The sequence below is a fragment of the Nicotiana attenuata genome, chromosome 1 (genome assembly GCF_001879085.1).
Source record: "Nicotiana attenuata strain UT chromosome 1, NIATTr2, whole genome shotgun sequence".
Taxonomy (NCBI): Eukaryota; Viridiplantae; Streptophyta; class Magnoliopsida; order Solanales; family Solanaceae; genus Nicotiana; species Nicotiana attenuata.
The window spans coordinates 45,550,959-45,623,047 of NC_031989.1; the positions used below are offsets into that span (position 1 = coordinate 45,550,959).

The following is a 72,089-nucleotide window of genomic DNA, read 5'->3' on the forward strand; positions in this document are numbered from 1 at the left end:
TTCTACACGTAGCTAACATGCCTATTGGATCTGCTTTCAATTTCTGCATGTTTTAATTCTACACGTAGCTAACATGCCTATAGGATCTGTTCTTAATAAGTTCTGCATGGTTTACTTCCACATTTAGATATCCTGTCTATAGGATCTGTTCTTAGTTAGTTCTGCATGTTTACTTCCACACTTAGAAATCATGCTTATAGTGTCTAATGGCTATAATCATACATCATGCCCACAAAGTTAAAATCAGTTTCTAAACAAAATGTCATGTCTACAGGATTAAAATCAGTATTTTTATAGAAATCATGCCTATAGGAATTTCGCTGTGATCAAATAAATCCTGCCTACTCCACTTTATTAGATACCATGCCTATAGGACCAAATCTAGATACCCTGTCTATAGGGATTAAAATCTGCAACAATAGAGATTATGTCTATAGGATCTAACACCAGTTTAGCTAAAAATCAGTTTGACTCGCACTGTCTTGAATCAGTTTAAACAACTTACTCCTTTGATTAATGCGGTTTAGAAAGTATGCCTACAGGACCCCAAATTGCTTGTTCAACACTGTTACTACTTTGCCATTTTGAATCAGTAATAGATATCATGCTTATAGTATATCATCAATACACACTTAGGCAAGCCTTAGGTAATAATGATAAAACTGAATCCGCCTTTGTTTAATTAGAAACTGCTACAACCAGCAGGCAGGCCTGATTCGGACTTCTTATCTGAGTTATGTAATAAATTGGTCTGCTTCAACAACTAAAACTCCCCTGTCTTAGTACTTTAAATTCTGACCCTAAATGTGTTTGAGTCATGCTATTTATGTGCTTTACTTGAGGAGGTATATATAAGCCTCTTAGTTGTTTACATGCTTCCCCTAATATGCAGTCTTATGTGTTTTGAATGTCGCCTTAGTCTTTTCACCTTTGAAAACCCAAGATTCAGCCTAATATCCTCCCTCTTATAGGAATAGTAGTCCTAAATTCCTCTGGGACTGATAGGAATGGGACGGGTAATAGCATGCAATAGAGGTCGAGACCAATCCGCGCTTTAATACCTTAACGGGGTGGGAAGGGTAGATATGGATATGATGACCGGTGCGCTAATGCCACGTGTAGCCCGTCTTTGAGGAGTGATTACCGGGTATTGCATTGATGTGATTCATATTACAAATAAACCTAGGACCCCCTTTGTATTCATTAGCATGCTTAGTTATAACTCTTTCAAAACTTTGTTTTATTTTATCATTTCCACACTTGTGTATTTAAAATCCCCTCTTATTTGAGCCTTGTTTGTTTACGTGTTAATTGCAAAAATTCACAAAGAACTATCTGGCCGGGAACCACACTAGTGGATCCTGAGGGGTGCCTAACACCTTCCCCTTGGAATAATTTCAAGCCCTCACCCTATCTCTGGTTATCAAAAAAATGTAGTTATAGTTGAACCCCATAGGTGCCCTAACGCTCCTTAAAATCGTTAGGTGGCGACTCTTCAAAAATTGCAAAACCTCTGTCCCAAAAGGAAAGAGTTGTCCCAACCGAATGTCATAAACCCGATTTCTGCGAACGAAAAAGGGGGCGCGACAACATTGCGACTCTGCTGGGGACTTTAGGCTTTTACCATTTTCAGATTAATCTTGTGAATTTGTACCTCTCCATATGTGCAATTATCTGTTTAATTCCTTTAAGCATTTAATTTCTTCTTTAGAAGCAAACTGACATATCTTCCTTGTTCTCTTTTCTTTATTGCTTTAAATTATGAAAATGTTGTATTTATCGCTTTCTTAATGTGCAAATACATGCCAACATGCTTTTAATTATTGCATAATCATGCTCAACATCATACTCCACTCGTGCCAAAGCAAATATTATAGCAACGCTTATAATGAGTGGTTGCGCTCTTCTTATATCATTACCCCCTAAATTCGGAAAGGCATATTTGCGGTAAAACTAGTCGATCAGCGGTGCAATCGATAGTTCCGAGCCTTCCCCCTTGAGTTGTCCGCTCAAGGGTACCAGTCTAAAACCCCATAGAAACCTTACTCTGTTTAATTGTGCATGAATCATGGTCAAACTTAGCCGGATCAGTTATGTTGTCCACACAATGATCCTTTAAGAAAGCCTTGTCCAAAGTCCACTGAGTTTCCCTAAACCCGAACGGACACCATCATGTTCTGTGCATTTATTTGGAGAACTAAATGCTTCATGCTAATTGTTGATATTAAATAGTCGAGTTTGGTGGGGGTAGGGTCTGGCCCTTTTGTTTTGCAGAAAATGAGGCACGAGGCCCCCAATTTCGGTATGATTAGCACGCCTCCACTCTTGCTAGACTGGTGGAGCAGTCTTCCATCAAATGACCAAATCAATGAGTGGAAAGAGAGGGCCGCCAAAGCTAGCAGAAAGTTGGAATATCTGGAATACAGTCTGCTGGAATTGGAACGAAAGAGAGGAAGAGGGTCACCGACCACCAGAACGTTGAGGGAAACGAAGGAGAACACCTTGCAAAGGCATTTTTACTGGTGAACCTACCAAACTGGAGGATTTGATCAAAGAGAGCATTCAACCTGGGGAAGGTCCTTCTGGGACCAACTAGATAGGAATTTACTTTTTCACTTTATGAATGTAATAAGGCCAATGGCCATTAGTGAATTTTTCATTAGTGTCATTTTGGGATTTGCCTATTTTTATCAATAAAATGAGGCATTTAGCATTCTAAGTTCACCAAATCAACTTGTCGCTAGGCCCACCTCGGGCACAACGAGGTTCTAAATTAGGGCGTGCTTTACATTCCTGCACTATGTGTTTAAATATTGCAATACTTTTTATGATCCTCACTAACTTGGTTTTTTGTTTTATTATTCCCCTCCCCAAAGGTTAGCTCGTGCACTCTGGCATGATCATCTTAAGCAGAGGGGCACATCTCAAAAATTAGACCATCAGGACAACCAAAGCCCGACGAGCCTCGGGGTAGCAAGGCCAAAAAAAGCACTATTCACTGTTTTATTTACTGAATGATTTTCTTTCGCATTTTTCAATTTTCGCAATAAGATCTTCAATGATCGAAACAATTATTCAATTTATCAAAGCATGTTTGATTTTTCCAATGGATTAATACAGCATTACTAGTACTTATCTTGATGAACCAATGACTGTGACATGCAATGAGGCAACGCAACAAATAGACATTGATTCAGAAGAAGATGACATACCTGAGGAGATTGTCAAAGAAGTTGAGAACTTTGAGAACAGACCAAAGTCCAACCTGGACGAAGCCGAAATTATTAACCTGGGAGATGCAGAAATTGTCAAGGAACGAATCACCATTCACCTATCGCTATCAGAGAAAAAAGAAATACAAAGTTTCTAAAGGAGTATGAGGACATATTCGCCTGGTCGTATGATGACAAGACTGGTCTGAGTACGTCCATTGTGGCTCACAAACTGCCAATCGATCCAATGTGTCCACCGGTAAAGCAAAAGCTCAGAAAGTTCAAACCTGATATGAGTCTGAAAATCAAGGAAGAAGTCACCAAACAGATCAAAGCTAAAGTTCTTAGGGTGGTTGAGTACCCGACATGGTTAGCCAACATTGTGCCAGTACCAAAGAAGGATGGGAAGATCAGAGTTTGTGTCGACTACCGGGATCTCAACCGGGCCAGTCCGAAAGACGACTTCCCTTTGCCGAATATACACATCCTGATTGACAATTACGCCAAGCATGAGCTACAGTCATTCGTGGATTGCTTCACTGGTTATCATCAAATCTGGATGGATGAGGAAGACGCTGAGAAAACGGCTTTCATTACGCCGTGGGGAGTGTATTGTTACAAGATGATGCCATTTGGCCTGAAGAATGTAGGGGCCACCTACATGAGGGCCATGAAAATCATTTTCCATGATATGATACGCAATGAGATAGAGGTATATGTGGATGACGTTATCCTCAAATCCAAGAAGGCCACTGACCACATAGAAGATCTGAGGAAGTTTTTCAACAGACTACGGAGGTACAACCTCAAACTAAACCCCACAAAATGTGCATTTGGGTTCCTACTAGAAAGTCGCTTGAGTTTATTGTGAGCCGCCGAGGAATAGAAATGGATCCATTAAAGGTCAAAGCCATTCAAGAATTACCACCACCAAAGAACAAGAAAGATGTGAAGAGTTTCCTGGGAAGGCTGAACTACATCAGTCGATTCATAGCGCAGTCTACAGTTATCTGTGAGCTGATCTTTAAAATGTTAGAGAAGGATACCGCTACCAAATGGACCGATGAATGCCAAAAGGCCTTCGACAGAATCAAGGAGTACTTGTCAACACCACCAGTCTTAGTTCCGCCCGAGCCAGGTAGACCCTTATTACTCTACCTTGCAGTGTTAGATGGAGCTTTCGGCTGCATTTTGGGGCACCATGATAAAACAGGGAGAAAGGAACAATCCATTTATTATCTCAGCAAGAAGTTCACCCCGTACGAGGCCCGGTATTCTCTCTTCGAACGCACCTGCTGTGCTTTGACTTAGGTAGCTCAGAAGCTGAGACATTACTTCTGTGCCTATACCACGTACCTCATATCAAGGATGGACCCTTTAAAGTACATATTTCAGAAGCCCATGTCCACTGGCAAGCTAGCCAAGTGGCAAATCCTGTTGAGTGAGTTCGACATTGTTTACGTGAAGGATGGACCCTTTAAAGTACATATTTCAGAAGCCCATGTCCACTGGCAAGCTAGCCAAGTGGCAAATCCTGTTGAGTGAGTTCGACATTGTTTACGTAACTCAAAAGGCGCTCAAAGTAGTTGGAGCGGTCTTAGTATCAGAAACCGATTAGGATTATCCAGTGTCTGCCAAACTCAGGTTCCCCTGCACCAACAATATGGCCGAATATGAAGCCTGTATCTTAGGGCTCAAGATGGCCATTGACATGAACGTGCAAGAGCTGCTGGTGATCGGAGATTCAGATTTGCTCATACATTAGGTACGAGAGGAATGGGCAACCAAGAACTCCAAGATACTCCCATATCTGCATCATGTACAGGAATTGAGAAAGAGGTTCACGAAGATATAGTTTCGACACGTTCCCAGAATCCAGAACGAGTTCGCAGATGCATTAGCTACCATATCATCTATGATACAGCATCCGGACAAGAATTTCATTGATCCCATTCCGGTGAAAATTCACAATCAACCAGCTTATTGTGCCCATGTTGAAGAGGAAGCAGACAGAAGACCTTGGTTTCATGATATCAAGGAATATCTGGCAAAATGAGAGTACCCGGAGTTTGCCAATCATACTCAGAAATGCACACTTCGGAGATTGTCCAACAACTTCTTTCACAGCGGAGGAATCCAGTATAGGAGGACTCCTGATTTGGGACTATTAAGATGTGTCGACGCAAAGGAAACATCCAAGTTACTAGAGGAAATTCATGCAGGGACTTGTGGCCCACATATGAACGGTTTTGTCTTAGCAAAGAAGATACTTTGGGCTGGTTACTTTTGGATGACTATGGAAACAGACTGCATCCAGTATGTCCGGAAATGCCATCGCTGCCAAATACATGCAGACATGATAAAGGTACCTCCAAGTGAGCTCAACACAACAAGCTCACCATGGCCGTTCGCCGCCTGGGGAATGGACGTCATTGGACCAATTGAGCCTGCCGCTTCCAACGGACACCGGTTTATCCTAGTGGCAATTGACGATTTCACCAAGTGGGTCAAAGCAGCATCATACAAAGCAGTGACTAAGAAAGTCGTGACAGACTTTGTCCGCGACCGCATTGTTTGTCGATTTGGTATTCTAGAGTCAATCATTACTGATAATGGCTCCAATCTCAACAGCGACTTAATGAAAACCATGCGTGAAACCTTTAAGATCAGACACAAGAATTCCATAGCCTACATGCCTCAAATGAATGGAGCCGTAGAAGCCGCCAACAAGAATATCAAGAAGATATTGAGGAAAATGATAGAGAAGCATAAATAGTGGCACGAGAAGTTATCATTTGCTCTATTAGGGTATCGCATCACAGTCCGCACATCAAGCGGGGCAACCCTCTATATGCTAGTTTATGGTACGGAGGCTGTCATTCCCGCTGAAGTAGAAATTCCTTCCCTAAGGATCATACAGGAAGCTGAGCTCGACGACGCAGAGTGGGTGAAGAGTCGTTACGAGCAACTAGCTCTTATAGACGGAAAGAGAATGAACGCAGTTTGCCATGGTCAACTCTATCAGAACAGAATGTCCAGAGCCTTCAACAAAAGAGTCAAGCCAAGACAGTTCACACCGAGACAGCTGGTATTAAAGAAAAAATTTCTGCATCAGGATGAAGCCAAAGGGAAGTTCTCTCCCAATTGGCAGGGCCCATACATGGTTCACCGGGTTTTGATAGGAGGAGCCCTCATACTTGCAGAAATGGATGGAGAAGTCTGGCCAAAGCCGATTAACTCAGATGCAGTCAAGCATTACTATGTGTAATCTTTATGCTTTCCCTATATGATGTAAATTGAACTACGCCTGACCTGATTCCCATTTAAGAGAGGATACGTAGGCAGCCCTATGGGTTCAGTCAGAATTCAATAAAATTTTCATTTCCCCCCGAAATTGGAAACTGGGGCAGAATTTTGAGGAGGACCCTCAAAATTCCGAAGTAATTTCAGCCGATCATCTCACGAACAACAGGCAGAAACGTCAACCCATCAAACTGGAGCACAATTTTGAGGAGGACCCTCAAAATTCCATAGCGAGAGAGGTTGCAATGTCTCGAACCACGTCACAGTCGTCGGTTCATCTAAAAACTATTTTAATTATACATTTATGTCATACTTTTACAAAAATCGTGCATGTCTATTATTGAAACTGCTTTGTTTAGGCGACGCTACCCCAACGATACAGACGGTATCGCCAGATCAAAGCCGAACAAGTCAAGCAAAGCCATCGGGGATACGACTAACCTTCCCTTTTACAAAACTCACAATTTTTCTTTGGATGCAGGCACAAGGATTGCAAAATCATTAAAACATACTGCACACTCATGGAACAAACATTGTTAAAGAATACGACTCTCTTCACCGTTACACTTACCTACATTTGCTATCTGCACACCAGTGATGTCCCGTATGTCACAATGCTCCAAGTAATCACAATGCCGCAATCTGCTATCAGCTAAGAAATTCTACTGTTATTTGCTATTTTATTTTTCTTGCATAAGGCTACCATTATGCCTTCCGAGGTTAAGATCTACCTCTATCTTGCATTGTATAAGGCTATCATTATACCTTCCGAGGTTAAGCTCTACCTCTATCTGCATCTGCATCGCATAAGGCTACCATTTTGCCTTCCAACTTGCATAAGGCTACTATTCTGCCTTCCGAGGTTATATTCTACCTCTATCTGCATCTGCATTGCATAAGGCTACCATTCTGCTTTCCAACTTGCATAAGGCTACTATTCTGCCTTCCGAGGTTAAGCTCTACCTCTGTCTGCATCTGCATTGCATAAGGCTACCATTCTGCCTTCCGAGACTAAACGCTGTCTCCATCTGCATTCGCATCTTTGCATAAGGCTACCATTCTGCCTTCTGAGACTAAACGCTGTCTCCATCTGCATCTGCATGGCTGAAAGATCGCCACATACTGCATCTGCACAGCTAAAAGATCGCCACATACTACACTGCATGGCTGAAAGATCGCCTCATACTGCATCTGCATGGCTGAAAGATCGCCTCATACTGCATCTGCATGGCTGAAAATCGCCACATACTACATTGCACAACCGAAAGATCGCCGCATTGCACGGCTGAAGATCGCCTCATACTATATTGCACGGCTGAAAGATCGCCACATTGCACGGCTGAAAGATCGCCACATTACACGGCTGAAAGATCGCCTCATGCTACATTGCACGACTAAAAGATCGCCATATTGCACGGCTGAAAGACCGCCATATTGCACGGCTGAAAGAGCGCCACATTTCACGGCTGAAAGATCGCCACATTGCACGGCTGAAAGATTGCCATATTGCACGGCTGAAAGACCGCCACATTGCACGGCTGAAAGATCGCCACATTGCACGGCTGAAAGATCGCCACATTGCACGGCTGAAAGATCGCCACATTGCACCGCTGAAAGATCGCCACATGCTACTGCATCCTTCATGGGATGAAATATCGCCGACCCATCCCAAGGCGTCATCGTTCGGAGGCACCATCCTCATAGCCCGAGAACACCATGTCATGGCCTGAGGACCCCTTTCAATCTTTTTGCATATCATTATTCAAAGACGTCATGGTTCGAAGGCACCATCCTTATAGCCCGAGAACATCATTTCATGGCCTGCGAATCCTTTATTATACGCTTCATGGCCTAGGACATCATGGTCTAAAGACATCATCCTAACCGTTCAAAGACGGCATTAATGGTCCAATGGGAATTTGCATCATGTATTTGCAGGTAAACTGGCAAGCAACAGCCGTCCCAGCAGGAGCGTTTCCGCTCCAGTGCTCGCGGCCACAATAAACCTAACCATTCCTGTAAGCCATTTACTCACCCAGCCCGAAATATTGCGTCCGTTCTTGGAAAGTACCCGTCGGCAGACTCCGCCGACGGATCCGGAACTACACATGGCCTGATTCCTGTAAAACCAGATATATGTAGGCAACTCAGAAACCAGGGTGCGGCCTGAATCTTCCCAAATCGTTTCGCTCGGTCAAAATTGGCCATCATATCTTTACCCGAAAACTCTTTCATCCTCCCCGGGTAAAGAGGGCAGTTGTTGACACCCAATTTTTCCCTATATACTTTTAGTATGCAACATAACTTCAAAGTGGCATATATATGCATATGTAAGCATATCCAAGTGTTTTATTATTTTGAATAATTTTTAAAGGTTTTAAATTAATTTATTTCTTTTTTTTATCCATAAAAACCAATAATCATTTCCAAAATTATTATTTTTTGGCAAATCATCTATTGGATTTACATCTTTATGTTAAAATATAGATAAGGTAATTTTGGCATATCAATACAAATTTATTTAGTATTTTTCAAAGCTAAAGTTCATAATTGCAATATTAGCCCCTTTTAGATTTAATTGTGTTTTATATTCATAAAATTAAGTCCCATATTTTAAAAATGTCAATTATATGTTATACATCATTAAGTGCTTTTAATTTATTTCCAGAAATTAATTTACTATTTTTATAATTTTAAAGGGGAAAATTGGCTATTTAAATAATAGTCCAATTACATTTCAATTATAGCCTAAATCCTACCCCAATTTAAACCCAATTTTCCAGCCCAATTCCGTCTTAAACCCGAACCCCGACCCAATTTAAATAACTCAACTCGGATCCCCTACCTAACCCTTTCAATCGTGGCCGTTGATCATTTGGATCAACGGCCAATATCAGCCCTTTCATTTTTTAACCTCAAACGACCCCTTACCCTACCCCTATTTCTCACCAGACGCTGCCCTTGAATCCCTCTTCTCTCTCAACTCTCTCTGAAACTCTCATGAACCCTAGCCGCTGCCATCTAACCCCACCCTAATATCTACCTAATCCATGGCCCCTTGTGGTCATTTGAGACATGTACCAGCCTTCTGTGGCTCCTGGGTGTTTTGTTTATGTGGTTTCATGGCCAGTACTTGAAGGAATCTGGTCCAGTCCTACTCGACTATTGTTCATGGCCTTTCTACGGCCATCCACGACCTTTCTCCGGCTATTCATGCCTTTCAAGGCAGACACTTGACTTTTCTGGTTAGATCATTAACTTTCGAGATCTTTCTCATTTCTTTTGGGTTTTCTGAAACCCTAATCTCTAAGACTATTCTATTTCTTTCAGATCTACCTTAGATCTGTGCTTACCATGAACTTTTTAAGTGTTTTCTCGAATGTTCTGCAACTTTTCTTTCAAAACGACTCTTCGTTTTTCCAACGATTAGGGTTTTTTCTTTAAGCTTTCTTCTCTGATATTAACGTTGTTTGATGATTTTGCTATTTGCTCATGTTGTTCTTCTATCTATTTCAGCATGTTAAAAACCCTAGTTCTTTTTAATCCGAGTTCTGGAAATTGTTTGTTTAAATATGTACTTGTTCTTTGTTTCTGAACCTATTTCCCTTGTTTCACTTGTTTGATTTTGAGTTCTTACCATCTCTTAAAACTCGACAACTGTCGAAGCCCTAAATTTCTTAGAAGTTTTCTCACCTGCTACTGAGAGACCTTTACATGTCTCTGATTTCTTTTACCTGATACTATGTTTTTCTTCACTATTGATTCTATGTGACTTGACCTACTTGACTATTGTGCCTCGAATGTTTGCTTCACTACTGAATCCTATGCATGTTTCTGCCACTACTGCATGTTTGTGATTATTTCTTTTGCCAATGTGTTTGGCCTCGCATGTCTGATACTTCTGTTCACTCTATTTATATACTGATTGATCTTCCTCGATTGATCTTGATATTGAGACTGATTGCAAAAGTTTTGTTACAAGTCCTAATTTCTACTCATCTGTTTAAAGTTAATTGATTCCTTTCCTTTGCAATGATATTTTACCTTGCTGAATCCTTTCCCAAAATAAGCCTACTTTGTACTTAGACTCGATGGTTTACTTCATGCTTTTACTGCCATTTATATGGCAATGATCAATCTGTCCTCAAACTGATTTTCTTTCCTTAATTAAAACCTGCTACTACCCATTAAATAGTGATTCCTTAATTAAAGGGAATCACTTGTGATTAATTGATTCTGATTTGTGATTGTTTCCATGTATGTGTTAAGACTTTACTTATTACCTTACTTACCACTTGTTATCAAAACTATAAATACCCACCCCTCTTTTCTTTAACAGACACGAACTATCTGAGTTTAGAACAAACACTTCACTCAAAACTCTCTTTTTTCTCTGTTACTACTTGTGCTACTGCTTTGTCTAGCCGGCTGAAAGTCAAGGCTAGGCTGTGGGAATTTGCTTACTTTTTCTTTCTACACTTTGCTTTTTACTGGTATGTCCTAGTTAATTTTCAAGCATCAACAACAACATGTTTCTGTAAATGTTTCAACTTCTTCATGCTTGTCCACTTCTGCTTATGTTTCTGCAATCAAGTTACATTACTTGCATGTGGCAATGTGTTCCCTTCCCCTTTTAAGTTAATGCTCTCCTATGTGAATGAATCTCAAACCCCACATCCCCTCTTTGTGTTTGTATTCTCTGGCTGGTTTGTGAGCATGCCAGCATCATCTATTGTTGTGCATGTCCAAACCTGACCCCTCCTAGGGTCATATGCTTCATGCAATGTATTCTCAAAACCCCTAACCCCTTTGTGTAACTACTGATTCTGTGTAGTTTGAGTTTCACTACTACTGTTTTCAAATCACCCTTATCACTTACTATTTCCCAGTCCAGTTTTATATAAATCTCTATGTTCTGCACTTTCACTATATTCCTAGAGTCTAAGTTCTGCCCCTCTTGTGTGAGCCTTGCCTTAGGACCCTTGAGCTCCCTCTGAACTTGGACACATAAGGGCTGGCCCTTCCACACTGCACTCATCTCTATCTGGTTATGCAAACCTGGGTGTAAGCACTGCCCGGGGTCCCTTGAGACCCTTAGGGAACTTTGACACACCCAGGTCTGAGAAAGGCTTTGAAACAAATGGCATTTGAGGTGTTTTGTTCCATAACTCAGAGAGGAAGTCAGAATCAGGCTTCCTATGGTTGTAACTTCTTATTTTACATTTTCCCGATGTAATTCAGTATTTTGTCTGTAATAATTTGTAACGAATATTGGGGTTGGCTAGTGAAAAAGGGATGGGGTAATTATGTTTGTTTTAGTAATTCTACACGTAGCTAACATGCCTATTGGATCTGCTTTCAATTTCTGCATGTTTTAATTCTACACGTAGCTAACATGCCTATAGGATTTGTTCTTAATAAGTTCTACATGTTTTACTTCCACATTTAGATATCCTGTCTATAGGATCTGTTCTTAGTTAGTTCTGCATGTTTACTTCCACACTTAGAAATCATGCTTATAGTGTCTAATGGCTATAATCATACATCATGCCCACAAAGTTAAAATCAGTTTCTAAACAAAATGTCATGTCTACAGGATTAAAATCAGTATTTTTATAGAAATCATGCCTATAGGAATTTCGCTGTGATCAAATAAATCCTGCCTACTCCACTTTATTAGATACCATGCCTATAGGACCAAATCTAGATACCCTGTCTGTAGGGATTAAAATCTGCAACAATAGAGATTATGTCTATAGGATCTAACACCAGTTTAGCTAAAAATCAGTTTGACTCACACTGTCTTGAATCAGTTTAAACAACTTACTCCTTTGATTAATGCGGTTTAGAAAGTATGCCTACAGGACCCCAAATTGCTTGTTCAACACTGTTACTACTTTGCCATTTTGAATCAGTAATAGATATCATGCTTATAGCATATCATCAATACACACTTAGGCAAGCCTTAGGTAATAATGATAAAACTGAATCCGCCTTTGTTTAATTAGAAATTGCTACAACCAGCAGGCAGGCCTGATTCGGACTTCTTATCTGAGTTATGTAATAAATTGGTCTGCTTCAACAACTAAAACTCCCCTGTCTTAGTACTTTAAATTCTGACCCTAAATGTATTTGAGTCATGCTATTTATGTGCTTTACTTGAGGAGGTATATATAAGCCTCTTAGTTGTTTACATGCTTCCCCTAATATGCAGTCTTATGTGTTTTGAATGTCGCCTAGTCTTTTCACCTTTGAAAACCCAAGAGTCAGCCTAATATCCTCCCTCTTATAGGAATAGTAGTCCTAAATTCCTCTGGGACTGATAGGAATGGGACGGGTAATAGCATGCAATAGAGGTCGAGACCAATCCGCGCTTTAATACCTTAACGGGGTGGGAAGGGTAGATATGGATATGATGACCGGTGCGCTAATGCCACGTGTAGCCCGTCTTTGAGGAGTGATTACCGGGTATTGCATTGATGTGATTCATATTACAAATAAACCTAGGACCCCCTTCGTATTCTTTAGCATGCTTAGTTATAACTCTTTCAAAACTTTGTTTTATTTTATCATTTCCACACTTGTGTATTTAAAATCCCCTCTTATTTGAGCCTTGTTTGTTTACGTGTTAATTGCAAAAATTCACAAAGAACTATCTGGCCGGGAACCACACTAGTGGATCCTGAGGGGTGCCTAACACCTTCCCCTTGGAATAATTTCAAGCCCTCACCCTATCTCTGGTTATCAAAAAAATGTAGTTATAGTTGAACCCGATAGGTGCCCTAACGCTCCTTAAAATCGTTAGGTGGCGACTCTTCAAAAATTGCAAAACCTCTTTCCCAAAAGGAAAGAGTTGTCCCAACCGAATGTCATAAACCCGATTTCCTGCGAACGAAAAAGGGGACGCGACAACATTGGCGACTCTGCTGGGACTTTAGGCTTTTACCATTTTTCAGATTATTCTTGTGAATTTGTACCTCTCCATATGTGCAATTATCTGTTTAATTCCTTTAAGCATTTAATTTCTTCTTTAGAAGCAAACTGACATATCTTCCTTGTTCTCTTTTCTTTATTGCTTTAATTTTTATGAAAATGTTGTATTATCGCTTTCTTAGTGTGAAAATACATGCCAACATGCTTTTAATTATTGCATAATCATGCTCAACATCATACTCCACTCGTGCCAAAGCAAATATTATAACAACGCCTATAATGAGTGGTTGCGCTCTTCTTATATCATTACCCCCTAAATTCGGAAAGGCATATTTGCGGTAAAACTAGTCGATCAGCGGTGCAATCGATAGTTCCGAGCCTTCCCCCTTGAGTTGTCCACTCAAGGGTACCAGTCTAAAACCCCATAGAAACCTTACTCTGTTTAATTGTGCATGAATCATGGTCAAACTTAGCCGGATCAGTTATGTTGTCCACACAATGATCCTTTAAGAAAGCCTTGTCCAAAGTCCACTGATTTCCCTAAACCCGAACGGACACCATCATGTTCTGTGCATTTATTTGGAGAACTAAATGCTTCATGCTAATTGTTTGATATTAAATAGTCGAGTTTGGTGGGGTAGGGTCTGGCCCTTTGTTTTGCAGAAAATGAGGCACGAGGCCCCCAATTTCGGTATGATTAGCACGCCTCCACTCTTGCTAGACTGGTGGAGCAGTCTTCCATCAAATGACCAAATCAATGAGTGGAAAGAGAGGGCCGCCAAAGCTAGCAGAAAGTTGGAATATCTGGAATACAGTCTGCTGGAATTGGAACGAAAGAGAGGAAGAGGGTCACCGACTACCAGAACGTTGAGGGAAACGAAGGAGAACACCTTGCAAAGGCATTTTTACTGGTGAACCTACCGAACTGAAGGATTTGATCAACGAGAGCATTCAACCTGGGGAAGGTCCTTCTGGGACCAACTAGATAGGAATTTACTTTTTCGCTTTATGAATGTAATAAGGCCAATGGCCATTAGTGAATTTTTCATTAGTGTCATTTTGGGATTCGCCTATTTTTATCAATAAAATGAGGCATTTAGCATTCTAAGTTCTCCAAATCAACTTGTCGCTAGGCCCACCTCGGGCACAACGAGGTTCTAAATTAGGACGCGCTTTACATTCCTGCACTATGGGACACTATAAATTATCCCAAGTGGCGACTCTGATTTTAAATAAAATAATCCTATTTTGATTGTCACTTAAATTGGAAAAAACTCCCTTATACCCCTTCCGGGGGTAGTAAAAAGGAGGTGTGACAATTGTTTCTTATATACACATATAAGAAAACATTTCGGTTTCCTCCTTCCATGAATTTCCATTTGGTTGAGCATGTCTTTCTTTGTTTTGAATATACGTTCGTCGATGATTGGCCAGACGATTTGGCCTTCGAGTAGAAACCCTTAGGTATATGATTCGGCGCTGAGGCTTGTTAGGCTGGCCCGTAGGCTCTTATGCGTGGGGTCGGTACGACCTTTAATATAGGCTGGTGCTTGGGATCTTGCGCATTTGCCCTTAGACATTTTTTAATTAACTATTTCGGGCTCAGTCTTCGAGTCGTATTTTGGATCGTGCTTATTGACCCTTAAGTTTTTGAATTTTAGGCTGGCCCTTAGTCTCTTACGCGTTGGGTCGGTACGACCTCTAATATGAGCTGGCGACAGTGGCTCTTACGCGTTGGGTCAGTACGACCTCTAATATGGGCTGGCGACAGTGGCTCTTACGTGTTGAGTCGATACGACCTCAAATATGGGCTGGCGATAGTGGCTCTTATGCGTTGGGTCGGTACGACATCTAATATAGGCTTTATTTTTCCCTCGTTAAAGACTTTTTGAAGTTTTTTAGTTCGCTCGACTCTTCTACGGTTGGATAAGAACCTCGATTGTGAGCCGTTATGCAGCGTTAGATGAGCACCTCGGGAGGTTTCGCTCGATGGCTGAATGGTTTCGAAGCCTGTTATTTGGAGTTGATATGATCGAAGCTCTTTTGCTTAAGCCGAGGGTTGCCTGATTAACCAGTTCTTTTCGAATTTTTTTCGAAGTAATTGAAGGCCTGAGATTTTATAGCGACGGTCGGGCATCCCCGAGTTGCATTAGTTGGGCTGGTACAACCTTGTGACCGTAGTCATTGTATTTGGCCAAGGCCTTTCAATCCCCGAGTGAAGTAGTTTAGGCATTTATATTGAGGATATGCCTATTTAGGCGTCTTACAAGTTTGAATATATAGCCTTAACTTTAAGATCGCGATTATGCCTTTTGTAAGGTCTTATAAATTTTAACATGCCTTGCTTGAGGTCTTATAGATTTGGTTACTTGGTACAAGTATGCTTCATGCCTTGTTTGAGGTCTTATAGGTTTGGTATTGCCTTATAAAGGTGATATGAGCTCGGGGTTGCATGCATGGGGTCTTATAGCCTCGACTTTTCGACAAATCGATGGGGTGTCAATCGGCGACAGTCCCTGAGACATCGAAAGTCTTTTGGCTCTAGAGCCGTTTTCTTTTATAAACTTGGTGATGCCTTATTGAGGGCTTATGAGTTCAAAGTTTCTGACCCCGAGGTCGAGTTTTTGACGTCAGTCCCCGAGTGTTCGGGAAATTTTTGGCTTTGGAGCCATTTCTTGCAAAATTAGCAGACTTCTTTGAAGCGTAAAGCGTTTTGATAGAGGAAAAAATATTCTTTGATTACTTGGCACAAAATATATATGTTTTTGTTGTCATAGTTATTCTATGCGGACACGGTTCCTTCGACCGTTTGGCCCGATACACGTTTTCCTATTGAGACCCTTTTTGGCACGTCTTGACTTCTCCGAGGAGGCGGCCTCCCGGGGGGATGCCCCCCAGTATTCGAGGTTGATTGAAGAGAAGCCTTGGATACTTGTTGAGTTCTCCTTAGGTAGCATATAGATGTTCGCAAAATACCTTGCCGGTAAAACCCTTCTTAGGATAAAACCGGATCGAAGGAAAAGAGTGCAACGTATGCTTTGAAACCTAAGGTCTTCGATCTGGGCGGCACTTTGACTATTTTGATCGGACACATGTGCAAAGGTTAGTGTAAAATGTGAATAAAAATTGGAGGCAGCGGTTATACCTTGGTGGTGATGGCGCTTCGAGCCTCGATATGCTTTAAACGTTTGCTTCGGAGACGCGGTACGGTCTTTTGCTTGTTTTATTTGTGTATAGCCGAGAACGTGTCTCGTGATTGCTACTTCACTATTTGCTTATCCTTTGGCTCCTTCGATGTTGATGGTGTCGATGTCGGTGCCACGTCGTGCACCGCGGACATCTCCCTTGCTGCATGTTGTTCTCCATACACGGTTTTTATTCCGTCTTTCGTCAGAAACTTCATCATTTGATGAAGACTAGATGGTATTGCTCTCATGCAGTGTATCCATGGTTTTCCGAGCAAGGCGTTTTACCTCATGTCTCTTTCAATGACATGAAACTTGACATTTTGGGTTGTGCCGGCCACGTTGACCGGGAGGGTAATTTTCCTTTTTGTTGTTTCGCTCGCCATGCTGAACCCATTGAGGACTCGAGTGGCGGGCACGATCTGGTCGAGCAGTCCAAGCTGCTCCACCACTCTCGACCTGATAATATTGGCCGAGCTACCTGGATCCACAAGCACACGCTTAATTTGAAAAACATTTACAAGAAAAGAAATTACCAAGGCATCGTTATGAGGCTGAGACAGATCCTCGATGTTCTCATCGCTGAATGTGAGAGAATTTTTGGGTATGTAACCCCGAGTTCGCTTCTCCCTGGTGATGGATATTTTTGTTCTTTTGATAGTGGGTTCCTGCAGGATATCGTGTGAATGACATGTCGTGGCTCATCTATTTCATTTTTCCTGTTTGCCTCTCTTTCTCGGGACTGGTTTTTGCTCGCTCTAAGGAACCCTCGGAGGTGCCCTTTGCTGAGTAGTCGGGCTACTTCTTCTCAGAGATGTCTGCATTTTTCGGTCCTATGACCGTACATGCCATGGAATTCGCACACTAAGTTGGGGTTCCTTTACGACGGATCTGATAGCACAGGTCTTGGCCACCTGGTGTCTCTGATTTTGCCGATGGCAGATACGATGTCCGAAATGTCAACGTTGAAGTTGTATTCGGATAGGCGGGGTGCCTCCGTCGGTCTTGTGTGCCTATCTAATCCGACTCTGCTTACAAGTCACCGGGGATTCTGACCTCGATCGATTCTTCGATCATTTCGGGGTATGTTACGCCTTGGGGTGTTTCTTCTATCTTCGGTGTATGGTTGGTATCTTTCCTTGTTTGGTTTTGGCTCCTTTGCCTGGAGTCTGCTAGGATATACTGAGCCCGAGGGGGCTCCTAGTTGGTCGTCCTCGACCCTGATCTTTGATTGATATCGGTTGTGGACATCCGACCAAGTCACGGCGGGATATTCTACCAAGTTCTACTTTAGTTGCTTCGAAGCCACCGAGCCTCGTTCGTTAAAACCTTGAGTGAAGGCCTGCACTTCCCAGTCAATGGAGACTGGCGGTAATTCCATTCGTTCCATTTGAAAGAGAGATATGAACTCCCGCAGCATCTCTTTTTCTCTTTGTTTGATTTTGAAGACGTCGGATTTCCTCGTAGCCACCTTGATGTCACCGGCAAGTGCCTTTATGAAAGAATCTGCCAATATGGCAAATGAGTCAATCGAATTCGGGGATAGGTTGTGATACCACATCATGGCCCCTTTTGAAAGTGTTTCACCGAACTTTTTTAGCAGTACGGATTCGATCTCGTCGTCCTTCAGGTCATTGCCCTTTACCGCACAAGTGTAGGCTGTTACGTGCTCGTTGGGGTCCGAGGTTCCTTTGTACTTCGGAAGATCGGGCATTTTGATTTTCTTTGGTATGGGCTTTGGAGCGGCATTTTGTGAGAATGGCTTTTGCACGAACTTCCTTAAGTCTACACCCTTCAGGATCGGGGGTGCACCCGTAATCTGATCGACCCTTGGGTTGTAGGTCTCTACCTTTTTGTCGTTGGCTTCTACCATCTTCTCGCCCGACTCAATTCTCTCTGTGAGGTCCTTGCGCATCTTCATAATAGCGGGGTCGGCTGCGGACTCGTTGTTGCTCGACCTTTTAGGTACATGTTCGGTCCGACGGGCCGTTTCCGGGGCCGCTGTACTTGGAGTTTTTTGGTGGCTTTGCAGTTGAGCATTTCCAGCTGTTGTGCCTGCAACATCTCAAAAATAACGTGAAGGCAAACCTCTTGTTCCTCCCGAGCTTGGGTTTTCTAAGCTTCTTGTTGGTCTCCTTGACGTACGCTCCTATTAGTGTGAGAGCTTATATGGACGTGTTGGGCATCGCGTGATACCACATCTGCGGGGATTGGCTCTGGTGCGTCCTCAGGGTTTCGTGGTGGTACACCAATACCTGGAACAGCTACATCATTCTCTCCATGGTCCTCAAGATCGTTGTTTTCATATCCATTCATTGAGTTAGACATTTTGACCTGAAATCAAAGATTCTTGGACAAGAAAAAACGTGAAAGATAACTTGCGTTATGTAGTAAACCAGCAAGAAAACAATCACTATTATTTTTAGCCCCACGGTGGGCGCCAAACTATTTACCTTGAAAATGGTAATTACAATTAGATTTGATTTTGTGGTCCAAAAAATACGTGATCTATTTTTATGCTAGTTGTTAGGCAATAGATTCTAAGTCTGAGACTAGAAAATAAGGTAAGAACTCGAAAGCAGTATGTTTAAGCAAATCGGGTGGCTGAGAATTGGGGCCTCGAGCCAGGTTATACGGGGCCTCGAGGTCGCTATGGACAGCCGATGAAGGACTAACAATTCTAAGAGCTTTGATAAGAGCTTTTTGTGATCAATAATGAGCAATAAATGAAGAAAAATAAATAAAGCAGAATAAATGCAAGAAATGTAATAAATGTAAGCAATAGAATCAATGGGAGAATGTGTTTAAGTTACAGAGCAGAGAATGTTCTTGTATTGAATATTGCATGTCTACAAAATGACAAGGGTCCCCTTTATATATAAGGGGGATCCTAACATAGTACAAATGCATTTATTACAAAGATATGAGGCTGGTACAAAGATTTAATGCTACGGTACGGGCTTGAACTAGCCTAATAGACTTGGTCAGCTTTAATCACGTGCCTTGGGAACTTCCTGTTTGTCCATCATAGCCTTTGATTTGCACTACCTCAAGGTCGATCATTAAGAACCCTCGGGGTCAAACCTCGAGCTGGCCCTCGAGGCTTCAGAGGCGGTCTCGCGAAGCGCCATAATGATCATAAAATCGAACCCTCTGATTTTTACCGTATACAAGTTGGTCCAAAAAAAATTGTTGGAGGAATCCATTTCGAAACTACATTCTTCCATTTCGTTCGGTAGGAATTACTTTTGGAAACCAAGAATGCACGCCGAGAACTTGGTCTACATCATTAAAAAGGTTGTGTAACCGCTTAACAGTGTTTCAGAGAAACAGAGTTCAGCTTTTGCAATTCCTAAAGAACTCACAACAAAGAAAAGTTCTTGAACAGAATTTGCAACAAAATTGTATAAAAGAGAAAGAGAGAATGAGAGGAGACGGTAAATCTATTTCATGATCTAGAAAAGAAACTTACAAGCAGTTTTAAAGTACAAAATTCTATCTAATATCTATAACTACTAATTGAAATTACAAAGTTACCCCTCTCCCTTATTTGGCATGTTACAACTACTCCCTCCTTAAGAATCCTTGTCCTCAAGGATTAAACAAAGGAAATTGTAGCTGGAGTGTATGAAGATCTACCCAAGTGCTATCTTTAGGAGCACAATTAAACCACTTCACTAAGACTTGTGTGACTGCACGATTGTTCTTGGGCACAACTCTTTTGTCTATAACAGCTTCAGGCTCTAGTATAACATGACCATGTTTGGAAAGAGAGATTGGAAGGTGGGGGACAGCATGTTTGTTGCCAATCTTCTTCTTTAGTTGTAACACATGAAACGTATGATGAATCTTAGCATGTGAAGGCAATTCCAACTGATAAGCTACCTTACCAATCCTTTTAATAACTGGTAAAGGACCAAAGTACTTAGGACCAAGCTTCTGGTAGGATTGTCCCCTCAAGGATACCTGCTTATAAGGCTGTAACTTTACATACACAAGATCACCTACAGTAAATTCTCTCTCAGACCTTCTCTTATCAGCTTGATGTTTCATTCGTTGTCGAGCCAAGATCAGATGATGTTTCGGTAGTCTTATAGTTTCCTCCCTAGCTTGCAAGCTTCTATCTACAGCTTCAATCATGGAACCTTGTGGAAAGTAAGGAATATGTAAAGGAGGTTGTTGTCCGTGTACCACCTCATAAGGTGTCATCTTAATAGAGGAGTGAAAATTGGTGTTGTACCACCACTCTGCCAATGGTAACCACTGAACCCATTCCTTCGGTCTATCACCACACATACATCTAAAGTATCCCTCCAAGCATTTATTCACAGCTTCAGTTTGTCCATTACTCTAAGGATGGTAGGCTGACGAGTGATGTAATGCCACACCTTGCATGCTAAAAAACTCTTACCAGAACTTACTTAAGAACACAGTGTCTCTGTCACTAACAATTGTTTGGGGCAATCCATGTAATCTGTATATGTTGTCCAGAAAAAACTTGGCTATATCAATTGTTGTGTAAGGGTGAGATAGCCCCATAAAGTGAGCATATTTACTTAGTCTGTCTACTACCATCAAAATAACAGACTTATTATGGGATTTGGGAAGTCCTTCAATGAAATCGAGGCTAATGTCTTGCCAAATTCTTTCAGGAATTGGCAGTGGTTGTAGCAAACCAGGAGATACCACATGCTCAATTTTGTTCTTCTAACACACTACACATTCTCTAACATAGTTATGCACTTCTTTCTTCATACCCTTCCAATAGAAGATCAGTTTCAGCCTCTGTAATGTAGCTTCCATACCTGAGTGTCCACCGATAGGACTATCATGATAAATCTGCATCAATTGCTCTCTCAGTTCATCTATGTGCCCAATCACCAACTTCCCTTTTCTGTACAACAAGTCATCTCTCAATATATAAGCAGGTTTACAGGAACTATCAACAGATAATTCTCGTAATATCCTCAAGATATGTTCATCATTGCTATAAGAGTCCTTTACCTGATGTAAAATATGACCATTAATTACTGACATATCATGCAGTTGGGGTGGTTGATCAGACCTTCTTGATAAAGCATCTGCAGCAAGATTTTCACTCCCCTGCTTATAAACTATAGAGTGGTCATACCCCATGAGCTTAGTCAACCACTTTTGCTGGCTAGGAGTGGTAATCTTTTGTTCCATCAAGTATTTTAAACTCCGATGATCAGCTTTGATGACAAAATGGTGTCCTATTAAGTGGGCCTCCATTTTTGCACAGCCATCACAATTGCCAACATTTCTTTCTCATAGACAGATAGGGATGAATACCTTGGTCCCAAAGCTTTACTCATGAAAGCCAAGGGATGTCCTTTTTGCATCAACACAGCTCCTACTCCGGTTGAACATGCATCAGCTTCAATGACAAATTTCAGAGTAAAATCTGGCAGTGCTAGAACAGGTGGAGAAGCCAAGGCTTCTTTTAGTTTCTGAAATGCAAAATCAGCTTCATCTGACCACCCAAATGCCTCCTTTCTCAATAAGTTAGTCAAAGGTCTAGCCATAATACCGTATCCTTTTATAAATCTCTTATAATACCCCGAGAGACCTAGAAAACCCCTTAATTCTTTAACTGTCTTAGGCCTAGGCCAAGTTTGCATTGCTTCTATCTTTTTAGGATTAGCAGATACTCCCTTAGAAGATATAATGTGGCCTTAATACTCCACTTCATTCTGAGCAAAAGAACACTTACTGAGTTTGACATATAAGCAATTATCTTCCAACATCTTGAATGTCAGCTCCAAATGTTCTAAATGACTGCTCCAAGAAGAACTGTAGACTAGAATATCATCAAAGAACACCAGAATAAACTTTCTAAGATAATGCTGAAAAATGTGGTTCATTAAACTCTGGAAAGCGGATGGTGCATTTGTTAGTCCAAACGGTATCACCACGAATTCAGTGCCCGTGGTGTGACCGAAATGCTGTCTTCTCTATATGATCATCAACCATCCTTATTTGATGATACCCAGATCTCAAATCCAATTTAGAGAAGTATTGCGCTCCTCCCAGATCATCAAGTAGCTCCTCTATCACAGGTATAGGGAATTTTTCCTTGACAGTGGATTTATTCAATTCCCTATAGTCTATACACATCCTCCATGATCCATCCTTCTTCTTAACCATCACAATTGGTGATGAATAAGGACTCACACTTGTTCTAATTACTCCAGAATCAAGCATCTCTCGGACTTGTTTTTCAATATCATCTTTCTAAATAGTTGGATATTTGTACGGTCTTACATTGATAGGAGAAGTCCCTTCTTTCAGAATGATTTTATGATCATGTGCTCTATGTGGTGGCAAGCTAGTTGGAATACTGAAAACCTTAGAGTATTTATCAATAAGGGATTTCACATCAATTGGAATCCATCTCCTGATTTTGCAATGTTTGAGCAGCAGGCTGTCTGAGTTTCACCATTGTGACTGCCATCATGGATAATTGGGCTGATTTTTGTATCAACTTCTGCAATTTTTTGTTGTCCACCCATTGATTCTCAGGAGGTTGACTTCCCCTTAATGATACTTTTTGTTTCCCCACCAAAAACTCCATTTTGAGCTGCCTGAAATTCCATTTGATATCACCTAGTGTAACCAACCATTGTATTCCCAAAACTATATCATATCCCCCAAATGGTAATATTAGTACATCAGAGGAAAATTCTACCTCTTGCATTTTCCAAGAAAATCCCCCAGACACATGAGAATTGCTAATCTTGCTTCCATTAGCAACTGCAACTGAGACAACGGGAATGACTTTCAAAGGACACCCTAACCTCTTTGCAGCATCAAAATCCAAGAAATTATGGGTGCTACCGTGTCAATGAGGATGTGCACTATCTTTCCTTTGACCGATCCCCTAACTCGCATAGTTCTATAATCATGAGCTCCAGATATGGCATGAACTGAGACTTGAGGGATCTTCAGTAACTCTTCCCCTTCCTCTGTGATTTCTTCCTCAACTTCATGGAAATCTTCATGCTGATCTTCTTCTTCCTCAGCCTCCAATAGATACAATTGTCTTCCTTTCCTACAGTTGTGTCCTGGCACATACTTCTCATCACACCAATAACACAATCCTTTAGACCTCTTTTCATCCATTTCAGCACCAGTTAGCAGTCGAGTGGGTTTATTGAAGGTTTTGGTAGGGATGTTCTTGATTGGGTTTGATTTGTGAGATTGGTTGAAAACAGGTTTTGGATTGGGTAGTATGGAAGAATTGGCTTTGGAATAAGATGAATTACTGGTTCTTTGAAGACTCAAGGATTTTTCTACTAATTTGGCTTGGCTGTAGGTTTTCATCAATGTTCTTGGATTTAACAGTCTTACTTGCACAGATATTTCAGGTTTCAACCCCGCGAACAAACAACTAATAGCCTGATCTTCTGTTAGTTCTACTCCATTCAACAACTCATCAAATTGATCAAGAAAGTCTTGCACAGTACCTGTTTGTCTTAACGCCACCAACTCAGACATAGGATAAAGATAAGTAGAAGCGCCAAATCGATGTCGCAAAGCTCGAACATACTCTTCCCACTCTGGAAACTCACGAGAAAATCTGGTCTTCATATACATCTGATGCCAATGTAAAGCGCGCCCCTCTAAATGAACAACCTTCACCTTCATATCATCTGGTGTATCATCCACCTCAAAAAACTGCTCACATTTGTAAACCCAACCCCTCAAATCTTCACCATTGAACCTAGGAAAATCAATACGTGAGTACCATGAGATGTTGTGGAACCCCCAGTTTCTGAAGTGCCAACTTCCTCTGCTCTAATTGGAGATTTTCGACTATTTCCATGGCCAAGAACATCTGCCGAAATTCCTTCATGGATTTATCATGTTTCTCGTTCAAAGCCTTCATCTGTTCACCGAGTCCATCAACCTCACGCCGCAACTCATTGTATTTTGCACCATCACCCATGATTTGATTCCAAGGAGTAGTGGCTCTAGTACCAAATTGTAACCGCTTAATAGTGTTTCAGAGAAACAGAGTTCAGCTTTTGCAATTCCTAAAGAACTCACAACAAAGAAAAGTTCTTGAACAGATTTTGCAACAGAATTGTATAAAAGAGAAAGAGAGAATGAGAGGAGACAGTAAATCTATTTCATGATCTAGAAAAGAAACTTACAAGCAGTTTTAAAGTACGAAATTCTATCTAATATCTGTAACTGCTAATTGAAATTACAAAGTTACCCCTCTCCCTAATTTGGCATGTTACAGGTTGTTCCAAGAAGAAAGAAGAAAAAGACGGATCCAACTTCCAGTCTCGTCATCGATCTTGGTTTAAAACCAAATAGCATTGGGCAAGCAATTTAATTTTGCATGGGTGATTCAGAAAGGGAAGAAGCCCGGTAAAAGTTATGTAATTATAGTAAATTGTCCGGATAAAACTGACCTCGACTGTAATATTTGATATACTATTCTCGATTTTGGTCTCTACATTATCAAAGGAGTGAGCAAACAAAATGAAATGACCGACGAAGCATTATGATGCAATATGTCTTGTGAATTGCTTGAAGATTTGATAACGTGACATTGGGGTTTTGACTAATTATTGCAATTAGTTCTAAAAGGAAGAAATAGAACCCAAAAAGTACACCGTTTTTGTGAATCGGTGTCTCAAAAAAATCGTTGAGTCTACACCAAAGTAAAGAAAATAATTTTTCCATCAGAAAAGATAATATAAAATATTATCCGCTCATTCTATCAAAAGTTAGTGGAAGATGTCATTTTCTAAGAAAAAGTCAAAGTGTTTAATTCTTTTATTCACGTCAAAGAAGAAAGTTGCAATACAGAAATTCGGGTTCTATTTTCTTTTTCCTACTCACTTTATTTATCTATCCTTTTGATTTATGAAATTCAATATATATATATATATATATGAATTTTAGGATAGATGTTTATTATGTGATGATCACGTATAACAAAGCTAGAGTTACATGCACGATTTGGAATAACATGTCTTTAAAGATTTAATTTTATTATTCCTTTTAATTAATTTATTGATATAGAATTTGGAAGCATGCATCGTCACGGCCCAATCCTTCTTCCGTGACATGTCGTGACTACACCTAGTCTTTACGACTAGTTAAGCCTAACATTTGCAAAAATAACCAAAAATAAAAGCAAAACTCTAACAACTAACTACAACAGGTAATAAAATATCTGATAAAAATGCCGCTCGGCATGTACAATACCAACACTCGAGGATACACAGTATTTTTTCAAAACCCGAAACATCATAAGTCACAAGCTACAGAAGAAAACTAGTATCTCTATACACCAAAGTCTAAGACAAAGTACGGAAAGGTAAATGATATAGGAGTGAATAAAGGGGGACTCCGAGGTCAGCGGATGCGATAAATATACCTTGAAGTCTCCAAACTATCTTTGCTCACTGATGACGTGGCTGATAAGAGGTACCTGGATCTGCACATAAATATGTGCAGAAAAGTAGGATGAGTACCCAACAACGGTACCCAGTAAGTGCCAAGCCTAACCTCGGTAGAGTAGTGACAAGGTCAGGTCATGACCCTATTGGTATATATATAATAAATAAGGTAGAATAAAATACGGCAGTGTAATAAGAGATTGGAATTTAACAAAGAAGAAATCATAAAAGAATAACAGTACAATACACAGGAATAAAACAACAGGGGATCTCCCGAGATACCGTCTCGTAGTCCCAAAAGTAAATACGCAGGGGGATCTCCCCGGATACCGTCCCGTAGACTCAAAGTAAATATACAAGGCTGTCTCCCGGGATACTGTCCCGTAATCCCAAAGTAAATATGCAGAAGGGATCTCCCGAGATACCGTCTCGTAGTCCCAAAGTAAATACGTAGCTCAAAACAATGAAAATAACAGTTACATCAAGAAATCCTACAGTTCAGACTAAGTACAAGTCAAGGAAGAAGGAGGAAATCCACTAAGCATGTTGCACAGAGTTCAGATAAGTGTTTAAGACACGTAGACATGCTATACTAGGTTAAACAGGATAACTACACATGCTGTTATAACTCAATTAAGATGAGACAGGTTATTACTCAGTAAAAATAGAATTTTACGACAAATAGCCCGTGTACGCACTCGTCACCTCAGGTACACGGCGCTCACATATCACAACAATACCAAATCCTAAGGGAATTTTCCCTCACAAGGTTAGGCAAGTCACTTACCTCGAACCAAGCTCAATCAATCAGTAACAATGCCTTTTTCACGATTTTCCGACTCTAAACGGCCCAAATCTAGCCAAAAGCAATTACATACCATAAATATAACTATAAGAAGCTAATTTAATTAATGAATTCAAGCCTTAAGCAAGAAACTAGAAAATCACCCCAAAATTCCAGGCCCACCTCTCGGAATCGGGTAAAAGTCACAAAATTTGAACACCTCGCGAGTTCAACCATACCAAAATTAGTCAAATCTGATCAAAACTCGACCTTTAAAACCCCAAATTTTGCGCGCAATCCAAATTGAGTGGCCGCACTTCAGCAAAATCTGCACTACCAGGCTTTAATAAATTATCCATAACTATCTGTATAATTGTCCAAATGATGATTTCTTTACCCTTGTGAAACTAGACACAAAGGGATACAACTTTCATTTTCGGATCATCTCCAAATTCTTTATAGATTAAAAGATATAAGCTTCCAAAGTCATACAATCGAACCTGCAGAATATCCGATCTGCGGCCGCGAGAAGAATTGTGCGGTCCGCATATTTTCCCTGTGGCCCGCACTTTTCCTCTGCGGTCCGCACTTTCCCTCCTAGGTCCGCACTTGAGGCTTTGCCTCAACACTCCAAAATGTGCCCACACACTTCCAAAGGTACCAGAACAGCAATAAGAGTACTGTATTGTTGGTGTTATTGTACAATAATAAATTACTAATATGGTAAATATTAGGTGGGCAGTTAAATTTTTACCCAGGTAATGCATAGCTGCAGGGATGGAACCATCGTGACACCGTTCATCGGAAACTTATTAAATATACATATATATAAACAATAAGAATATTATCTTTTTATGATTGCCAATAGCAATCATATAAGAAACATGAGAATCAACAGGAGTGATTAATAACTAGTTGAGCTGTATTTGTCTTGAGTAATTACTATATAACTCAGCATCTTTCTGTACGTGTAAGTAAATTCCAAATTTACTCTTGAACATTAATATAAACTTATGAGTATGAAAAATGAGCTTACTAAATGTCAGTTAAGTTGCTATATGAAAGAATCTGAATATTCAACCTAAAACCTTAATATTGTGAATAAAGTAATGAAGTACTTTTATTTTTATTTATTTTAAAACAAATTATTGGAGTTCCCGACCCAGCAAATTTGGTGTCACCTAACTTGCATTGGAGTTTTCGAGCCCAATTAAAATATTGTAGCCAGTGAATATCAACAAAGAAACATCTCGATCAAGAAGGAGTAAAATAATTAGCGCATAAGCTAAAAATCAATGTATACGGTCAAAATCAGGGAGCCCGATTTCAAAGCCTTAAATTGGTCTATGAGTTCGAGTCCGGGCAACTCAAAGTGGAGGTCGAACCCGGCTGAGGGACACCTACCTCGAGGAAGCTGATCGAAGGCCTGGCATGACCTACATCGAGGACAGCTCTACCTCGAAGTCAATCAACAAAGAGCGGGAATTTCTCAAGGATACGTGGGTCAGGGCATAAATTAATTGATAAGAATTGTACGAAATGGTACAGGTCCGTACTAGGTTATTGTACACTTGTACCAATAGAATTCTTTACCCTAATGAGGAATATACTATATTGGGGTTTTTCCCTCCTATATAAAGTAGACCCCAATCATTTTGTAAAGGCATCAGATTATTCAGTGCAATAGAACGTTCTACTCTTCTCTTGTTTAACCTGCTCAACAATTATTCTTCAGCTTTATTGCCTTTACTTTACTGTTCATACTTTATTGGACTTAGCTGACCTCAAGGTCCCTGGATAACGAAACTCGAGGCCCCTACTGCTTCAACAATATTGATTTGGTTCATCATTTTCTTCTTACTTAAGCTTAATATTGCTTGTATAATCACTAGTATTAGAATATACTAGTATCCGTACCCGCACGATGTACGGGGAATTATAAAATTAAAAAATAATAAGAAATATTACTTGAAATGGTAATGAAAAGTGATCAAAAATAATATGTTATTGTTAATGAAAGTAACAATCTCTACTTCTTAAACCGTATTTGGAACAATAAAAAATAGTCACAATCTTTAAGACTCTACAATATATGTAACAAAACCACTGTCTCTGTTCAATTAGCTTGAATTTATTACATAAAATAAAACAAAACAATGAGCTTTACGAACAAAGCATTCTCGTCGAACTCCATCTTTCTCTGGAATATAAATCTAAGCAAATGCAAACTGAACTCACTTTTCACAACAAATTCCACGAAATTGTTTGCTTTCTCTGGCTAGAAACTTTATCTGACAAATGAATTCATGTAATGATCAAAGATCGAACATCAAAGATCAAACTTTGGATAAACTTGTATGATTTCTACCTTCCACAACCAAAGTTGTTGTTTCTCGATGTATGACTTTACACTTCCAGAATTGTTAACTCGATGCGAAAAACTCAACAAAAATATTACAACAATGATGAAGACAGAATTTGGCAAAGAAATACGGGCAATGTTACATTCACATATGTAAGATCATGCCTAAACTAACTGAAAGGGTAATGTTTCTTTGCATTTAGAGTCGCGCAAATTACAAATTTTAATCCATGTAGTTTAATCATTCCTAATACTTTATGAGTTTTAATGAGAATACTCCATTTTTAAAAAACAACCCCATCTGCTAAGAATAAAGGCTAAACTGATATGAAAGAATTCTAGAAAAAAAAATCTTCCTTTCACTATTTAAATCGAGGAAACAAACAAAAACTTAAGAAATTCTTTCTTGTGTTTTAAAGATTTTAAAGAAGGGAAAAGTTTTATGTATTACGTTGATAAAAACTAAATTGAATAACTTAGCCTAGTTATAGAGAATTAATTTTAGAAATGAAGAATCAGATCTTTTGGCAGAAAACATTCTTAAGCTGCCAAAATATATGCAATATCCTTAAGTATCCATGTGGACAAAGGATATCCATAAATCTTATCAAAGTGAACAGATCTTTAATTACACACTTGAAGGAAAAAGTCAAAAACAGAAGGGAGTACATCACCTGAGATGAATAATTGCAAAATGATGATCAGATGCTTAGCAATTTACTCATCGAACAACGAAAAATCACAAAGAACGATTTTGGATGCAATTTTCCCCGGATAAACTTGTATGATTTCTGGATAAACTTGCTAAGATCATGCCTAAACTAACTGAAAGGGTAATGTTTCTTTGCATTTAGAGTCGCGCAAATTACAGATTTTAATCCATGTAGTTTAATCATTCCTAATACTTTATGAGTTTTAATGAGAATATTCCATTTTTAAAAATAACCCCTTCTGCTAAGAATAAAGGCTAAACTAATATGAAAGAATTCTAGAAGAAAAAAAATCTTCCTTTCACTATTTAAATCGAGGAAAGAAACAAAAACTTAAGAAATTCTTTCTTGTGTTTTAAAGATTTTAAAGAAGGAAAAGTTTTATGTATTACGTTGATAAAAACAAAGTATGTAGATAGTCATATATATATATATATATATATATATTCAGCATTCACACATGAAAGGAAAAAGTCAAAAGCAGAAGGAAGTACATCACCTGAGATGCATAATTAGTAAATAGATGATTAGATGCTTAGCTAATTTACTCATAGAACAACGAAAAATCAACAAAGAACGTATTTGGTAATANCTGAGATGCATAATTGCAAAATGATGATTAGATGCTTAGCAATTTACTCATCGAACAACGAAAAATCACAAAGAACGATTTTGGATGAAATTTTCCCGGACAAATTTTTCGATGAAAGAAAAAAGGGAACTATACGTTTTTTCTAATCCAATTTATGCAAGAGGAGAAATTCAGTTAGTTTTTAAAAGGAAGGGGAGTGGAGGAAGTGGGAGTAGTTGGTGGTTTTTATTGGTAGTTTCTATTGCTTGAAAAATTTAAAATTTTTGAATTTTGAAAATAAAAACGTGTCTTGCAAGAGGAGAAATTCAGTTAGTTTTTAAAAGGAAGGGGAGTGGAGGAAGTGGGAGTAGTTGGTGGTTTTTATTGGTAGTTTCTATTGCTTGAAAAATTTAAAATTTTTGAATTTTGAAGAAAAACGTGTCTTTCACATCTATTTTTAAATAAATTTGAATTCTGAAACTCCAAGAAAGTTGGAGGATTGTCCAAATTTTTTACATGTGTCAATTTAATGTTATGCCACTTGTCATCATAATAGTTCTTTGCCTCTCCTATTCTATATAGATAGATCACGTATCTTTAAAACCACAAAACATCTTTACTTGTTACTCACATTTTTCGAGGTAAACAATCAAATTATTGAGACAAATATTGTTGCCAAATGTAAGAGAATTAAAACTTTTAATGTGTATGTATGACAGTATATATGAATTTGAATAAACTTTCCCTATACTTTGTATAACATAGTTTTACTGCACTAGCTAGTGTATTGTATTCTCTTTCCATCTCTTGTTTGTTCAGCTTCTGGTTATTTGAAAACTGTCTTCCAACTTTCTACTATTTGCATTTACATACTGCAAAATGGAAATGAGAAATTTAGAAAATTCCAAGATATGTGCATGTGTGTGCGTAACAGAAAACGTACAAGTCCATGTTTGTAACACTTACTTCAATCCTCAATGCTTTGGTTGTAGCATGAACTCGCACGTATCCAAATTCGGCTATTCTTACCAAACTCCACTTATTCGCCTGTGTATACCGAAATAGTTCAGTTACTTTAACGTGACAATTTTGTGACCTTAGTGTTATAGTAAATAAAATTCTATTATTTTGCGCAAGACTAGGCTTACATCGGAAGGGAACTGGTCCAAGCTAAAGCCAGCCATTCCAATAACTGCATGAACTGGTGCAGTGTAATTGGCGTTGTCGTAAGTGTCAATTCCACTTGCATCTTTACTAGGCAATGCTTTACATTCTTTCTGGTATACTGCACAAGTCCTCTCATAATTGTGAACATGTCCCCATAATGCTAGATCAACCTGACACATTTTTCCAATGACAATAAATACTCAACAAAAAAGATATCTGAACCCGTCATTTAGAATCATATTGATAGTGTAATCAAATTGTACACTCTAAAATCATTTACTTTTTAATAGTTGATCTGCCTTATTTTATTAATAAATTCAACTTTTATGGCATTCTTTAGAGCGACTTGATAGTGTAAAATTTATTTGAACTTCTGGTGTGCACAAGTTCAATTTAATAAGGTAAGAAGAATACCTTGTTTGCCAGTAGTAGAGGCTCAACAGCTTTGACAAAATCATCATCAACACTTTTAAGAAACACCCCATTAACTGAAGAATACATGGGTCGATGCCTATGAACAAATCAACATAATCATAAATCATTAGCAATAGATTTAGAGACAGATTCAAGATTTAAACTTGATGCATTCAGCATTTAAGATTCTAAGCTTTACACGCGCTTTACTTTTAGAATATGTTTACATAATTCTAAACCAAAACTGATCATTATACTAATCAATTCAAATGCTTTGCCTTAATTAATACGCCAAATGGAGAAAAAATACTAGCATAACGACTACCATTTACCAACATGTTACATCTTAAGAGCACTTTCATATAGTAAAACTTTATATTGATCTTGAACTAAATAGTACTCCTATTATAGTGTAAAAGATTTTTACATCATTAGATCTTTATAAGGTAATTACAGACGCGAAATAATGCAAGAAGAATATTCACTTACCCAGTAAAAATTAACCAAGGAGTTTTTGATCGATCAACTGAAGCCATATCTTTCCTCATCCATTCATACTGTTAGAGATAATTAATTTATATTTTTGGCAAGAAATTAGTAAATTAGAATCTGCAAATAAAAGAGAAGAAGTATAAAACAACTAAACTGGATGGTGAATTATACTTGCTCTGAGTTGTGAGACCAATTATGCTCAGTTGAAATAACTGTGAAGTGAACACTTCCTTGTTCAATGGAGTACCATGGCTTATCTTTTGCTGCAGTTGGCATTTGAAAATAAGTTTCATAAGGCACTCCACATTCTCCCCCTGAATCTGGTGTTCCATACACTGATCCTGTTCCTACATAATCCCTGAATGTTTTCGCACATAAATATATAAGAATATTGTTCATATTTTCCCCCTAATTAAGTTTATTTTATAAAATTTATGAAAATTTTAAGGTCTTGATTTTTTTGTGAGTAAGATAGTTGATCTGCAAGTTCTATTTTGACCAATTCAAATGTGTGTACCGGTCAACGTGAAATATCTTCTCTCAATTCTTGGAAGAGGAAGCCCCACGACCACCAAATCGAGGTTGGGGTAGATAGAGGAAGAGAAGAGCTATTGAATGCTCACGGGCATATATTAAAGTAGTAAAATATTATATTTTTGAAGTATATATCTTTAAGGTGTGAGAAAGTAATCCATTCTTCATTATGCAAAGATGATTTATTGCTTATTCGACTGATAGTACCCTGACTTATTAGGATAAAAGCTTTTCTTATTTCGGATGAATCGCATATTCTTGGCAAAGAAGCATCTTTCACTAGATAAGATTGTAGGGTAGCTATACTTTGCTGAAAAGTTACAGGAGTTTGGATGTGTTTATACCCTAAAATCAGCATAACCTATACAACCTTTAATTGCCGGTTGCCTGCCTAAACTATCGTCTGTCCCCGAAAACCTCCTGAACCGTATCCCCCTTCATAATAAAACCCTCTCGTCGCATTCTTACTAGTGCTTATAATACACGCTCCAAATTGTTTTTAAAATCTGCTATGTGGCAATCTACTTGAATATTTGTTTAGCTTAATCCAAAAATCGAACTTAATTAAGATTTTAATACTCTTTATTATATCATTATACGGTAAAAATAAAAAAGGGTGCTAAGGTTAAAACTAGTGGGTCAATTGTAAAAAACTCATTTTTTTCTCTGCTCTCATCGGATAATGGCTACACCTTCTCTCATTAGCGATTTTCTCCATTAATCTTGGTTCTAAGCTCTCAATTACTTTTTCTATTCTTGTTTCAGTTCGAAAATCGGGAGAGTTAGAGATAATTGGAAAGCAATGGTTGAAGAATATTTGGTGGCAATCTAACACCAGAAAATCACTTACTTTCTGAAAAGCATCATGGAATGAATATCTATCAAGTTCGGTATGCTACTGCTCAATAAAATTAGTATATGTTAAACAGAAGATGCAACTAACTAATTAAGCTTAAGCAAAGAATACCTTTCATGGTTGCCAATAGCAGTCATGTAAGAAACATGAGAAGCAACAGGAGTGATTAGTTGAAGGAAGTAATCCCACTCTACGAGAAATCCTGTGGCATAACTGATGTCGCCTATGTGAAATATGGAATCTATATTTCCAGAAGATACTTCATCTGCCATAGCCTTCGTCACCGCCAACGATCCTGGCTACATTAAAGTAATGGAACTATGTATAAATTATTTAAAGTTCGGTTTTAATTTGTACCTTAATGTAACAAAAAGGAGATTGTGACTTAATTTAGCGACCATACGTGACATATGCCTAATTTTTATTACCTGAATATAATGTTCGGAAGAAGGATCCCTAGGAGTCTTTCCCATATCTCCATATGCCAGAAATCGAACCTCATCTGATCCTCCAGCAGGTGGTGTTTTGAAGTCTATTTTCCCACTCCAACCAACTGAATCACTGCATTGGTTTAGCAAGGAAAAAAAAATATATGATGATACGTATATGTTAGTAAGCATATATTGGGAAATGACAAGAAAGATATCTCTGTCGATATGCTTGGTATGATCTAAATGATTTTTCAGAATAATGACTTATTTTATGGAAAATATTTTTCAATGTTTGGTTAGTGAGTACCTTCCATATTTGTAGGAGTATGTGGTTGAAGGATTAAGTCTGGTCATTACTGCTGAATGAATGAAGCCTGGGTCATGCCACCCAAAGTCCTTGGCTGGACTTTTTGGAAAAGCACCTTCCGATTTACCCAAAAAAAGAAAAAAAAAATCAATTTTAAACTCCTACAACAAAATTAGGCCCAAAATGGGCATGCAATTAAATTTCATTGCTGTGTTCCTCTTGGATAAAGATAGTACCAAAACATAAAGAATGATGATGAAAAGCAATAAATTTGATAACATGGATTAATTAAGTGCTAGTGCAAATAAATAACATGGATAACAGAAAAGCAATTATTAGCTCATTTAAACCTTAACCATATAGCTTACTTGTTGATGACCTTAAAGAATTAACGATATAAGTTGTACGGAGCAATTGAAATTGTAGTCGTCAATTCCTCAACACAAACGTTAGTTGTATAATCTTGCTACAGCCACTAATTACAAGTGAAAAGTAATGTCGGATAGAAAAGGAAACATATTATGAATATGGATTGGAAGAAGAAACTTACTGCACATGTCCTTTTGGGTAAACGTTGAAACTTTTGATGTTACAGATTTTCCATTTCCATACTGCAGCTGCTGAGGTGCTTTATCCCCACTAACCCATGTTACCCTCATCTAAATTTGATGAAAAACAAATGGTCAAACTAATATTACGTATTACGAAAACATTACTTATGCTCAATAAGGGGAACTTTAGCTGGTATTAAAATGAAACCAAACAATTAAAATAGGAACCAGAGCTCATTCTTGTTATTACAATATCTTGCCCTTCCATATAAATAAAACAAGAAATAGAACTACTTTTGTTGGTAAAATATGTCCAAGGTCGATTTAAGTAATAACAATGCAACTTAATAAACTTACATTTTTGTAATAATTGGAAGATAAAATTTCTACTTACGATTTTAAAAAGAGTTCTAACGATAAAAAAAAAAAAAACTAAAACAAATTGTAATGAGATACTTCATTTTCCTAGTCCAACCAGACCAATTATAAATTATTCGAATTGAACTGTTCTAACTGATAATAGTTAATCGGTCTACGATCGATCCACTGAAGATCATCAAGGAAAGGATGAGATCATTTCACCTTTAACATGAAGTTTCAGTTTCGCGCTCTAAAATAAAATATAAAAAAATCTCTAATAAAGAACGCTTCTCCATTTAATATACGTACCTACGTGGTATGAATACGGATAAATCGGCCAGTATAATTTTCTTATCCTGCCAAACAAAAACATATAAAACTATGCAAATAGTACTTACTGAAGTTGCTGTGGAGTCCATGCTTGAGAGATGGCCATATAAAGGCTGTTTAGGGTTAGTGAAACTCAATTTGTTTGATCTTTTGAGGATGCAAGGTGTGGCAAATCCACCAGCAAAGAGGACAAACTCAATATCAGTTCTGAAATTAACAACGTGAAATGAGAGAGAAGCGCTACAACTTCTCTCAACACAAGAACCCTTCACATATTTCTTGCACTCTTTCTTCTTGCATCTTAGATAACCTGGATCTTTGCTTAAATATTGTGCCTGCCATAATAACCAAATCATCTCTAAGAAACTAAACAAATTAAATACAAAGCAATTTTCTTTTTCTTTTTTTGGTTTTATGTACTAATACTTTTCTCCTGGGCGTGAATAAGCTTGGTCCTATAAATTGGATGAGTTGTTATACTCCGTACCCTAAATAAGGCACTAAATGTTATTTACAACATGCATAAATTAAAGCTTTAAACTATGAATTCAATCGAAGAGAAATTAACAAGACGTGGTGCAAACGGAAGGAGAAATTAAGTGTGTAGAGTTGTTTTAGGTATATTCCAATAGTCGGATGGATATCTATTTAATGAAAATAGGAAAAATATTCTACAAGAATCTACAAATTCTTACATAAAATTAAACGAACTAGCTAATTAAGATCATGGTTTTAAGGGGGGGGGGGTGGGGGGGGGGGGGGAGGGACGTTTACGTCTTTCGAAGAACTTTCCAACGGAGTCTCTCGTTACTTTTGAATTTTTTATTTTTTAATTTTTTTAAAAAAGAACCGACGGAAGTCCGTCCTATATAATGATATTTTGACGGTCAAAATTTAAATGGGATGTACCGACGGATTCCGTCGGTAATTTACCGACGGACTCCCTCGGAACATTTTGTATTTAAATATATAATATTATTGTAACATAATTTTTTGTTTATCTTTTATTACCAATGGACTTCCGTCGGTAATTTAAATATATAATATTATACATAATTATTTTTTTATTTTTTATTGCACAATACCGAGGGAGGCCGTCGGTAAGTCCCTCGGTAAGTATTTACTTAACTATCTTAGTGGTTCATTAGCCTATTTATTGAAATTTACACTAAGTGGAGGTAATTGCACTACTTAAAAATATATTATTGGTAATTAGCTTAGTAATTTATAATTACACAAAGTAAAATTGAATTTGTAGTATCCTTAACTACATTGATTAACCTATACATTAATAAATACATACTAAGAAGAAGTGTACTAGTCGTTTTCATAAGAAATATTAGTGATGGTTTATCTTATAAATTGATAATTATTGTAAGGAGAAGTGTATTAATAGTGTCCTTAAGTAATGTTAATAATTGATTATACATATTGATAATATACTAAGCAAATGTGTATTAGTTGTATTTAGCTTGTAGATTGATAATTACATGAAGTATAAGTGTATTAATAATATATCTATACGTAATGTTGGTGATTGATTAGCCTACATACATTGATAATAGCACTAAGTATTAGTGAACTAGTGGCATCCTTATAGAAGTAACGTTAGTGATTGATTAGCTTATACATTGATAACTATTCACTAAATAGAAGTTTATTAATGCTATTTGTGAGCAATGTTTGTGATTGTCTATCTTTAATTTAGTTTGATAACTAAAGTAAGTAGAAGTTTATTAGTGCTATCGTTAAGTAATATTAGTGCTATCGTGAAGCAATGCTAGTGATTCATTAGCTTATACATTGATAATTATGCTAATTAAGTAGAAGTGTATTAGTATAGTCTTTAGAACTATTACTGATTGATTAGCTTTATGCATTGAGAATTACACTAAGTATAAGTGTATTCGTAATATCAGTAAGAAATGTTAGCGATTGATTAGCTTATAAATTGATAATTACATAAAGTTGAAGTGTATTAGTGATAATTAACTTATAAATTGATAATTACATTAAGTATAAGTGGATTCGCTGATGATCTATTCTAAATTGATAATTGATGATAGGCTATAATTACGTATTTTAGTCGCTTATTACACTCAAATTTACTGCACTTTAATTGAGTTTGAGCTTTAATCGCTAGTGTCTTGCACTAATTGTGTGTTTTATGCCTTGTAGGAGTGATTCCGAGCTATGTAGATGTTATGGAATGAATTCAAGTGATTTGGAGCTTTGAAGTCTGAGTAAAAGCCCAAGGAATTAAGTCGGGATCGTATTCGGGGATCAACAGATGATAGTTACATTGATAATACACTAAGTAGAAGTGTATTATTTGTAATTAGTAAGTGTATTAGTTGTAATTAGCTTATAGATTGACATTACACTAAGGGGTCGTTTGGTAGGGTGTATAAGAATAATGCTATATGTGGTGTATTAGTAATGCATGGATTAGTAATGCATGTGTTAGTAATGCAAGCATTAGTTATGCAGAGATTATTTTTTATACATTGTTTGGTGTGGTCTATTAAAAACTATAATGCATTGCATAATTTTTTAAAAAAATAGTTGATTACAAAAATACCCTCTATATTCTTTAGTTTTAAGGGACTTTAAAGATAATTTTATCTTTAGACATACTAATTCATGCATTAATAGCCTTGGTAACTAATACCATGGTTTTGCTATGCATTAGCTATACACAAGATAATACCAAATAGGATGTATAACTAATGCTTGTATTAGTTATACATAAGTTGAAAAAGTGTACCAAACAAGGTATTACTAATACATAAAACTAATGCAAGCATTATTTTGTGTAATGCACTCTACCAAACGACCTCTAAGTATAAGTGCATTAGTACACTATCAGAAATAAGCTAATTTGTGGTGGCTAATTTGTGGGGGTTATAAGAAACCCCACTATAAGGTCATTTTGTGGCATTTTCTTTCAACCCCACAATATAGTTTTTTTTGTGGCACTTTTATTGTGGGGGGTTTGTGATAACCTCCGCAAATTGTATTAACTTGTGGAGGTTTATAAATCACCACAATTCAATATAATATGTAGCGGTTAATAATCTCTAATTTATTTATTTATTTCACCTTATATTTTGTAAAAAAAAAGTTGCATAAAAGTGAAGGAGGTTGATCAAAATGAACAATTTGATATAATGTACGATTATTTCTAACCTCAATATAAATTGAGTCATTCTTCAAACTCTATTTGTTCAACTATGTTTTGATTACAGTTAATTGAAAAGCTCTTAACTAAATATGCCGTTATTATATCTTGTCTTTATTGAATAAGATTACAAGATTAGGTTCTTGTTGAACAACGTCACCTTTGAGGAATAATTAATAGATTAATCGCACATACATAAAAGAGGGGTTAGAGATAACGAAGCTTTGGCGCGTTTGATGTGAGTCGTTTGAATTGCTAGCTAGAGTTAGTTTGAGAGAATAATTGTAAAAAATACTGCTTTTGATCGAGAAATAATTACGTTATGAGAGAATTTATGATCAATAAAGAATAGTTCGGCAAAATTATAGGAAACACATTAGACACTTATTGAAAAATACCTTTATTTACTTAGTTACTTATTTTTATTGCTTTAACATTTGTTAGTCAATAGCTTAAATACAAATTACAATTTTTATAACCCGAAAATTACTTGAACATTTTTTCTTAGTTTTATGAGTTGTTTTAAGTTTGTTCTATATTTTAATTTATATTTGTTAGTAATTTCGTTATATTTTCCAATTTTTAAATTTAAATAGTAAAAAAAAATGAAAGAGAAAAATAGAGAAAAGAAAGATCTAAAAGACGATATCAGCCACCACCTTTATAGGTTTTAATCTGCACATTAGGGGGTAATTTGGATATTAGACTCAAATTTATGGAACCGGGAAAAATTCCCTCTTCTTTTCGCCCCTTTTTTTCCAAAGTGCACAATTAGTTCCCTCTCTTCAACTCACAAATTAGGGTTTAATTTCCTTTCTTCATCATAGCAGGGCTCAATTCCCTCTCATCATCATCATCTCTACAAAATATTTCGGCGCAATCCGAACAATAAAGGTCTGTATTTTATCATACTCTTATTTAACCTAAATCGTCTTTGTTTACTTTCTAATGTAGAGTTCGTACCCGAAATTATTTTTGATATGCCTTTAGAATTTGAATCAATATATTATTAAAAGTACTGGGTTATATTTTGGTTCAATTGTTGTGTAGGTTCCTCTGTTTTCGTTGTTGTGGGGTTTTGAAAAGAAGGATCTCTACTGAGAGGTTGTATATTTGTATTAGGTAGTATTTGGAAGATCTTTTATCATTAAGGATGATTGGAGTTGTCTGTATTTTTGTTTACATGTACAAACGTGTTTGGACTTTGTTTATCCAGAACTATTTCAATAGTACTTTTGAGCAATTTATCTATGAATTAATTACTGGAGCAACCTGGCCGTCACTCTTATCCTTTGACGGACAAGTTATTTCTATCCTTGTGCAATAAGGAGTCTATGAGTGCGGTCTTTTTTGCCATGCTCTTCAATGTTGCTTTAGATAGTTGAATTTAATAAAAGGAAATCAAATCTTAATGATTCTTATTTTATTGGTCAATAATTTTTTTTGTTGTGCCTTACCCTTTTTTTATAATGTCAAGGTGATGCACATCCATCGCAAGATAAATCCTCCACCAGTGCAAAGGTCTGGTGTGTTGTATGATAGCATTGAGGAGTAAGTTATATTTATTAACTTTTTTGACTAGATATTCTTTTTAGAGATAACTTAATTTATATAACATACTATTTATTATAGGAAGCTACAACCATTGAAGAATATTTGCGGCATTGAATCCAATTGGATTGAAACAAAAAAATGGTAGCCTTCAGAACAAATGAACACGGTTAGTTCAATGACATCTTGTTATATGGCTACAGGTAAATGAAAACTAGAGATATAAGTCTAAACTAACAGCTTAAATAAATTAATTGCCTATGAATTTCTTTTATCCCTTAACACTATTGTTTACAGAATTATACTGCAGTATAAGAAATAACAAAGATCCCTGGCATTCTTATTGTGAGAATTGATTCTGCTAGCAACTTTTCCAACTCCAATTATATGAACTACAGGTACTAGTTATTTAGCCTACCAATATTATTTTCTTAAAGTGTTGGGCTTTTGGATTTGCATGAGAGTGGTAGTTTTGAAGGATATTGCGATATGGTTAATTGATGAAGAAGAACAACTCAAAGAAACTAATCAGCCAAACATTAAAGAATTTCGATAGTTCAGATGTCACATAAGTTATCTCCTAAATTTTCAATCATTTCTTGTCCTTCCCCCAGATAGTGTTAAGTAATATAGAATAATTTGTTCCATAATCTTTCGCAGTTGTTACTGATACATATACTAGGGAAATCCATGCCTTTAAAGATTTGATAAAGAGGATGAAAGTGATGGAAATAATACAAATTATAAAGAAGATGAGGGGGAACCCGAAGATGAGTGATTTTATGTTTGGTTGGATTGTTGTTTAGTTGGATGTTAACTTTGAATGTTACGTTTTGATGTTTGGTTGGATAGTTTTGATGATTGATGGGATAATTTGGATATTTGGATGCTTGATGGGATAATTTGGATATAGATTATAAAGTTTTTTGTTGTTAAGTTGAGTTTTTGTGTGGTTGCATTTTAGTTTGTATTGTAATATTCTGTTGGCAGGTGGTGCAACCAAATATAGGCAGTGCCTTCCAAAAATGTACCAGAATTATCGAGGGACTTATCGACAGAGTCCGTCGGTATTCTTGAACCAAATTTTCAGATTTTGTTGAAAATACCAACGGATGGCCATCGGAATATGAATTTATTCATATTTTTATTTTTATATTACTAAATCAAAATTCTAAACTTACAGATGGTGTCCGTCGGTATTATTAAATTATTATTTTTAATGTACCGACGGATATTCGTCGGTATTGATATTATTATTATTATATTATTTTATAATATACCGATGGATATCCGTCGGTAAGTAAAATTATTTGACCAACTCCTGTCAGCAAAGTACCGATGGCTTCCCGATGGGGTCCGTCGGTACTTACCGACGGATTCTGTCGATACATTTTACCGAGGAAGGATTTACCTACCAACCACTTACCGACGGATTTTCGTCGGTAAAGCCTTGTTACCGACGGAAATCCGTCGGTAACTTGCGTCGGTAAACAGGTAATTTTTAGTAGTGCGTTACCTCTATATATGGGGTGCGTGTCATTTAGCTCACGAATATTTTATTTTAAAAAAAATTTTAAAGTAAAATTTTTTAAATATGAAACGCCTAAAATTAATCTGAAATCCAAGAACGAAAAATGTACAAAAATCAATTTAAATGCCTGAAAATTATATAATTCAAGAAATGAGTCGTGCGTGAAACATACATGAAATGAATGTCAATTTCGCTTTCTCTAAGTCCTATTATCTTATGACATGTTTTCAAATGGATGATGTCACTCAGGTTGTTGCGTGAATCAGAATGTAGAGTGTGTTTGGTTTCCATATTAATAGTCCGTTTGACCAAGCTTCTCCAAACCAAAAGTACTTTGTTTTCATAAAAAAGTTTTTTTTTTTTTTTTAAGTTGAAGTGTTTGGCAAAGCTTTTAGAGGAAAAAAGTACGTTTTGGAGAAGCAGAAAAAAGTAGCTTCTCTCCAAAAATACTTTTTTGGAAAGCACTTTTAAAAAAAATATACTTAGAATCAATTTTTCCTTACAATTATTTTAACTTTTAACTTAATAATATTATTTTAACTAACATTACTTAAATTTAGACATTATTATTAATCTTTGATACTCAAACTTATTCATCAACCTGCCCGAGGTTGGATCGCTCGTTGATCCGCATATTATTTAATTCAGTCCATTTTGACTCAACTCATTTCAATCCATGTAAAATTGAGCTGATTTTTATCCCAAAGTGATTCATGAGCAACTTTGCTAAAATAATTCGGCTTTGTTTGATATGTTATATATGACCATAAAAAAATATTATTTGATAATTAAACAATTCATAAGAAAATAATACACATTAATTAAAGGTTGGTAAGAATTGGATGGGTTGGGCTATGATCCAAACACATTTTGACCCATTTCATCTCAACCCAAGTAATTTTTGAACGGATTATTAACCTGTCCCATTTTAATCCGCCCAAAATTAGTTCAACCCGCTCATTACATTATGTCCTAACAAGACAAGACGGTGGCATAGAAAATGGGAACGTATTAAATAATCATCAAGAATGAAAAGTGGGGAGTGGGAGCAAATGAATGTAAGTCAAAATATATGCATACCTAGTTAGTTATTGCATGACTTATTTATTTCAATTTCAAAGTGGTACGTACGCTTATGGGTGTGAGACCACTTCCCACACTTTATTAAGTGGTAGGCATATTCCCACTACCTTACCACAAACATCATTGCCCCATTGTTTGTTTCATCTCTCAAGTCTCATCTCTCTTAATTCCTTTCCTCTAGTATTATTTTCTTTTCCATAATGAGTGATTTTTAAAGATTGTAATATACATGTCCAATTACATATTTACATGAAAATTACTTTGCCAATATAACGGATATGTGAAATTTTTGTATCTCCTCTTCGTTTTTTAACATTTGCTCCATGCTATCTTATTATTCAAACAAGGGATATATAACTTATAAAATTCTTTTTATCGCTTGGGAACTTTCTTTGTTACTTATAATATATCCGAAGTACTAAGTTACTTATATATTTAAAATATCACATACACATATATGTACAATACAGTCACACATTTCTATAATAGCCTCGTTTGTTTCGATATTTTTAGTATGTTATAGTGAAGTATTGTTATAGAGGATATATATTACAACATTATATAAAAATCAAATTCGAAAAAAACTTGACTTTTATAGTAAGTTCTTATTATATTGGGATATTGTTATAGAGTGATCTGACTATATATATATATATATATATGTTATATGAAATTCTATTATAGTGAACATACCTTGACAGGATAATGGCAAAGGAGTGGAAGTTCAGAGAGATCACCAGTCTGTTGATATTGTATGGCGTTAAAAGGGCAACTTGATACGCTGAAAACATGGGTATAAACAACCCAAATGTCAATAAATATCTTTAACTATATGCTATAAAAGTAAACAAATAAAGAACATATATTTTTATATCACTTCTTCCATTGTTCACATGCTCCCTATGTTCTTTTTTTTCTTTTTATTGCAAATAATTAGTAGTATACTTTCTATTTGTCAAAAGTACGTACTGGACCACTTGGTTGAGTTTTATGTCTTTCTCCATCACGTATTCATGTTTTGAACTTTATTTTTCTGGTAAAGGTTTATTAATGACCCACAGGCAATAACAAAGGAAAAAATGTTATGAACCTCAAATATTCATATATAATTTAAAGGTACTTTTGAAAATCATGATAAAAGGTAATCATAATTCTTCTAGTTCGGGAAAAAGAGAGATTGTTTCAACAACAAAAATCTACATTCATACTACAGAAAAACAAAACACGCTATTAAATATAGCGTCTAAAATAATTTTCTTAGAAAAATGAAAACATAGTCTCTTTTTCGTTATTTTAAATTTTCTAAAAAAAACTACATAATCCATTTATAAGGTAATTATAGGTAAATCTTTATGATAAACATTAACTGGTAATTCGATAAAATTGAAGTAATAATTAATATGCTAATCATATGTTAAACTAACAATAATATATTAACGTAACAAATATTTATACTAACTTAAATTCTTTTTTAACTTACTCAGAATATGAAGGGGAGATCATGCCAACCCAATCGCCTTTTGAAGGAAGCAAAACACCAGAAACATGAACTGTGACAAAGCCTTCATCAGAAAGGCTTGAATTTGTGGCTGTAGTTATACTGAGATACGGGTTCGGATCCGGGCATTTGGCTAAAACTCTTCGGTTCAGTATTCGAAATTCGGATATAGCCGTATGATTAATAAACTCAGCTGTTGAATTCACAACTATGTTTGACAAATAACTATAAGTAGAAGACGAAGATGAAGAAGCAGAGGTTAGGAACACAAAGAAGGTAAAGAGAATTGTTGATAAAGTTTTACAAATAGAATAGAAGGAAGCCATGGGAGATAATATTGAAGAGGGGCTAATTAAAAGGATGGATATTTATAGGTGAGGTGCTGGTCAAGTCTCTTTTTTAAAATTTTCCTTTTTATATTTAAGTTTTAGTTAGGTTGACCTAAATAAACTGATAATTTTTCATAAAAATAAAAATGCAACACGATGCACAAGGTATCCCGCGTTCACGCAAGGTCCGAGAAAGGCCACACCATAAGCAGAGACGGATTTAGGATTGAAGTTTTATGGGTTCAACCTTTAAGGTGTTTAACAATGAACTTATTGTATTTTAAAAGTTATGGGTTCATATAGGTATATTACAATATTAGTAAATTTTTACACATAAATGTATGTTCTGCGTCAAAAGTATTGGGTCCAGGTGAACCCGATGCCGATACATTGCATCCGCCTCTAACCATAAGGGGTATGATGTAGACAGCCTGCCTTAATAGCATTAGTTGTTGCTTTCACGATTTGGACCTATGACCTATATATAGGTCACACGAAAATAATTTTATTCTCACTCCGAGGCTCCCTTCTAACTTTTCACATCAGATCTGATAGGAAATATAGAATGACACAACTTGTTATATCAAATCTAAATTGCACTGATATTAAAAAACAATTATTATATATAAATTAAATTTTTTTGTGGTCAATTTGTCAAATTAGAATTTAGAGAGGTCTACATATATATGTGTGTGAAAGCTAGATGTAAAACTTTAATATTCCTTTGGGTTTTAGTGCAAATGACCTAAATTAGCTTTGACGGATGAATTTACAAATATGTATGATGAGATTTACCTAAGTTTTGGAGTTGAAATTAATACTTAACAAAGCAGCAGTAGGCATTAAGGAAAAATCGATAATAGTAGTAATATATTCCATCCGTGTCAAGTTCGATTTTCTTTATCTGTTTCGACAAAATTAAAATTTATCTCATTTTGAAACAAATCAATCGGATTTTCTCCTATTTGATTGTTTAAGTAATTATTTGATAGGCACTGAGCTTAATAGGAACTAAATCTACATGGAGAAAAAATATTTTATGACAAGTGAAAAGGAAAACAATTAAATTAAGTGATCAATATAACCGGAATCCTTAAGAAACAAAAATTGTAAAATCTCGTCTGAGATGAGAAAAGGGATAACGTATCATGTTAATTATTTTTATGAGACAAGTTTCGCATGTAAGTAGTATTTTGTTTTTAATTTTTTAATAAATTAATTAAGAGGTCTTTCAAGTGCTTTAAGTTTATATATATATTCTACAATTTGATCGTACAATAAGAGTTAGTTATCAAGTGTACTAATAAAATCAACTTAAACAAGATAAAAGGTTTAAATAAAATGACTAGAGAAGTAAAATTAAGAGAAACTCAATTATGGAATACATAAACTGTGAAGATCTAAGATCATGTAAAAACAGCGAAAAGTATGTCTATTCAGATGCAAACTAAATAAATAAAGTGGAAAGAGTTATGCAGGTGGTCAAATCAAGGGGAATAAATTTAGGCCTACCTTGAATACTCCGATTTTATTGCAATATTATCTAAACCAACCTCTAAGATGAACAAACTAATTGAAGTCAAGATATTCGACCTAATTTTACAAGTTTAATCAATATAATAGCAGTAGGCATTTATGTTAATATATATTGAGATATTTAAAAGAAAGATATTATTTGGAAATCGGATTTTTCCAACAGAAATGCTATAAATCCTGGATTATATAGTTTATACTTTTAATTCACCTCTCCTATTTTTAGGCACCGTTACGATTTTTTTTGTTGCCTAAATCACACCTCTTAGGGTGCGGTCTTTTCCTGTACCCTGCGTGAACGCATAATACTTTATGCATTGGGCTGTCCTCTGTTTTTTATTACGATAATTCTTTTCCGTCTCATTATGTTTCCGAGTACTATTTCAACTCTTGGGATTATATTAAAGGAAAGGAATTATTTGAATCATATATGTAATGATCAATCCTAAAGAAGGAATACTGAGAATATTACATAAGAAAATTCTATTGATAAATTGATTAATTCGACGTACCTTGTTGGTTATGACTTAATGCTGATCATAGTTTGTTTCCCTTTCGGCTGATGATAATAACTAATTGCAATTTTGTCCCATTTTCTTCTTTTAGGGAAGCAACATAGTTAACAAGATTTTTCCTTACATAAAACTAAACTAAACAAGGAACAGCTAACGACATTAAAATGGAAACTGAACATGTCATTTTTTTAGTCACTTTTCTTCAGCGTCAACTTAACTAATCCCCTAGTAAATACTTATTCACACTTAATATTTATATCAAATCAAACAATTTAATCTTAGCAGATAAATTTTAAAATAGTATAGGAACTACGCGAACAGTATTACTCCAAGTAGAGGACTTCTCCTATTTTCAAATGCAAAAAGCTATTCTAAATCTAGTAAACCCTAAACATTTTTTATGAACGAAAAGCAAAAGCAAATTCTCTTTATGATGAACGAGTTGGAGTTGTCATTCCACCCAGATGTGGATTGGATATTGGATATTATATTGTATATTTGTCAGCTGAACTTTTTTAATCTTCATTGTTTACTTCATACTATTTCTTGCTACTATAAAATTTGATGTATGTATTAATTTCTATTACATTTTCTTATATTTGTTGCAAATTATATGGTAATGAGGTCTAGCACCTCCCAATAAAATATTAATTGCTTCTTTATTATCATTATATGGCAGTTTTTGACTGGACAGTGTGTCTAAGGGGGAAAAAATGCTTTTTCTTGTAGTCAAGGAGTTCCACCAGCTTCGCATTAGCTATTGAATTGAGGGATTCGCATTGATTTGGGTATTATAATATTACATTAATTAGGTTAATCTCAAATATTGTATGCAGACAGCCAGACATAGTGGGAAAACAATCGTTAAATTCTCCGTTTTCCACAAAGAAAATTTTCAATGCTAGATGGCATGGTGGGAAACTGTCACATAGCTCGTTTTCCTTGTGGATATATCCCCGTGTTCTCCTGATGGCATGAGCTGTGTGTGCAGATCAATATTTATTTCTCTTTTGACTCTGTTTCTTTCGTTGATGATTTAGAGCTTGACCTATAAATGCTTCAATAACTTTTAGACGCACCGCAAAAAAATTCTAAAACATTAACTTTATACTCGCAAAAAGTAGAATGGCACTGAAACGTGATCAGCAAAACCACTCTATCCTTGTATTTAGTATGTCAATATACAGTTAAAAAAGAACCAATCTTTCAGGGAACATCTTTAGGGGTGTCAACCCCACCCACTAGCATATATTTGAGGCAGAATAGAAAGGAACTACAAAAGAAACGAAAAAATACCACAGCCGGATATTGCAGAACTGCTGTGTCTGAAAACCATAAATATTTAGGCTTCCAGGGGCTGGAACCTTAACAAAACATAGATAAGCCAGTTCATGATAAAGTTGTTGCTCCACTATCAAGACCATCCTTGACACATTTCACCAAAAGAACAACTGAAAATGCCTGCCACCTAGCGCCAATATCAAAAGAATATGTTCAAAGGAGAGGAAATCCGAAGCTTACCCTACAAGCCAAAAAGTTGCGCGCTTCCTCCTGTTGCATCACTTTTTTGGACCTTTTGAAGTCATTGCTACAAGCTTATGACCTCCTCCATTTCTCCAAACACCACGCACAGGCAAACCTTCAGGAGGGTAACTATGCTCATCCGATGTCTCTTTTCGATCTGGATCTGCATCAGGGTCTGAACTTCTGAGATTTAAAAGTGTTTCAACAGATCCATCACCTAGGCGAACTCTGTGAAACTTAGAGGTTTTCTTCCGCTGCTTGCTTTTCCCATCGTTATTCCCTGAACTGTGATTCGACTCATCTCTGGCAGACAAGCCATTCTGACGGGCTTGCAGCCTTAAGGGTTCACCTCGGGAATTCAGTTCTTCTGATTCACTGAGAGTCAATTTTGATTTACCTTTAGTAGAACGATACCCATCTTTTGACAACACTTCCACATCATCTTCAGGAATCTTGTGGCTGGACTGCAATTTCCTTACAGTACTTATAATATTATCAGCCACATTACCCTTTGAAGTGCCATTTCCAGCATCTAATGACTTACCTTTACCTTTCTTAGAACTGTTGCCATCTTTCAACTGATTGCCACCACTTTGAAAATTCTGAATAGGGATGGTGCCTCCTAAATTAGCATTGAAGGTGTCAATTAGCTCTTTTTGCCTCTGTGCGTCAGGGCATAGTCTAGCCAACTCTAGAATGAGGTGTGACAAGCCAAACTGCTCGACATATGCCAGATACGTCTCAGCATCAATTAAACCTTGACGATATTCTGCAGAGATGTCCTTAAATGCAGCGAATTTGTCTTGATCAAATTGTAGAGCAAGACGCATCCTTTCTACCAAAGATTTATTTGCAGTCTGAACATCTTCCACATTCGTGACTGCTTGCTGGCCACTTGCAGGAAGTTTGCGAGTCTGCGCAGCAGAGACTGGAGGAAAATCAGAGACAGAAGAGTCAAAAGACCCACTCTGAACAAGGTTTGGGGCTGATGTAGAATGGCTAATTCTATTGCTCTGGGACCAATTCTTTGACGAACCAACAGAACTAGAAGAAGCTTCATGAACTAATGAAGATCGAGCAGCAACAGAACTTAAATAACTAGATGGTGGAGGCCCATCTACTGTTGATGGCTTAATCTGGCTAGAGCCTGATGTGGATCCAGTAGCGCCACTAACAGCAGGCCAAGCATGCTCACGGGTAATTACTGGTGCAGAAGGGTTGTCAGTTGCTGCCTTACTATACCTGGAACTAGATGATGGCGGCTTAACCTGGCTAGAGCCTGATGCAGATCCAATAGCGCCGTTAACAGCAGGCCAAGCATGCTGAGGGGTAATTACTGGTGCAGAAGGGTTGTCAGTTGCTGCCTTACTATGCCTGGAACTAGACGAAGACCCAGAAGCACTACTTACCACGGGCCAGGCATGCTGATGACCAATTACTGGGGGTGTGTGACCAGTTGCTGGCCATGCTGGAGATGAATTAGAAGGCTTTGTAGTTTTGTTTTGCTTTCCGCGCAGACGGGATGCCATAGTGTTTTTGGGTAAAGCATCAGACTGAGGCCTTGGTTGATTATTAGCAGGAGGCACAGCAAGGGGAGGAAATGAAGACTCTTGAAGCTGTGAATTTCCGGAAGCTTGTGACACAGCTTGACGATATCTTGAAGCTGGCTCAACAGAATCTGTAGCCAAAGATTCAAAGGATGCAATAAGGAAATCTTCATCATTTGTTTCCGTGTGATCAGAAACTACCCTCCTATTGCTTGAGGTATCACGTGGTCTTCCATCTGCATTAGCAGCCTCTAAACTGGCTTGAATGGCCATGACGAGTTCATTCTCAGAGTTATCACGCCTAAAAGATCGTCCCCTTCGACGACTATCCTGTTCATTACTACGGCGATATCGAAAACTTGTTGGTATCTGCATAAAAATAGAAAGAAAAAAATATAACTCACATGACTCCAACATAGTGGTCGAAATGAAATGTCAGGATAAACACAATGGAAAACCCAAATAAATGAGGCACCATGATCTTCCCCTGGGAGTTTTAGGAGAAGATTGCCTAACTCCTTTATTCAAGGACAGAATTGAAACTTGCCTGCAAGGCAGCACTGCGTTGGGAACGCGACATACGACCTCCATGCTCTAGAGTATTGTGCCTCTGAAAATTTAAACAGGAAAATAAAGCCATCAAAAATGAAATCTAACAAAGGAAAATTAAACATCTCCGTCCATGAAAAAACTATGAAATAACACAAAGGCAATAATTCAAATCTGCAAGTATGCATGTCTTTTGTGGTGCCCTTTATAATCTGCACAGCCCAACATATCCTAACCTTCAACTCAGTTTCAGATTGGAAAACAACAAACTTTTTTGCAAGGCAGCTCTCATCCTCGCATAAGAAATGATTACTGCGGAAGTGGATCTGAAATGGAAAAGAAAACACCAGCTTTAATTGGCATCAAAAGCACCACTCAAAGAAGTTGGGAAAGCTTCTGATGATATAACATAGTAAGACCACCTCTAGGTCATCATAATTCTTGTAGTATTCATATTGTCCAGGATGCTGCCTGCATGAAATCAATGGATAAGACCCCGTGAGCTTTAATTGATCAATGATAACCAACTTATATCATGTTACTGTACACATAAAACCGCACCTCTGGCATATATGACAAGTATAATGTTCGGTCGACATATGAGAATACAGCTCATTATCCCCATAAAATGGGGTCCTACAGAATTCACAAAGAGGATGACCCATGAATCCACCTCTTTCACTTTCAGTACCATCAACCTCAGAATCACCTGTGTCTATATGCTGATTCAGCTGTGCCCTTGTGTACAGTTTCTGCTCACAGATAAATACCTGATTGACAAAGCCACCAAATCAGACATAATGTTGCTAACAAATTTGACATGCATTCATCTTACTCTTACTAGAAATAAAAAATCTGCGCAAGTCCCAGAACACAACTTCATCATAATTAGGCAAATATTTTCAGTTTGCAGAAAATCCAATTCACAACTCAAATATGAAGAGTTAAGTTGTTCCTCCCCTAATCCTAATTTTAGAAAGAAAAAATTGAACACAAATGCTTCAGCCACCAATCTCATTTTATAGAACTCACAATTACAACCAAATAACAGCATAGAGAGACCTAGTTCTAGGTTCCCAAAAGGATTCCAAACCACAGGAATAAGATTTTCCAGCTGTGCCTTGAATACCATATGAGAGTGTGCGTGTAAGTGTTACATGCACCATCCAGTCTACTATCTCTTCAACGTATGTGATGGTCATTCCATCCAGTCGCATCATAGAAACTAATTAGTGTTTGTTCCTCAAAGGAACCAATAACTATCTCCTATTAGTACTGCATACTCAATCAAATGGGCATTCCCATTGTTATAGACAACGGTGCCCCCCCCCCCCCTTCCTTTTTGGGGAGGGCAGAGAAACCATATCCCATTTTATTAACTGAGGGCACTCATAAGTTTCAGTTGTCAAAAAGTGCAATTGCAATTTGAAGTAAAAAGTAAGCAGAGCAGATAGTAGATGCTAACAGCATCCTTTGCAGTTTAAACCACCATTTACTTCTGCAGATGAGACTAAGTTTTTGGCTTTTGGATCTCATCTTTGGTAACTTAGGTGTATGTGCTACAACCATCCAGTCTACTACCTAGATAACTTTGTTGCTGCTAACCAAACGACCCCTTATAGTTAAGTTACAAGGTTGTGAAACTCTTTTGCATCGAGGAAATAATATTAAATGATGCAACTCATGCCAACCTTTTTCTCAAGGAAGAAAAGGACAGTATTTTGTATATCAATGAGGAAAATACTATTAAGTTACACAACTTAAGCCAACCCTCACCGGGCCAAGGCAGAAGACTACTTAATGAAGTTACAGAGCAAAAACCTACATACACAAATCTGCAATCAGGTAAGAAAACTTTAAAATCTAGCAAAATTAAATAAATCTTACAGTAAACACGTAATATTAAAGATGAAAAAATATTTTAAACAAAACAATGCAACAAAAAAACCAGTTATTAACTTTATATTGTTAATAAGAGGAGAAACATGTAACTTCAGTAGAAGTAGAGTATGACGAAAAGAGGAGGTGAGAAGCAATATAGTGATTCCATACACGATTGTATAACCAAAACATGGAGTGGAAGCCAAGCTTTAGAAGGTGTACGCTTAAGTAACATTGGGGTGGGGAGATGAGAGTGTGATTGGATAGCGAGTTCTCGTAGGATGTGGGGGTTTCAACAAGACAAAGCCTGCCGTCCTGATAACTTAAGAATGGAGTTGTTTCATCAATGTTAGAACACCTTCAAGGAGGAAAACATGAACGAACTATATTCACTCCATAGCACGGGAAGAATTTGAGAAGAGGCTCAACGCATCTTTCATTGCCTTACCAACAAGTACAGTGAAAGTTATCTTCAAGATGTTGCTAGGGTGTTTCCTTTTAGAGTTAAGAAATTTAGAAGAGAAAGTCTTGACATTCCATAAGGTTTTTGTGGAAGGAAAATGCTAGATAGGGCACTGGTCAAAAACAGGTAAGTCTACTGGAGGATAGAAATGAGGCGGATCTATTTTTTTTTTAATCAAGAAAATGCGGTGGTCTACTTTGCAAACTGAATCGGGAAAAGGCAATATTACAAGGTCAACTATGATTTTGGACTTCAAAATGGAACAAATGGGTTTAGAGAGGTGGAGATTCATTTCTGCATATCTACCATCAAATTGTCTAGGGCAATGGAAATACTACAAGCTTCTCCGGAAAATTCAAGGCGTCTATGGCAAGAAGATCCACTCTTCCACTAATCATACTTATTAAAGGAACACTAGCAAGATTATGACCAAGCATTGATGAAGGGTTAATTAAGGGGCTTCACAGCTAGGTTATATTCTGAATAGATCTATGGAAAAAAGACACATCAAGATGTCCCAACAAGCGAAATATTTACTACTATTTTCAGCATCCCTTACTGGCATATAGAGGAAACATGGAGGGGAAATTCTGTAAGACCTAAACTTCAGGAGGGGAGAGGAGTTTAACCTGCTAGTGTTACTCTACTGGCAAAAAGTCTCACGTGTAGATAAACATTTAGAGATCATAAAGTCAGGTGGACGGTATGCTCCGCAATACTGTTAAGGAGGGATGAGGCGACTTCCCCCTTCTCTTTCTTGCATGAAAATCCCCAGAGCACCGAGAAAAGTGCTTTTTTTTTTTTTTTTTTTTTTTTTTTTTTTTGCATGAACAACAGCATCCTAATAGCAGAGAACAACGGAGAAGGCGTCAACATAAGTTGGTGTTTCAACCACACGGTGTTTCAACCGCAATAGCGCAGAAGAAGACGTCAATTTTCTGTTACAACTTTACTGTAGGTGTCATATCAGTTGTAGTGTGCAGTGTACTAGATTGTGTTAAGATATGCGATTTACACCCATGACGTGCACCTACCACACACACGTTGGTGCACTACCATTACGACGTCGAGATATGCTATTAGACTGGACGTTCAAAAGGGAAGAGACCAATAGTAGCATATCCGAAGTAGCACTTCACTTATGAAGACAATACAGAACAAAATGTACAACAAGAACTCCTTATTTAGGAGTCTTCTTATATAGGACTCTTAGACTACATACTATACAGTTTAGTTATTCTCTAACCCTAACAAAGTACGTATTCTACTATAAAATGAAAATGAAATATTACCAAATATGATATAATAAACTTGGTCAATATTGTAGCAAGGCAAATATTGCAACCTTTTTACTTAATATATATTTCTGGAACACATGAGTTTCAACTAGTGTAAGATGACCAGTTGCGCTTTCATATAGAATAGAGAGTTACGTATGAGTTATCTACTTTGCGTATGCATCTTGTAAGTGGGATTCGTCCCTTTCACATCAAAAAATTCTTATGAAAAAAGGAATGAAACAGATAAAAGCTGAATCAGATATTGCAGAAAATGACCTTTCTTCCTTCCAAACACAAGCTGCACATGAGCAACTTGTGCTGGTGGAATAAATGACCTTTTAACTGCTCAATATTTCTGAACCTCGCTCTCTTCTTCATGCCATCACCATCCGGCCCCTCCATCTTATCACACACACTACAAGAAAGCCTGCACATTGCCCTGATCATCTTGTAGTGGTCTAAATCATCAAAGAAAGCCTGGGTGTCCTCGTGATACCAATAAGAACCAATTCGACCTTCTTTTGGTTCATATGGAAATACCGTAAAGTCATTAATCATCCTTGTATAATCTCCTAGAGCCTGCAACACAGAAAGGGGAAAAAAGAAGTAACAAAAAAGAAGAAAATCGCCCACCAAGGATCTTCAAAGTCATAAAACCAAAATCATACAACAATTCAATAGAGTTTTGACAGATCGAAATCCCTAGAAATGTATATTCATAGTTTTCAGCAGACCCAAACACAAAGGGATCACTACCTATAAAAAAAATGAGTACACCTTATCAAAAAAAAAAAGTGAGTACAAAGAGACCAAATTAAAAAGAAAATACATCATTCTTCTGAAGCTACGCAAAGATATGTTTTAAATAAATACAAGAGCAATTCAAGAGAATGAACCAAACACTTATTTGGACAAGGAATTCAAAAGAATGACACATGCAATTGTTAAGTAAAATCTTGACTGATCAACCTAGTTCTTTTTTTTCACCGTCAACCTAGTTCACAAATTAAAAATTATAGTAATCACTAGACTGGTCTATAGAAAGACAGACTTTTTGCGCCTTTTTAGATCCCAAACTCAATGATAGCTCCTACATATAAAAGAAACTAAGTATATCATTTTGAACCTTTTTTCTTTAGTAAAGTAAGAAATTGATGTAAAAACAGTATTAAGTGAATGCTGGTGTGTAGTACAACCAAAAAGCAACTTTACAGTTTGTGTCAACAATGGCATCAAGCTCTAATGTATAGTTTTTAACCTAGGCAACTTGGATAAAAGAAGCCAAAAAAAAAACTTGCATTAGTCGTCACCAATATTGAAACTAAAATAAAATATCAATTAAATAGACTTGAATTTTGGAACTTTCAGGTAAAATTTAGACTGATACAACCTATACAAAACTGTAAATACATAGTAAACCAATGAGATTACGAACACGATCGGTCGCAGACCTAAACAGAAATACATTACTCTGAAACAAAGGTCAAATCGAATGAAGATTAGGGGGAAACCTTGGTGACAAAGACAACGGTAGCCTCGGTCTTGCAAATACAACAACGGCGATCGTTACAGATGAATCGAAGACGAGCGACACAGGTAGAGCAGACATCCTTGTGACCGCAAGCTCCATAGGCAACCCATTCAAGTGTCTCAGCGCAAACCGCACAGCTATCATCCATCGTTTATACGATTTTTGATCTAGGGTTTTTTTCTGGGTAGAATTTGTACACGAATCGGATGTAAAAAGAGGGAATTGCAGTTTGAGGAGACAGCCACCTGAAGAGTCTTACGCCGATACAAAGTGGAGTACCTTTTTAGGGTTCCAAAGCTTCTTCGTTCTAAGGAACAATTATACACCGCTTCTTCTTTGATGTTTTTATTTTCTCTTCTGATTTTCACAACTTGACCAAAATAGGAAAACACAACTTAGCTTTTTGCTTTTTTTAATCTTTCATTAAAATAATACTAGTAAAGCTCCATTTATTTACATTTAATTTAATTATTTATATCTTAATCATTTAAATTTGTTTTTTATCTAAATCTTTTTTTTTAAGGCAAGAAATGGTCATTCAATATCCAAGCCAACCCAGAGTTATGATCATTAGTAGAAGCATTAAAATAAAGAACCTAAGTTAAACATGAAGGATAGAAATTCCAAGCAGTAATATGAGTTACATACAATAAAGTTATTTGACCAAGAGAATAAATCTCTTTATTACCATTGGTCTGAGTCGCTTTATTAGTATTCTTTCCAGTAACGGTATCGGATTCAAACAAACTAAGCACGAATTAGAATAATGACTTGACAATCGAATTCAACCATCACCTTATTCGTAATATTTAAGCTTTGAGCCATGAAACTACTTCACAAAGGGAGAAAGCTTTCGAAATCTTAATTATTCATATCTCAATTATTAAGTTTTTTTATTTTTTGCTATTGTTTATTGAGTATGAATATATTTAAATGATTAAAACCAATAACAAAATCTTAATATTATTAAGATGTTATAAATTTAAAGACTTATACAAATAAACATTTTTACCACTACTTCATCCACTATCATCGCTACCTACATTTCCCTTCTTCGCCACGTCCCGCCTCCACCATTATCAATATCACCCACCATCAATCATCCATGTCACACCTCCTTTTTCCGAAGGAATACGGAGTTTTTCCAATTAAAGTGACATTATTCGAAATTAGATTATTTATTTAATTCAGAGTCGCTACTTGGAATAATTTTATGGCGTCCCAAGTCACCGGTTTATTTTAAAATCCAAAATCGAGGAAATATGACTCTGTTTAAAAGTCCGCGAAATCAGAAGACCAGGTAAGGAATTCTGTTAATTCGGGAGAAGGTGTTAGGAATTCCCGGGTCCGTGATTTTAGCACGGTCGCTCTTAATCATACCTAGCTTAATTAAATTATTTAATTACTCATTTTAGAACCTATGTACATTTTTACCTTTTATCGCTTTCTAATTATGGTGTTATGGAATTAATCTTGGAAACGGATCACATGTGTGTGAATCCATTTTATTTGGGGCGCTTAAAATCATGTCACGTGTACGTGTACACAATTAATTACGCTTTACTAATAAAGATTGTTTTGGCCAAAGTCGCGCAAACGCGTACTTTGATTTATTTTGAAAATCATAATTATGTCACGCGAATGTGTACATAATCATGATAATAAATTAAAACGCGCACTAAAGCATTTTACGCATATTTATGAGTTATCTAATTTCCTAAAGTTCAAGGCTATTGGTGGAGGTCTAGATATTATGGACGTTATTTGAAAGATGATGCATTTGTCGCTGTTTAAATCGCACAAGGATCCAATTTGAAACGGCATTCTTCCTTTGTAAAGTCCTAGAATAAATATGTGATCACTGTGACCTTGATTTCATTTAACGACAATAGAGTATAAGGAGAGAAAATTAAGCTAACTCCCAAGTCTAAATTATTTACAATTTTAAAGTTATCCAACAGAGAATCATGGAAGATAAATAAAATTATAATTAGTCAGAACATTAAGAAGCTCATAACAGGAATAAATTCAATCCATTACATTAAATGAACTATGCTTTCAATTACAGCCATTATTTACAATCTCACATTAAAAAAAATAGAGATTTAAATGAACACATATACTGTTGGTTATATTAATGGAACAAGCAGACGTGAAATCACATGTTCAAACTCCTGTGAAGATCTTGTGAGCCAGACATCCCTCAGAGGTGGTCTGACCAACTAGTGGTCAGATTCACCAATTTAGTCATCATCAGTCACTCTAAATTTTCTAGTTTCTAAACAGTATATTAGTATCACTCCTGCCTTCCATATACTTCTCAATCAAATCTCATAACCTGAATCATTCCATTCGATTAACAATAAGCAAAAAAAAAACTGTTGTATCAACCTCTAACATGATATATACAGTGTATTCCATTTATAACTCAAAGAACTACATTCCAAACAATAATCAAACAGACATAACTTGATGATTTTTCCAACAAATTTGTCACACTGAAACACATCAAAGCAGTCAACAATTTCGTTCTGCAAATAAACTGAACTATTTGATTAAGAAAGGTACCTGAATACAGCAGAATTAGACAAAAGAAAATAAATCTCTGAAGTTGAGAAGGATTAACAACAAAAACAAACGCAGCAGCAGAAACAACACAAAACAAATAGCTTTGAAACTGCTCCAAAAGTCGAGAGAGCACCTAGAAACTAATGAAACAATGAGTGAAGGAATATGCTTGAGGAATGTAGGAAACCAGTGTAAGATCAATGTAAAAAATGGAAAGGGGATTCTGGATTTAAGAGGTTTTTCTCGTGTGTGTTTTTCAGTCCCCTTTCTGAAGAGAATCCCCCCAATTATATAGAGTATGAGAGTGACTTAAGATAGAGATGAGGGAGGTTCTAGAAAGGTCCCTAAAATTCAGGAAGATAGCATCTTTTGGCACCTGAAATGGACAACTGTCCTATTTTCAGCATCTTTTCTAACGGTTGTCCCTTTTAGATATTTTTCATTACTCCCCAAACCTTTAAACTTCTGAAATTTTAACCTTTTACCCCAAGTTTTGACCTAAATTCTTTATCTCATTACATTTTAGTCCATGATCTCTATTCTAGAACCTTCTAGGCAATTCCAACCTAAGATTCCTTGATTTTCTCATTTCTTTTGGCCCCCTGGTATTTTAGTAATTAAAAACAGCTATCACAAGAAACTTAAAGGGATTAAAAAATCATAGCAAAGCAAATAATATTTGAACTCCAACCCAGTTTAGGTGATTAACCTAATTTAAACATGTAGTTAACTAATCAAAATCAATTAACCTACAATATTGCAATTAATCATTGTTATGCACGTAACACAGAATTACTGAACTTTAAAATCCTGACTAATCTAAACATGCTAAACATATGAAAGAGCACACTAATAATCAACTACTGATGCATCATTAAACAAGCAATTCAAATAATAATTTAGCAAATTTAACTAAGTATAATTGAAGCTAAACCAAAACATGTTGTAATTAACCTAAAACTAAACTATAGCATGTAATGCAATCAGTTAAAACAACAAAAAAACAATCTATCAATAAATCATACAACTAAGCAAAATGATCATGAAAGAACGGAAGGGAAGAATACCCATTGATATAGCTGTTGGCTTCAAATAATCCGAGCAGTGTTCGATATCGTCACACGAGCACTGGTTAATGCTTAAAAAAGCGGAGCCAGTGCTACATACATCGATATTAACCACGGCCGGTCAAAAAAACTGAACGCAAGATGATGAAGAGATGGTTGGAGTTCTGGTGGGTCAGTGGTTGGTTGGCCGGAGTCCGACCGTCGTGAAACATCATGCAATCAACATCGCTCAAAAGGTTTCAAAGAGACCAATCGAGTGATGCAAATATTATGGCCATTAGAGCTCAAGTCAGATCAGATATCGAAAAAAGAAGAAAAGAAAATAGAGTTCAAATCCTAGATTTACTAATCGATCAGTTTGAGGCGGATTTAGGGGAAAATATTGGTAGATTAGAGTTGTGGGAAAGATAAGGACTGTAGGGTAAAATTTCAAGGTTGTTTGGAGTGGTGGCCGGTCAGAGGTGGGTTTGGGGATCTATGGCGGCTAGATGGAGACTGGAGGGTCTTTAGGGTTTGGGGGGCTTAGGATAGTTATAAGGGATTGGTATGGGGGTTCCCGACCGTCCGATCAAGGGGATGGAGGGTTGAGATCAAGTGTGGCCAAAACGGGGTGGTTTTGGTAATTGGGGGGTTGGACAGGATTTTAAAGGTCTGGACTGGGCGATTGGGCTAGTTTGGAGAGGGATTAGAGCTAGGGGTATCAATGGATATTTGAAAGCCGACTAAACTGACCGAACCGTACGGCACCGGACCAATTTTTAGGTTTCTTTTAAAGAAATCGTAGGTTTTTATATAAATCTATAACCGTACCGATAATTAGGGTAGATTTTTTATTTTATAAAAATAAATCAAAAAAATATCGAACCGTACCGAATAAATTTTACATGTGAAAATATATTTATAGAGTAAGTTCAAAACTAATAAAGCATTAAATTTTTTATTGGGCCTTGTAATTATGAAAACTGTTACAAGCCAACAAGTAATTAAACTCAAAATACTAATTCCTAGAACCTATTATGCTACTTATACTCAAACTAAGTTATTTCAAGTATCTTTGTTAGCAAGACACAAAGTTATCTAGCGATTATGAGTAGCAAACTGCAATGTATTGAATATGTTATATAATTTAGATTTATCTTTTTGAATATTTAATATAGACTTTATTCTTGAGTCCCAGCTTGGTTATATCTTTCCACTCGTGCGATTTATATTTTCTTTACTTTTACTTGGTTTCTTTTACGTTGTTGTCGAATAGTTGATGGATACTATAGTCATCTTTCATGCTTTTTTAATTCATCACCCTTTAAACAGTAAAATATCTAGAGAGTTTTGCTAAGTCCTATAAAAGAACGTATGTTATTACATTCTACTTCTACTAGTGAATTTTACATGACATTTAAAAAATATCGAAAATTAACCGAACCGTACCGATATCGAAGTGAAACCGACATGATTGGGACGGTTTCGAAAATTCTAATTTTGGTTATACATAATAGAATAACCGAAAAATTAGTATGGTACAAATTTTATAAAATAACCGGCCGAACCGAACCATTGACACCCCTAATTAGGGCGGGTATTTAAGGTAATTGGGCCTTGGAAATTAGCCCAGACCGATTTCAAACTCAAAATAAAGCCCCCCCCCCCTTCCTTTCTTTGTTTATTTTCTTTTGAATTTTAAATCCTAAATAAATTAAATAAAATCCTAAACTAAATCCCAACTTAAATCTAATTTGTAAAATTAAACTACTACCTATTCCTAATATTCAAATAATTAATTAACTTAAAACTAATGAAAGAAAATTAATAATTTAAGACTAATAGCTAAAAATATGACAAAATGGCTATGGTATTTTTTGTGATTTTCATTTAATAATGCAACTAATAAACGTAATTAAATCCTAAAAATGCAAATAAAACCTAAAATTCTATGCAATGAAGATTTTGGACATTTTTTGTGTTTTCTTATGATTTTAAGATATTAAATATGCAACTAAATTCAAACAATAATTGACAAGAAATTCCTAGAAATTCTATGAAAAATTATAACAATTAGAAAAAATCTTTTTTGTGGATTTTAAAGGAGTATTTTCGTGAAGAGTTTAGAAGAGTTTTTGGGCAAAGATAAAGTGAGCAATTATGAGCCATTTTTGCCTATTAGACACTCCGTTTGGAAGCATTTTGAAAAAGTTTGACCGAACCTTGCTTCGGAGGTTGCCTACATATCCTTGACTATAAAGGAATCAGGTCAGCGTAGTTTTGGAAACTTTGGTAGCTGGGACTACCGAAAAGCTGTGATTTCACTGATGTTGCTGCTGTTACTGCTTGTTGAACCCCTTATTACACCAAAAACAAAAATGAAAAGAAACTAAACAAGTCTATTAGCTATGAGTTACAAGATTAATATCTATACGTCTTCTGAAACTTGATCTTGAGTCTTGATTGGTTCTTCATGCGGACTCTGATCTGAACCTTGATGCTTGCTAGCTGCAGGTGTTGTTCATTCTTCTTTGGCTTTTCCGGATCAAGACGGGACATGCAAAGCTTGTGACTTCAACCATGTCTTGAGTAATCCACACCTTTTCTCCGCTTCTGTACTTTGGATTCACTTCTTTTCTTTTCTTTTCTTTATTTTGGATTGAGACGCCTTCTTTTGGTCACCTCAAACCCTATGCCCTCGAGGTAAAAACCTGCTCAGACACCAGAACAAATGAATGAACAAATTTTTTCTGCAACCAGTTTTCACTAGGAAAATTTCGTGAGTTATTTGTAACAAGATTCTATACTATTTTATTATTGAAATCAAATAAAAGGTCGGGATTGGTGTACCCTGAGAAAACAGAGACTAGGGAGTGGAGACCCTATGTCTAAAATGAAAGCAACTAGAGAGTGGAGACCCTATGTTGGAAAAAAGACTAAGAGTAGAGACCCTGTGCCTAAAATAAACATCAATTAGGGAGTGGAAACCCTATGTTGGAAAAGAGACAAGGGAGTGGAGACCCTATGCCTAAAATAAATATCAACTAGGGAGTGTAGACACTATGTTGGAAAAGCGACTAGGGAGTGGAGACCCATGTCTAAAACAAAATCAACTAGGGAGTGGAGACCCTATGTTGGAAAAGAGACTAGGGAGTGGAGACCCTATGTCTAAAATAACTTCAACTAGGGAGTGGAGACCCTATGTTGGAAAAAAGACTATAGAGTGGAGACCCTATGTCTAAAATAACTTCAACTAGAGAGTGGAGACCCTATGTTGGAAAAGAGACTAGAGAGTGGAGACCCTATGTCTAAAATAAATCAACTAGGGAGTGGAAACCCTATGTTGGGAAAAGAGACTAGGGAGCGGAGGCCTTATTTCTAAAATAAACATCAACTAGGGAGTGGAGACCCTATGTTGGAAAAAGAGACTAGGGAGCAGAGACCTTATTTCTAAAATAAACATCAACTAGGGAGTGGAGACCCTATGTTGGAAAAGAGACCCTATGTCTAAAATAAAATCAACTAGGGAGTGGAGACACTATGTTGGAAAATGCAGCTAGGGATTGGGGATCCTATACTACCATGATTTTGAACTTTCTTTCTTTTCTTTCCTTCTTCTTTATATATATATATATATATATATATATATATATATATATATATATATATATATTTAAGAGAATGAGTAAAATGCGGGAAAGAACTTGGAGAGAACTTCCCTTTTGGGGTTGTTGCTGCTGCAGAGCTATGTTAGTCTCCGCGCAGTTTCTTTTTGGTTGCACCTACTTCTCGCAAGGTTGCTTTGGATTGCACCTGTTTCCTATGGTTCAAAAAAAGAACAATTTGTCAGTTTGAAACGGTGGTTGATTTTGCGGACTTGAGTGTTTCAGTTATCTGATCTTGGCCGGCTTCTTTGACGATAGTTTCAACTTGCAACTGGTTGTTTCCTGGATAGCGATTTGATTTCTAGCCCCAGAGAAACCTTTGTCTTTTCCAAACTTTACCATGACGGTTGGTCGTGTGGGACTTAACCTTTTCAACTTTATTTTGCCTTTGTGGGCATTTGACTTTGATTTTATTCTTTCAAGAGTTTTTAGCTTCAAAGCATCGACCATCATGGCCAGTCGGAGTTGACTCGATGCCCCTGCCGAGGCTTGGTGCCTTCTTGAATATTAGCTTGTATCAAACAAAAGCCCTATAAATCAATCTTGCCATCCCTTTTTCGCCTCAATTTTGGAACAAAATTAGACTGAAAGGGATTCAAAGAAAAATAGACAACAGAATGGATAATGAATTAGACAAGAGGTGTCCCTTTCGGGGAAAGGAAAGAAGGACTTATCTGGAGTACATGTGAACTTCAATGAACATGACATGCCTTTTGGACTGGATACCTGATCTGTGTAAACCATCCGACTCTCAGAAATTCATCACAACTTTTGCCTCGAAACTGAGAAACCTTGCCTAGGACTGTGTTGATGCCATACTCTATGGGAATCCTCTTTTTGACCAGTGGCGCCTTTGTGGGTTTTCACCCACTGACCTTTCTCATTTCTCTTCTCACCATCGCCCTATAGTGCTCTTGTAAGTTTTAACTAACACGACCCTCTCATTTTAATTTCTCTGCTTACCATCGCCTTACGGTGACCATGAGGATTTTTACCAATAAGACTCTCTTATTTTATTTCTCTCATTTGAATACATCATATCCAAGTAACTATATCCTCCCATTTTTAACCTCTTTGCCGATTGATCGGGAGGACTTGAACGGGATTTTGGGGTAAAAAGCATTTGGATTGAATTACAACTTTGGAACCTTCAGGCAAAACCATCGCCGAACCATTATAACATCTGCCCCAATTTCATTTTTGGGGGAATTTGGATTTTTGTTTTGGTGTGACTGAACCCTAGAGAGAGGCTTCCTATGTATTCTTTCGGAATCAAGTCGAATGTAGTTCAAGTAACTTTTTTTTTATTTTCTTTTGTTTTTCATTTTTCTTTTCTTTTCATTTTCATTATTTTTTTAACACTTTCGGGTTCCAAAGAGGGTAATCAAAGAAAGGTCACCGGCTCAAAGGGTTGGCAAAAGGGTTGGTAGTGTTTGGATAGCGAGAAAGAAAGTCTTCTTCATCCCAATCGGAACATGTTAAAGCTGTGAAGCGGGTCAAACGTAGTACCTTTTGACCGCATCTGCATTGACAACTGCTTCGGGGTCATTTCCTTGAATGTCTCCTAAATACATCGCTCCTTTTGGAAACACTCTTCTTATAATGTACGGACCTTTCCAATTCGGAGCAAATTTCCTTTGGCTTCTTCGTGATGCGGGAGAATACGTCTCAGAACGAGTTAACCCACTTCAAATTTCCTAGGCCGCACTTTCTTATTATAGGCATGGGCCATTCTTTGTTGGTACAACTGCCCGTGACAAACTGCGGCCATCCATTTTTCATCAATCATAGTTAACTGTTACAACCGAGTTTCGACCCATTCATCATCCTCGATCTCGGCTTCAACGACGATCCTAAGAGAGGGAATCTCTACTTCTGCGGGTATTACGGCTTCAGTTGTGTGCACGGTTGTGCGATACCCTAATAGTGCAAATGGCAATTTCTCATACCATTGTTTGGAGCTCTGAATCATTTTCCTGAGGATCTTCTTGATGTTCTTGTTTGCAGCTTCAACAATGCCATCAGCTTTGGGTCGGTAAGGGGTAGAATTACGATTTCGCATACCTCCCTCATCAAGTGGCTGTTCAGATTTGCAGCATTATCTGTAATGATAGTTTTAGGAATACTAAAACGATAAATAATATTGGAATGCACAAAGTCCACCATTGCTTTGTTAGTGACGACTTTGAAAGTGACTGCTTCAACCCACTTTGTGAAATAATCAATGGCAACCAGGATGAATTTCTGCCCATTTGAAGCTTTAGGCTCGATTGGCCCAATAACATCCATGCCCCAAGCAATGAATGGCCAAGGCGCTGACATAGGATGTAACTTTGAAGGTGGTGCATGAATCAGGTCACCGTGTATCTGGCACTGATGGCACTTCCGGATGAAACTGAAGCAATCCTTTTCCATGGTCATCCAGTAATAACCTGCCCGTAGGATTTCTTTGCAAGGACGTACCCATTCATGTGGGGCCCACATACTCCCGAATGCACTTTGCTCATGATCTTTTCAGCTTCTCGAGCATCTACGCGTCTCAAAAGATTCAGATCTGGAGTTCTTTTGTACAAGACCTCTCTGCTAAAAAAGAAATTACTTGCAAGTCTTCTGTTAGTTCTCTTTTGATCTCCACTAGCCTGCTCGGGATATTCATTTGTTTTCAAAAACCTTTTGATATCATGATACCATGGCTGAACATCTGGTTCCATTTTAATTGCATTACAATAACCATGCCTTTCTCAAATTTGGATTTCCAACGGGTCGATATGGACATTGCCCGGATACGGCAGCATTGAGGCCAAAGTAACTAGTGCATCAGCTAGCTCATTGTGGAATTGAAGAATATACCTGAACTTGACAAATTTGAACCGTTTGCTAAGATCTTAGACATGTTGCCTATACGGGATAAGTTTGACGTCTCGAGTTTCCCATTCACCTTGGGCTTACCGAATGATCAAGTCAGAATCCCCCATGATTAACAACTCCTCTACATCCAGATTAACTGCCATATTCATGCCCATAATGCAGGCCTCATACTCAGCGGTGTTGTTTGTACAGAAGAACTGAAGCCGGGATGTGGCTGAATAGTGCTGACCTGTGGGCGAAATCAGAATTGCTCCAATCCCGACACCTCTTGCATTTACAGCTCCATCAAAGAACATTTTCCAAGCATTAGTGTCCCCTGGAATTACTTCAACCGAGTTTACTTCCTCGTCCGGAAAGTATGTACTTAGGGGTTGGTATTCATTATCAACTGGGTTCTCAGCTAGATGATCCGCCAAGGCTTGGGCTTTCATTGACGTGCGGGTGACATATACTATGTCAAACTTAGTGAGCAGGATTTTCCATTTTGCTAACCTTCCCGTGGGCATCGGTTTCTGGAATATGTACTTCAGAGAATCCATTCTGGTTATGAGGTATGTGGTGTAGGCCAAAAGATAATGTCTGAGCTTCTGGGCGACCCAAGTTAGGGCACAACAAGTTCTTTCCAACAAAGTATACTTGGCTTCATAACTAGTGAAGTTCTTGCTCTGATAGTATATGGCTTGCTTTCTCTCCCGATCACATCATGTTGCCCCAGGACACGGCCAAAAGAATTTTCCAAGACTGTTAGGTACAAGAACAAAGGTCTCCCAGGCTCGGGTGGAACCAACACTGGCGGATTCAACAAATATTCTTTGATTTTATCAAAAGCTTCTTGACACTCATCTGTCCATCTGATTGCCACATCTTTCTTTAACAACTTAAATATGGGCTCACACGTGGTAGTAAGTTGGGCAATGAATATGCTGATGTAATTAAATCTTCCTAGCAGACTCATAACCTCTTTCTTGGTTTTCGGAGGAGGTAAATCCCGAATCGGCTTTATCTTTGTTGGATCTAATTCAATACCCCTCTGACTGACTATATATCCTAGAAGTTTTCCAGATGGAACTCCAAATACGCATTTAGCTGGATTCAGTTTCAAGTCATACCTGCGCAACCGCTCAAAGAGCTTCCTCAAATCCCGCACATGGTCTTCCTGCGTTCCGGATTTAATGATCACATCATCCACATACACCTCAATTTCCTGGTGCATCATGTCATGGAAGATGGCAGTCATAGCTCTCATGTAGGTCGCCCCAGTGTTTTTCAAACCAAATGGCATGACCCTGTAATAGTAAGTGCCCCAAGGTGTGCTGAAAGCCGTCTTTTCTACGTCGTCTTCATCTATCAGAACCTGGTGATACCCAGCATAACAATCTATGAAAGACTGTATCTCATGTTTGGCACAGTTGTAAACAAGAATGTGGATGTTTGGCAATGGAAAATTGTCCTTGGGGCTTGGTTTGTTCAAATCCCAATAATCAACATACACTCGGGTTTTCCCGTCTTTCTTCGGCACTAGGACACATTAGCCAACTATGTGGTGTATCGGACCACTCAGATCACACCAGCTTTTAATTGTTTGGTGACTTCTTCTTTGATCTTATCGTTGATGTCCTTTAAACTTTCTCTATTTCTGTTAGACGGGTGGATAACCGGGATAAGTTGGCAATTTATGTACCACCAAATCAACACTCAGCCCTGACATATCATCATGGGACCATGCAAATACGTCTTTAAATTCAAACAAAAGTTGGATCAATGCATCTCTAGTTCTTTCATCGGTGTGAATGCTTATCATGGTTTCTCGGACCTCTTCTAGGCTGCCCAAGTTAACTGGCTTGGTTTCATTTAAGTTTGGCTTAGGCTTATTCTCAAATTGTTCCACTTCTCGATTTATTTCCCTAAAAGCCTCATCTTCGTCATATTCCGGTTCTTGATTCATTATTTCAAATTTAGACAACGTTTTAGGATCCGGGCATGAAGTCCGCAAGCATGCCATGTTATTTAAGTCCGCATTATTAGAACTGAAAAGAAAAAGATAAGAAAAATAGAAAAAATCAAAATAAAGAAAATGAGACATCTATGGACGATGAAATATTGATTTCATTTCATTGAATTGAAGATATGAGGGTTTACATCGAAATCAAAAAGACAATAAAGTAAGAACATTCGAGTTACACCCTGGAATAACTCGTAATGTAAAAAAGATAGCAAGACTGGACTACCGGGACTCTCGTCTGACAGGGAATGGGGTAGCTTTCCAATTTTGAAGCATGGCATCTGTTCCCATATACAACACCTCAGCAGTGCTCGTGCCTTCCCCTGGCTGGATTATGTGGGACTCACACAACATTTGCTTCAAAGCTTCACAAATATCATCAATTTCTTCGGCCGTGAAAGCCTCTTCTTCTTCTTCTTCTTCTTCTTCTATATACTTGGGTTTAACAAATGACTTGGCGAGATGCGGAACGGGCTGGGGTAGGACTCACCCTTTTTCTTTGCACGCTTTAGCCCATTTTCTGTCAGCATCTGTGGCTTGGAAACCTATGCCAAAGAACTTCTCATTGGTAATTGAAGTAATAGGCTTTGTAATGCCTTGTAGAGATACCCCGAGCCCCTTCCCGGGCTTGTATCCATGTCTAATCATTTCCATGACCAAGGCATTATATAAGCAAGGTTGAGGGAATGGGGCCCCTTCTTCACATTGATCGGCAACCACAATCTCAAAGGCTTGGTATACAATATGCTCGCTTCCTTCCCAAGCCTCGAGACATGGGACTGACGGGTCCCTGTAAATGGACCGTTCATCTTCCCTATGGACAATAATTTCTTGGTTTCATATTCAAATTTGACCATTTGGTGGAGCGTGGAGGGCACAACTCCTGCAACATGAATCCATGGTCTTCCTAGGAGAAAATTGTATGAGGTGTCCATTGTTGACACCCAATTTTTCCCTATATATTTTCAATATGCAAAATACTTTCAAAATAGCGTATATATACATATATAAGCATGTCCAAGCGTTTTATTATTTTTCCATAATTTTTAAGGTTTTCAAGTAATTTATTTCCCTTTTATTTCATCCATAAAATCCCAATAATTATGTCCAAAATTATTATTTGGGTAATTAATCTATTGGATTTTCATATTTATGCCAAAATATGGCTAAAATGATTTTTTACATATTTTTACAAATTCATTTAGTATTTTTAAAGCTAAATTGCACACAATTGCAATATTAGCCATTTTTAAGGTTTAATTGTGTCTTATATTCATAAAATTGAGTCTGGTATTTTTAAATTGTTAATTATGTGTTATAAAGCATTTTAGCATTTTCAATTTATTCTCAGAAGCCATTTACTATTTTTTATAAATTAAAAGGGGAAAAAGTGACTATTTAAATTTTAGCCTAAATTGGATTTCAATTTAACCCCAAATCAAACCCAATTCCCCAGCCCGTTTCTAATTTAACCCGACCCCTAAACCCTTTAAAACCAACCTGCACTCGGATTCCCCACCTATCCTTTTAATCTAGGTCGTTGATCATTCAGATCAACGGCCATCATCGCCCCATACTTTAATTAATCCCAAACGACCCCAAAATCCTACCATTTGTTACAATCCTCCGCCTTAGAATCCCCTTCCTCTCAAACTCTCTCTGCAACACCGCCTAAACCCTAGCCGCCGCCGCCCAAATCTACCCTAATTTCCTTCAGTCCCCACCTAATCCACGGACTCCTATGGTGATTGGAGGCGTGTACTCGTCTCCTATGTCTACTGGTTACCTATTTTCGTGGTTCCATGACAGATCTCGAAGGGATCTGGTCCAATCCCTGCTCAACTTCAATCTCTGGTCTTTTTTTGGCCATCCATCGCTGTTCAAGTCAGATCCTTGACTTTTCCGGCTAGATCGGTAACTTTTCAAAGTCTTTCTCACTTTCTCTGGGTTTTTTGAAACCCTAGCTTTAAGAGCTTTTCGATTTTCTTTCAGATCTGTCTTAGATCTGTGCACGTTATGAACTTCTTCATGTTTACCAAAAGGTTTTTCGATTTCCTTTCAAAGTGACTCTTCATTTTTAAATTAGGGTTTCTTAAAACTCTTTTTAAAGACCTCTTCTCCGATTTTCAGTATTGTTTTACTATGTTTAAACGATGTGCTTATGTTTTTCTTCTATCTGGTTCATCGTGTTGAAACCCTAGGTACTTTTGGGTTTTAACCGAGTTCTGAAGCTGTCTTTTGTTTGTTTGTATGAATGTTTGTTTTGATTGAGTCCTTTGTGTTTGAATCATGTTCTTGCTTAACTTACCTGGTTCTGAGTTCTTACCATTTTAACTGGACTGTGGAATAAACCCTGATTTCTTAAAAGGGTTTTCCTCACTTATTACTATGAGTTCTTTATTTATTTCTGACTTTCTTTACCTGTTAAGACTGATTTCTGCACTTTGGCCCTACGTATGATCCATGACTACTTGACCTTGTTGCCTACTGTGCTTCGAGTAGGCTTCTTTACTACTGAATCCTAGCTTACTCCTGCTACTGCTGTATGTTTAATTTTCTCCTCTTTGACAATATGTTTGACCCTGCATATCTAGCATGCCTGTCCATCCCTTGCTATTTATATGTTGAAAGTCATGATTCTTTCTTGATTGATCTTGATTTCCTCAATGTTACGACTGATTGCAAAGGGTTCCCTTATAAACCCTAATTTTTACTCGCTTTTGTCGAAATTGATTGATTCCCTTCCCTTCATTAGTGTGATATTTTACCTTGAATCCTGTCACACCTCCTTTTTACACACCTACCCCGAAGGATAATGTATAAGGGAGTTTTTCCATTTAAAGTGACATTATTCGAAATGGGATTATTTATTGATTTTTTAGAGTCGCCACTTGGGATAGGATTGGCTTTTGGTGTCCCAAGTCACCGATTTAATTTAAATCCCAAATCGAGGAAAATTTCGACTTCCCAATTGGAGTCTGCGAACCAGAAATTCTGTGTAAGGAATTTTGTTGACCCGAGGGAAGGTGTTAGGCACCCCCGGATCCCGTGGTTCTAGCACGGTCGCTTAAATTATTATAATTGGCTAACAATCTGATTTTCATACATACCATCCTATAGTGCCCTTTTATAAATTTTTGTTTAACCGCTTTTAATTAGTTTTTATGAAAGTGAACGCCGTTTAAGAGCGTGTTCTTGGATCACGTCACATGAAATGCACCCGGATCCTCGACACCTCCTATTCAACATTTTGGGATTTGGATTTGGGTCGCATGAAATGCACACCCGTATTTAAGAAGGTAAAATTATTGAAAAGCGCGCCTAAAGTGGCTAGCGTCTTATTAACTTTGCGGGAAGCCACGAAAATTCGCTAAATGGCATGTCCCGAATTTCTAAAATATTTTAATAAAGCATTTGATGAGGGCCCCGCAATTTATGTATTTTTATTTGGCGAGGCTCGTCCCACTTTTATTATTTAAAAGCCAACTTAAAGCAAACTAAGATTTTCTATTTATTTTTTGTCTCTAAAAGGGCCTAATTAATTTGCATTTATAAATTTGGGACTTGAATTCAAGTCCGAATTCAAACAAAAGGGAGAACCCTCTTAATTTGAACCCGCCACTTAACTCGAGAACCTAAATTTATATTTGCAAATTAATTTCCATATTCCTAATGTAATTTTAATGGATTTTAGCTTCCAGCGATTTTGGGCCTTGGAAGATTGGCCCAGGAAGAAGGAAAATACAGCTTCCAGTTCTGTTGTAAAGCTTGAGAAAACTCAACATGAATTACTAAAGTTAAACTATACTAAAGCTAACACTACCAAGTAGGATATACACGAGTCCAACAGTCCATATACATAATCCCTCAAGTATTCGACCAAACTAACAAACTATGAACTTCCAACAGATTGGAAGAGCAACATGAATTCCAATAATATTACTACTATGGATGAGCTAAGCTACATACCATTACACTATACTACTAACTTCAGGAATTTTA

At 37.2% G+C, this 72,089-nt stretch overlaps 2 protein-coding genes and 1 long non-coding RNA gene across 5 annotated transcripts; 1 reads left to right on the top strand and 2 right to left on the bottom strand.

Moving 5' to 3' along the window:
- On the bottom strand, positions 31,173-45,388 carry LOC109225816 (probable inactive purple acid phosphatase 27). Its single transcript, XM_019390601.1, has 13 exons — positions 44,769-45,388; positions 43,982-44,069; positions 36,011-36,277; positions 35,252-35,360; positions 34,702-34,816; positions 34,392-34,524; positions 34,075-34,262; positions 32,745-32,931; positions 32,571-32,638; positions 32,082-32,178; positions 31,649-31,837; positions 31,467-31,547; positions 31,173-31,372 (listed from the first exon to the last, which is right to left on the bottom strand). The coding sequence occupies exons 1-13, from the start codon at positions 45,110-45,112 to the stop codon at positions 31,316-31,318; spliced, it is 1,923 nt and encodes a 640-aa protein (XP_019246146.1). The 5' UTR covers positions 45,113-45,388; the 3' UTR covers positions 31,173-31,315.
- LOC109225827 lies at positions 39,834-44,860 on the top strand. Of its 3 annotated transcripts, XR_002067993.1 has the most exons (5): positions 39,834-40,017; positions 40,601-40,674; positions 40,756-41,072; positions 43,990-44,081; positions 44,773-44,860. It is a non-coding gene; the product is annotated as an uncharacterized LOC109225827 (long non-coding RNA). The 3 variants fall into 3 exon arrangements; XR_002067992.1 differs by lacking the exons at positions 43,990-44,081; positions 44,773-44,860 and adding an exon at positions 41,335-41,615 and having other exon boundaries at positions 39,835-40,017; XR_002067991.1 differs by lacking the exons at positions 43,990-44,081; positions 44,773-44,860 and having other exon boundaries at positions 39,837-40,017; positions 40,756-41,615.
- On the bottom strand, positions 48,253-56,303 carry LOC109225839 (zinc finger protein 598-like). The gene is made up of 7 exons (XM_019390624.1): positions 55,919-56,303; positions 54,684-54,986; positions 51,345-51,553; positions 51,206-51,254; positions 51,020-51,109; positions 50,782-50,844; positions 48,253-50,603 (listed from the first exon to the last, which is right to left on the bottom strand). The coding sequence occupies exons 1-7, from the start codon at positions 56,084-56,086 to the stop codon at positions 48,723-48,725; spliced, it is 2,763 nt and encodes a 920-aa protein (XP_019246169.1). The 5' UTR covers positions 56,087-56,303; the 3' UTR covers positions 48,253-48,722.

What these genes read in the sequence shown, in the direction of transcription:
- LOC109225816 (XM_019390601.1), bottom strand. Translation starts at nt 45,112, where the DNA reads ATGGCTTCCTTCTATTCTATTTGTAAAACTTTATCAACAATTCTCTTT. An exon ending in TGGACTCCACAGCAACTTCA is followed by an intron (nt 35,361 to 36,010) that starts GTAAGTACTATT and finishes CATCAAATTTAG; the next exon opens with ATGAGGGTAACATGGGTTAG. An exon ending in GGTCTCACAACTCAGAGCAA is followed by an intron (nt 32,639 to 32,744) that starts GTATAATTCACC and finishes TATCTCTAACAG; the next exon opens with TATGAATGGATGAGGAAAGA.
- LOC109225839 (XM_019390624.1), bottom strand. Translation starts at nt 56,086, where the DNA reads ATGGATGATAGCTGTGCGGTTTGCGCTGAGACACTTGAATGGGTTGCC. An exon ending in TGTGTTTGGAAGGAAGAAAG is followed by an intron (nt 51,554 to 54,683) that starts GTCATTTTCTGC and finishes TTTGTCAATCAG; the next exon opens with GTATTTATCTGTGAGCAGAA. An exon ending in AACGCAGTGCTGCCTTGCAG is followed by an intron (nt 50,604 to 50,781) that starts GCAAGTTTCAAT and finishes ATTTTTATGCAG; the next exon opens with ATACCAACAAGTTTTCGATA.